This window comes from Oryza glaberrima, chromosome 10, assembly GCF_000147395.1.
Source record: "Oryza glaberrima chromosome 10, OglaRS2, whole genome shotgun sequence".
In the NCBI taxonomy this organism is placed as follows: domain Eukaryota; kingdom Viridiplantae; phylum Streptophyta; class Magnoliopsida; order Poales; family Poaceae; genus Oryza; species Oryza glaberrima.
In genome coordinates this window covers 14,257,659-14,328,963 of record NC_068335.1, presented here as the reverse complement: position 1 = coordinate 14,328,963, position 71,305 = coordinate 14,257,659, and the positions used below count along the sequence as shown (strand labels likewise).

The following is a 71,305-nucleotide window of genomic DNA, read 5'->3' as shown; positions in this document are numbered from 1 at the left end:
GTGGAGGCCGGAGAAGCAATGGCGGAAAGCCACCAACGTCATCAGGGGGTGTCACAGGCTTCTGCGCCTCGGCGTCCTCTCCGCCGCCGCCGGCATCATGCGCCGGAACCCCTCCTATGTCGAGATCAAAGTGCACGACGAAGGCGAGCTGGACGTCTCATCCGGCGGCGACGGCGAGGCACCCGTGGCGTTCACTGTCGCCGCAGATGATGAGTCGTTCAAGGGACTCGTCAAGAACAAGCGGGAGGACTGCTTCCGCCTTCTGGGCGGCGGCGCCGGCGTCGCGGCGGTGCTGGCGTCCGGCGCGGAGCGCGGCATCCGCGGCGACGATGCCGACGTGGCGCGCCGCAAGAAGGCGTTCGGATCGAACACCTACCCGAAGCCCAAGCCCAAGGGGTTCTTCCGCCACGTGTGGGACGCGCTCGCCGACGTCTTCCTCATCGTGCTCCTCGTCTGCGCCGCCGTCTCCCTCGCCTTCGGCATCAAGGAGCACGGCATCAAGGACGGCTGGTACGACGGCGTCAGCATCTTCCTCGCCGTGTTCCTCGTCGCCGCGGTCTCCGCCGTCAGCAACCACAGCCAGGGCAAGCGGTTCGACAAGCTGGCACGGGAGTCCGAGAACATCATGGTCAGCGTCGTCCGCGCCGCGCGGCGCCAGGAGGTGTCCATATTCGACGTCGTCGTCGGCGACGTGGTGGTGCTCAAGATCGGCGACGTCGTCCCCGCCGACGGCGTGTTCCTGGATGGCCACGCGCTGCAGGTCGACGAGTCGAGCATGACCGGCGAGCCGCACCCCGTCGAGGTCGACGCCGTCAAGAGCCCCTTCCTCGCCTCCGGCGTCAAGGTTGTCGACGGCTACGGCAAGATGGTGGTCACCGCCGTCGGGACGGACACGGCGTGGGGCGAGATGATGCGCACCATCACCAGGGAGAACACCGACCCGACGCCGCTCCAGGAGCGCCTCGAGGGGCTCACCTCCAGCATCGGCAAGGTCGGCATCGCCGTCGCGGTGCTCGTCTTCGCCGTGCTCACGGCGAGGCACTTCACCGGCAGCACCAGGGACGAGCAGGGCAACGCGCTGTTCGACAAGAGGAATGTCACCTTCAACGCCGTGTTCAGCGGCCTCGTCAGCATCTTCCAGCAAGCCGTCACCATCATCGTCGTCGCCATCCCCGAGGGCCTCCCGCTCGCCGTGACATTGACGCTGGCCTTCTCCATGAAGAGGATGGTGAGGGAGAACGCGCTGGTGCGGCGGCTGTCGGCGTGCGAGACGATGGGCTCGGTCACCGCCATCTGCACCGACAAGACCGGGACGCTGACGCTGAACCAGATGAAGGTGACGGAGTTCTGGGTCGGCGCCGACCGGCCAAGATCCGCCGCGGCGGTGAACGGCGGCGTCGTGAGGTTGCTCTGCCAGGGCGCCGGGCTGAACACCACGGGCAGCGTGTACAAGCCGGACAACGTGTTGCCGCCGGAGATCACCGGCAGCCCGACGGAGAAGGCGCTGCTGTCGTGGGCGGTGGAGGAGCTCGCCATGGACGCCGACGCGCTCAAGAGGAAATGCAAGGTGGTGCGCGTCGAGGCGTTCAACTCCGACAAGAAGCGCAGCGGCGTGATGCTCCGCGACGCCGCCACCGGCGCGGTGACCGCGCACTGGAAAGGCGCCGCCGAGATGGTGCTCGCGAGGTGCACCGTGTACGTCGGCGCAGACGGCGCCGCGCGCGAGCTCGGCGTGGAGCAGAGGAGGAAGCTCGAGCAGGTGATCAACGACATGGCGGCGGCGAGCCTCCGCTGCATCGCGTTCGCCTACAAGCAAGTCGTCGACGGCGGCGACAGCGACAACGCCAAGATCGACGACGAGGGGCTGACATTGCTGGGCTTCGTCGGACTGAAAGACCCGTGCAGACCAGAGGTAAAATCCGCCATCGAAGCTTGCACCAAAGCAGGCATCGCCGTCAAGATGGTCACCGGCGACAACGTCCTCACGGCTCGCGCCATCGCCAAGGAATGCGGCATCATCTCCGGCAACGACGACGACGCCGCCGGCGTCGTGATCGAGGGGCACGAGTTCCGCGCCATGTCGGAGCAGGAGCAGCTCGCCATCGTCGACAACATCCGCGTCATGGCGCGGTCGCTGCCACTCGACAAGCTGGTGCTCGTCCAGCGCCTGAAGCAGAAGGGCCACGTGGTGGCCGTCACCGGCGACGGCACGAACGACGCGCCGGCGCTGAAAGAAGCCGACGTGGGCCTCTCCATGGGAGTCCAGGGCACCGAGGTCGCCAAGGAGAGCTCCGACATCGTCATCCTCAACGACAACTTCGACACGGTGGTGACGGCGACACGGTGGGGCCGCTGCGTGTACAACAACATCCAGAAGTTCATCCAGTTCCAGCTCACCGTCAACGTCGCGGCGCTCGTCATCAACTTCGTGTCGGCGGTGACCACGGGCAGGATGCCGCTGACCACGGTGCAGCTGCTGTGGGTGAACCTGATCATGGACACCATGGGCGCGCTGGCGCTCGCCACGGACACGCCGACCAAGGGGCTGATGCGCCGCCCGCCCATCGGCCGCACCGCGCCGCTGATCAGCAACGCCATGTGGCGCAACCTGGCGGCGCAGGCGGCGTACCAGGTGGCCGTGCTGCTGGCGCTCCAGTACCGCGGCTTCGGCGGCGCCGGCGCCGGCGAGAGGGCGAACGGGACGATGATCTTCAACGCGTTCGTGCTGTGCCAGGTGTTCAACGAGTTCAACGCGAGGGAGATCGAGAGGAGGAACGTGTTCGCCGGCGTGCACCGGAACAGGATGTTCCTGGGCATCGTCGCCGTCACGGTGGCGCTGCAGGTGGTGATGGTGGAGTTGCTGACCAAGTTCGCCGGAACGGAGAGGCTGGGGTGGGGGCAGTGGGGCGCCTGCGTCGGCATCGCCGCCGTGTCGTGGCCCATCGGGTGGGCCGTCAAGTGCATCCCGGTGCCGGAGCGGCCGTTCCACGAGATCATCACGGCGAGGAGGAGGAGAAGATCGACATAACTATCAACGCTTACCACTGTTCATATTTTCGGATTTTTGTCGGTAGCTTAGGCCATTCTTTTGGAGATATTATACCATCTTGTTATTTGCCATATATAATATGATATATGATTTGTTTGGTTCATCAATATTACTCATATCTTTTCTCTTTTAGGTCTTGTCCGTCTAATCTCTCGCCTAATCCCTTTCTCATAGGAGTTATTAAACGAACAAGGCTTTACGATATGCCATTTGCCATTTTGTCATCAGGCGTGACAACTGACAATACTCAGATTTGTGACACAGAATTTCATAAAGGACAAGGCGCGTGCGTGCGGCTACGTGTATCTCACGATGCATAATGATAATAAGTTGGAATTTGCTCTATCTCTTCCATGATCTGAAAAATGCAGAATTATGTGAATGCAACCCTAACCTCAAAGTGCAGATATGTGCTCTGTCAAATGATTTAGGCCGAGTTTAGTTCCAAACTTTTTATTCAAACTCCCAACTTTTCTATTACATCAAAACTTTCCTACACATACAAACTTTCGATTTTTTCGTCACATTGTTCCAATTTCAATCAAACTTCTAATTTTGGTGTGAACTAAACACACAGGCCGGCCTCTGAATATCTGATTCAGATGGAAACCTGAATTTCAAACAGGCTAGCAGCATGCATCAAGTATGTGTTTTTGGCAGTCGTTGTCAGAACCAAGAAACTTTGGTTGTTGCAAACTCCGAATTCTTGTTGTCACTCATAAATAACGACTCTTCCCAATGTTCGGCAGGAGATGAGGATCGGATAGTTAGGTATCGTAAGTTGTGATGAGTCACAAAAGATAGTTTGCTCCAGATGCTGAGCGCAAGGACCAGGTTATTTTTAGACTTGAACTCAGAAAGAATGTTACAGAATTTCCTGGACGTTTCCTTCAAAGAACTCTCCATTTCTGTCAGAATGGGTTTCGCCTTTTGTTCATATGGAATCAACTTATACCACACTGAAGAAACAATGGCTCGTGAATGTACTTACATTTTGTTCATATGGAATCAACTTTTTTTGAAAATTTTACAGCGTGCTGCTCCGTCTTTGCAAGTTTCAGTGCCACTTCTTTCTATCGCCAGTTGCAACACGTCAACAAAAAAGAGAGTAAATTGCACTTTCGTATATGTTGTAACAGGGTGTAAATGACATCCCCCACGTAATATGATAAGAAACTTTTGTTCCCAAATGCGGTTCTTGCTGTCACTCAGTAACAACGTTTCTACCAAATGTTCGGCAGGAGAATCGGATCGTTAGGTATTGCAAGCTTGTGACTCAAAACATGGTTCATTCGGTCATTACATATGCTGATATGCTCAGCGCTGGGATCAGGTTGTTTTTATAGACCTGTAATACAAGAAAGAAAGTTAAGTGAATTTCCTGTATGTTTCTTCCAGAGAACTATCCTTTTCTGTGAGAATGGGGTTTCGCCTTTGCTTATACCAAACTAAAGAGACATTTGTTTGTGATTTTACTTACATTACTTTTGAAAAATTCTGCAGTGTGGGTGGCAACTGCTCCTAGCTTCTTTGCAAGTTTCCATTGCGAGGTCTCTCTCACTGCACGGTAAAAAAAAAATTGACCTGAATAATTTAGTTTTCACGTCCTTCTCAGATTAACCAGTAATGAGAACTCTCTCCTGACACCGTCAAAAAATTACTTCTAGTTTAGTTTAAACGTCCTTCTTATATTTACCCAGCAGTTTCTTGGGAATGAGAAGTTAAGGGGAAGTAAAGTTCATTCTTTGAGAAGCTTTTGACAGAGTAATGTAGATGAAGTCTAAGTAAATTTACTTAGGATGCATATTTTTTATAGTAGTGCTGAAGACAAGGTTGTGTACTGAGCACAAAAAAAGTCTGAATTTCCTGTCCATGCTGATCTAAAACAATGAACTGGTCTAATCTGATTATCTGAAGAACCATCTAAAAAGATCTTAACTTGGCAACTTTTGTTGAACCAAGCCAATTTCCACCAACCTATAGGATGTAAAATTCCTTGAAAATAAAACAAATCACAACAATACATCACATTCCCAAACGACTGTTGCTGATCTTGCCTGTCACACAGTTGGAAATGCAAGTTCAGAGATTCACAGGTACTGTAACAGATTGGCTATACAACTTACCTGGGATTGACAGGTGCAACAACCATACAGAGAACATCAAACACAAAGTGAAACAAATGAAAAATAAGGCAATAACACATTAGGCTATCAACCTATCACCAGTATGAAAATTGAAGACAGCTGAACATAAATAGGCCCATTTAGAACACAATTCTCCCATTTCCTAGGAGAATTGAGTGTTTCCTACTTCCTCTGTCCCATAACATAAGGGATTTTGGGTGAATGTAATACATCCTAAGACAACGAATCTACGTCACATCCTCCCCAAATCCCTTATATTATGGGATGGAGTATAATATTCTTGTAGATATCCTATAAAATTTCGATGTTCCACACATAGTATAAACAAAAAGGAAATTCCACAACCACCTGTTCTGATGCATCCTGGAGTGCAAGTCCCAGAATCAATCAAATCACTATGACATCTACAAAAGCAAAGGTCAGTAAGTGATCAACAAACTTGACTGGACAGCAGTAGCAAAGCTCTTGAAACCTGATCATAAATGACACTAAACCATACATCCAGTTCTTCTGAATGAGCTTAAACAGATGCAGCCTCAGATAGTCAGATAGCAAACCATCACAACATCACAAGCAAGCACTGTCATCAACAAGTAACAACCAAGCATTAGCTAGTCACCCAACAGAGAGAAAAATATAAGCAGTTTCAGATCACAACTACACCAAGCTGCTGCAAGTCAAGTCTTCAGCCCTACCACCAAATTACCAAAGGTTTAGCCAGCCATTACACAGATTCAGGAACACCTAATTCAGGTAATCACCATAACAACAAGTCCTAAATGATTAAGACTACTAGTGAAAAGATAACTGGGATTTTTTTCTCACTAATCCCCTAGCAGAGAAGTCATAGAAAACTTCCAAGAACACATAGCCGCCGCTGCCTCTCCTACTCCTTGGCGGTCTTGTTGATGAGGGACTTGTGGATGTGCGGGATGACGCCGCCGCCGGCTATGGTGCCCTTGATGAGGGTGTCGAGCTCCTCATCCCCGCGGATGGCGAGCTGCAGGTGGCGCGGGGTGATGCGCTTCACCTTGAGGTCCTTGCTGGCGTTGCCGGCGAGCTCCAGGACCTCCGCCGTCAGGTACTCGAGGATCGCCGCCGTGTACACCGCCGCCGTCGCCCCCACGCGGCCGTTCGCCGACACCCTCCCCTTCAGCTGCCTGTGGATACGCCCCACCGGGAACTGCATCCGCCATTGCCCCCAAGAAAACAAGCATCAGTGAGTACGCAGTTGTGCAAGAACTAGTGAAGCTTTCGGATAAAGAACTGGAACAACACGGGGTGGATTTGCGCGAAAAATTGGGGGGAATTCACGAAGGCGACAAAGATGAACAGTAAATCTGGCAAGAACTAGAGCGTTTTGCTAATGCACTCGTCTGAAATTGAATCTGCTAACGAAGCTAAGAACAGAATCGACGCGGAACCACCAGATCTACCAAAACGCAGCCAAGAAACCGCCTAAAACCATCCAGATTTCCGCAACCGCAGCCGAGAACAACCAAGAAAAAGATGAACCGTCGCGAGAGGCGCGTCGGGGAAGGGAGAGAGAGAACCTGGATCCCGGCGCGGGAGGAGCGGGATACGGGCGCCTTCTTGCGGTCCTTGTCCTTGTCGGCGGCGGCCTTCGCCGCCGTCGTCTTCGCCGCGAGCAGCCCCTTCCCTCCCTTCCCCGCCATTGCTCCTCCTCCTCCTCCTCCTCTCCCTCTCCCTCTCTCGCTCGCGTTGGTGGTTCGGCTGCCTCGCGTCCGCTCTCTCTCCCTCTCTCTCCCCCTTCCTCGCTGTAGAATTTATGTCGGTTTGGGAGGAGCGCGCGGAGGTTTTGGAGGGAAATTTTCGCGGGCGACGCGGGGGTTTTGGGCGAATTTCGAATTCCACCGCGCGGCGAGGAATTAATTTCGAGGATTTTCGGCGGCGGCGGCGTGGGTGGGAGATGAAGGGAGACGTGAAGGGTAGAGAGCGTGGGCCTTGTTAACCCAGTAAAACACGGCCCATTAATTAGACAGTACAAACTGGGCCTTCTGGATGAGCTGGAACTTCGGCCCATTAACTTGTAGGCCCATTTTGTTTGGGCTGCTATTTTTTTCAATTTCCTGGCCCACGTCAGGAAATGAATGGACTATTCAAGGTTGGATGGGCTAGGATGAGTCCCCATCCAACAAAAGGAAACAAAAGCCCTTGAGTGTTGGACTGTTTCAAGGGCTAGCCTTTTCTCTTTTTTTTTTCTTTTGCTATATATTTTTCGACTCTAATTTCTCTTTTCGAATTAACTACAATTTTCAATCGGGGCCTCGGGGGCTATTACGCTCTCTTTTCCAAAATTTAAGTCGTTTTATAGACATATTATAAGAATTAAGAAAACAACTCAAAAGATTTCGGCCACCCTGCATATTGCATTGATAAAGATAAATCATTTGACTGTGAAAAACGAGCATTTAAATTTTCATGGAAAATATGAAATCATAGTTAAAAGTTAAAACAAACGTCTGAGTTCTAAAATGACTTACATTGAGGATACCTTTAAAAAAGATAAAGAATTTACATTTAAAATCAAAGGGGGTTGCTGGGCTACTTGGCTGTCGCAGCAAATACGAATAGTGCTCAAAGCCTGCAAACACCAAGCCAGAAGCACAACTACAATTGCAGCCAGGGTTCACCAAACCGTTTAGGATGGGGTTATCGCCACCCAACAGTATGACAATTATCGTAAGGTATACCGTGGTTTCAAAAACTAAAAAGATTACCGCACGTGATAACCGCGTTGTATTATAAACCTTGATTGCTGCATCCGCCTGCAGAACAGGCCTAGGGTGTAGTAAATAAAAAAAATGGTGTTGCTATGAAACACACACATACATACATACATATATATATATATATATACACCTATCCGTCTCGTAAAAGGCTCAATTCTAGTTATGAATTTAGATATATACGTGCCTAGATTTATAATTAGAATTGTTTTTTCCTGTACAGCTTAGTTAGGTCTTATTGGAAAACGAAACAATAGTACATAGATTCCCTGGATGGTGGTGTACTTCTTTGTGCCGTGGTTGGCCCTTCTTCCTCATCTTTGATGCCTCTATCCATCCATCCACATCCTTTACTGGCTTTGAGCAGCATCATCCTCAGTTCCAACTTTCAGCTACAAGCCACAACTTTCAACAGCATACAGTTCTTCCAGCTTTCAACTCAAGACGAAATCAACTTTTTTTTTTGTTCCAAGGAGCTACAGGCAATTCGAATTTAGTCCTTCTTTAGTTGGAAATTTTTTTTTTGGGTTTAGATGTCGCATTGGATATATGGACACGCATTTAAAGTATTAAACGTAGTCTAATAACAAAACAAATTATAGATTCCGCCAGAAAATTACAAGATAAAATTATTAAGCCTAATTAATATATCATTAGTAAATGTTTACTGTAGCACCATATTGTCAAATCATTGCGCAATTAGGCTTAAAAGACTCGTCTCGCAATTTACACGCAATCTGTGTAATTGCGCAATTAGGCTTAAAAGACTCGTCTCGCAATTTACACGTAATCTATGTAATTGGTTTTTTCTACATTTAATACTTCATGCATATGTCCAAACATTCGAAGGGTTTTTTCACTTTGATGACATTTTCAACCATACTATTTTATTTAAGTTACCAAAAAAATCTATGTTTACTTTGTTGCCAAATTTAGTTAATACATAAGAAATCCTGCTGAAATTTTGGCAATATTGCTATCTTGCCAAAATTTATTGCCAAAATTTTGGCATTGCCAAAACTTGGTCAGGTTTATTTTAGCTATAATCTAAACAGACCTGATGTGACAGCGTGAAAATTTTTATTTTAGGAACTAAACATGACCTTAGGTTACCAGTTCAAAATATTTAAGGACACTTTCATTCATGTCCAGGATAGGAAGTTTCAGTCAGGAATTTCAAGGAAATTGAACTTCCCGATAGGGTTTTCAACCTGGTTTTGAGGGGCCTTTCAAAATAACAATAATAATAATAATAATAATAATAAGGCTCTAGTTAACTTTGGCAGGGTTGTTGCAGTGCCAACTGCCAAGCCTAACACAGCGAGACCAAAGTGCACACTTTTAGCAATCGCCACTGAACTAAGAGCTTGTTTGGATAATTGCCAACATGAACTCTTCCAAATATAGATAGGCTGAAATTTTCAATAAAGCAGGATCATTCCACTGTTGCCAAAGTTTTAGTACTACATTTTTTTTCATAACAACAAGCATGAATGTTTCATTCTGTCGGTATTGCCAATTCTCTTGTATGGTTAGCATTTGTAACAAACCAAACAACCGCACTACACATACGTAAAGGACGCTTCCACCACGACCTACTTCCCGTTGCATCTTGGTTCCTTCAAACACAATGTAAGTAAATATAATACTACTGGTCACTCAAACTACTTTCAAGATACATTCTTATTTTAAAAACAATGGAATAGATAAACATAAGTAGTCACTCAGAACTCCATCAAATACATTTTCCAAGTATCAGAGGACTGTGACCAAGACCAAGAGAGACACCTCCCCAAACTTCAGAAGACCGGTCTATGGCAAAAAACTGATCACGCATACGAGTAGTAATGGGTACAACTTTTGATCTAACAAGATATAAGGGGACTAAGAGCATCCTAGGAGCTCATCCAAATTTCATCCCCTATATTCACATTTAGATTCATCCAAAAAGATTCTCACTCTATATTTTTTCCCACTCCAACAGATCATCCATATATATTTTATTGTATCTTTCAACTATCACATTTATATCATTTACATTTATCTTCCTCTCTTCTATTCTACCCCTCATCATCTCTTCTATTCTACTGATGGGGAGGACGAGGAGGGGCGACGTGCGGTCATCGGGCGGAGGAACGGCGGGGTTGCGGGCGGTCGCCAAGCGGAGGAGGACCGGTGGCGCAGGCGGTAAGGTCGCGGGCAGAGGAGTAGTGCGGCGGTCACCCGGTGGAGTAGCCGCGGTAGAGACGGCGGGGTTGCCGAGCGGCTTCTTCTCCAATAACCTCCCTAGCCCAGATCCGGTTGGTGCCACCTCTCTACCTCTCTTCTTCCTTCGATAGCCAATTTTATCGAAGTTGCGCCTTATCCTCCCGTATCTCCTCCTCCATCCGCTTTGCCTGCCGCTGTTGTGAACTCCGGGTGGGGGCGGGAGCTCAACCCAGAGCGGCGGTTGCGATTTGGCGTGAGGAGAGAGGAACGCCAAAATTGGTATTTCTCTCTCATGTTTTAGCGATCCGCTACTTTTGGCGTTGCCGATGGCGTATCCGCTGGAGGCTAGTTTTTTACTCCCATCCTCTATTTCTTAGAGGATGCTCTAAGAGCCACGTCTATAAGGTAGGGCTGAAATTTAGTTGATTTTTGAATTAAAAATATTTAAGAACTAAAATGAGATGTGAAAGAACTCGTAGCCCCTAACGGCCTGACCCATTACCACCCTAACAGAACAGAAAAAATCCATTCCGTTACAGTGCAGACTCACACATGAACAGTACTCCCCGGGACAATCTGACGATGAAGCCATGATTAGTGAAGACCAAAACTGAAGTGAAAGAAAAAAATAAAATAAAAAAGAGCTCCCTGATTCTCCTCCAACCTCTGAATTTCTGAAACCATCACTGTTACCCTCGGGCCCATACGTCAGAGTTCCGTGGGCCCGAGCCGTGACGCCGACCTGACACCTACCAGTCACGTCCCATCAAGCTTTGGTTTGATCGTCTTCAGGCTTCAGCTTCAGAACACTTCAGAATACTCGCAAATGAGGACGCCACGTCGTGCAGTAATCTGTCTCTGAAAGTGGTGCTTTGTTCTTGGATTAGCCAGAGATGTTGCCATCTGCTCAAAGTCTGGGCTCGTATCATCATCGCTTTACCACGGGCTCAGTTTCGTACTAGTAAAAGAAACTCTGCTACTGAACAGGAAGTATCACTAATTACTGAAAATTAGTAATGCTCAGCTTTAAAATATAACAATTCAATATTTAATTAGATATCATATACGAGTAATATCTAATCAAATATTATATTGGTGTATTTTGAAATGGAGCAAGTAGTAAGGGCCTAAGGGGGTGTTTAGGCTCTGTTTAGATTCTAACTTTTTTTTTTCGAACTTTTAACTTTTCCGTCACATCGAATATTTGAACACATGTACGAATCAAATATGGATGAAAAAAAACCAATTGCACAATCCGACTGTAAATTGCAAGACGAATCTTTTGAGCCTAATTACGCCATGATTTGACAATGTGATGCTAAGTAAATATTTGCTAATAATAGATTAATTAGGCTTAATAAATTCGTCTCGCAGTTTACAGGCGGAATCTGTAATTCATTTTGTTATTAGTCTGTATTTAATACATCAAATGTGTATCCGTATACTTCAAAAAAATTTGGCACACGAACTAAACACAGCCTTAGATCTCACCCTAAAATTTTATACCCTGTCACATTGAACGTTTGAACACCTGCATAAAGTATTAAATATAGACTTAAAAAATAACAATATACACAGATTGCGACTAATTTGCCAGACGAATCTTTAAACCTAATTGCTCCATGATTTGACAATGTGGTGTTATAGTAAACATTTACTAGTGATGAATTAATTAGGCTTAATTAATTAGTCTCGTGGTTTATTGACGAATTCTGTAATTAGTTTTTTTATTAGTGCTGAAACACCCCATAACTTTACACACTTGAATCTAAACACACCTAGATCGTTTTCCTATAAACATTAGTGCATGACTAGGATGGCACTGAAGTTGTACTATATACTGAACAGGTCACTGCTGGTAACTGCACTGTATAAGATAAGATTGATTTAGATGATGTGGCACATATGACCAAACAATTCTAACCGATTAATAAGTACTCTGCCCGTTCAGAATAGGTTTCATTTTAGTTTCTTTCATTTGTTTTAAAATAATTTTATTTTAAGTAATTATTACATCAAAGTTTGTGAAAGTAAAAGATAAATATATTGGGATATATAAGGAAAATAATAATTATATTCCTATTTGATATAGTGATAGTATCTTAGTTTTTGTTTAAGATAACCCATTAGATGTCACTGAGTTTGTTATGAGTCTACGATTTGCCATTACCTTTGTCACGTTCTATAATATGCCATCGACTTTTGCTTAACCTATATGATTTACCATCGTCGTCCGGTTATTCCCCGTTAGTACTGTACACTTTCATCCAAATGACCAAAATACCCTTGAGACAAAAACTTTCAAATTTTGGATAAAAATTCTGAAATGTAAGACTTTAAGTTTTTGGTCAAATTTTGAATGTTTACAATCTTATGTTTATAATATGGTATTTTCGAATTTTTTTCCATATTTTGGAAGTTTTTATCTTAGGGTATTTTGGTCATTTGGATAAAATTGTACAGTACTAACGTAGACTAAGCGGACGGCGATGGTAAATCGTAGAGGTTAAGTAAAGGTCAATGGTATATTATAGAACGCAACAAAGTCAGTGGCAAATTGTAAAGCTGTGACAAACTCAGTGGCATATAATGGATTGTCTCTTTTTGTTTTGTATTGGTGTGTATGGGATGGGTGAAAAATAAACTTATTTTGGCTCTGTTCGGCTGCCCTTATTTTCACTCAGTATATTATTTTTGAGTAAATTGCAACCACAGTATATCAACTTGGCAGGTGGGTACAATTTGGTGCAAGAACTTAAGAAATGAGCGTTCTAGTGCAACAACTTGGCAGATATGTGCAATTTAGTATATAGTTGATTGCATAAATGCAACAACTTATAAGATATGTACGATTTTGATATAATAAGTTCAAAAGCTATGCGACAACTTAATTATTTGGAGCACTTTTTTTATACATATTCAATTTTTAAGTACTTATTTTGACAATATACTAGTGTGGATTTGTATATAAGCATATTTATATTTTTATCATAATAACTAATAACTAAAAGTCAATTAAACTAGATATAAAAATTATTATATTTCAGTTGAGATTTAGGAAGGTGAAAAAAACAAAAATTCTTAAAGGTAATTATATCTAAATTGGATGTGCATGATAATTCTTAAAGATTAAATTTAATATTATAAGGTAATACCGTAGGATTGCTATGTAATGGCATATTGGCATCGTGAGAAAAACTCACCTAGCATATGCTTAGCTAAGTTGATGCACCAAAATACTAAATTGCTAAGTTATTGTACTAGAACGTACACACTTGTTAAGTTGTTGTATTCAAATGTTTAATTCAGTTCTTATATTATATCACATCCACCCGCCAAGTTGTTCTACCGTGGGTATAATTTACTCATTGTTGTGGCAGCTGAACAGGGCCGTTGTAACGGATGGAGTAGTATAATAATAATTCAACTTATTATACAATAAAAGTTGCATATCAGTACATGATCTGTTCCCATTTCTCTAATACTAAACGATAAGGTGGTGATGTCTCTGTCATGCCATATCAGTATTGCCCCTTCACTTCTCTCTTCAACAGCATATCCCTTTTTTCTTCAGCAGCAGGCAGGCAGCATCTCTCCCTATCCTATTCCCCTTTTTAATAAATTGGTTTTGTTTACCAATCACATCACATTTCTGTGACCACTCCCTTCTCTGTCAACACCACAAGAGATAGAGAATATTAGGGGAGAACTTACTCAATAATTTTCTGGTTTATTGGATATGGTTCTATTCTGCTAGGTAGCACTGTACTAGTACAGCTTTGCTGATAGGGGTTAACCTGATCAGGGTATGGCAGAAATGATTGGCTTGGGGAAAGAAGGAGAAAAAAGAAAAGGCAAATGTTAGGTTTGATAGTCACATGAACTATGTTGCCCTGGACCATGGCCATAAAGTTGTTACACAGTGTGCAGCTACTGTTCACAAGTTTTTTGCATTTGACTTTTATGACTCCAAGATCTTTTGACAGGTATTGTTGGAAAGATTAATCACCAGCGCTGACTGTATAAAGCAGAATGGAAAATGGTCTGTCCTCAAAAGGCATTACTATGCACTTACCAGGCACCAGCCAGGATAAATAGCTGGATTATTGTTTTTTAGGTACATAGAAGATATAAGGAAAAAGGTACAAATTATTTATTAAAGACAGTTCGAGTTACCTGAACTACAACATCAAACACTCGACACTCCTCGACATTTTACAATGTACAATAGCCTCCTCAAGCATTTCTCTGGATGGTTTTGGCCTAAGCTAGCACATGTGGCAATCCAACGTGGTAGTGTGTGCCAAATATAGGTTGATTCCGCAATCTTCTGTTCCTCTGTCTCCATCTCAAATCCCTAACCCCAACCCCCTCTCCCAAATCCCTAGCCGATGTCGGACAATAATGCATCGATGGATGGCTGTGATCGCACCAGGCCGTGCTTCCTCCATTACTAGCGCTTCCACCTAGGCATGTGCATAGTTATGAAGGAAAGTGAGGAATAGAGGAGAGGACACTAATGCCAATGATGGAGGGGATGGATTTGACAAGAGATTTGCAGTCATGATAGATCTGGGTCTTCCCTTGTAGAGCGACATAATCGAGGAGATGAGTTCGACAGCAAGGTGACGGCTATGGTAGTGTGATTTGCGAAATATTGTGTAGAAATTGAAGAAGAGGCACACCTCGGTGAGGGAAAAAAGGATAATGGTTGGAGAAGAGCTTGATGATGAGGTCAATCCCAAATGGTGGCAAGTTTGCAATGGTTAGACCTCGTGGCCTAGTGGGCAAGACCGAGACAGTAGCAGAGGCCGAAGTAGAGTCATTGTTAGGTCTAGATCATGGGTAATTTAAATTATCACAATAGTTTATTGGTAAATCTGACTTTTTTTTCAAGATGAAATTGTGCCATTCTAACATACGTATAACAGATGGATGGCACGAACAAAATTTGTGAGATTACAAAATCTATTATATAATAAAAGTCCATTAAACCTCCTACAAACGCTCCTAGGACACCATGTGGCACTTCAATAAATTAGAGTTCTAAGAAAAACAATATATCTAAACCGTTGATTTTCATTTAATCTTGTGGACCATTATTTTTAACTATTAGATATTTGTTAGATTAGAAGGAAAAATATATAACCGCCTCTCAACCCCACGGCCCCACCCCAAACGGACTGTACGTGGATGATGCACGTACGTACACACCACCCCTCATTCTCCTCTTCCTATTCCCTCTTCATGCCATATTAGTTAGGCCTTGTTTGATTCAGCTTAGGATTATTATAATCTGCATTATTATGAGTAAGCTGAAACAAACAAGTAGATTATTATGCTAGATTATTACAATCTATAAGCCAGATTACTATAATCCAATAATCTCATCTAGAGGAGCTTTTTCCAGATTATTGAGTGGCTAAAGACCCACTACCCTTAGATGCCTCTAATAATCTAGAAAAACAAACAACTCGTAGCTTATTTTATGTCAGCTTAGAGTAATCTGATTTAATAATTTAGATTACAATAATCTTAAGCTGAAACAAACAGGGCCTTAGTTAGCAAGCATAACTTTTGATGGAAAAAATTAAATAACTATAACATCTAAGTCATACGCTAATTTATATGTAACCAAATTATTTGTGATTAAATTTACATTTAAATTAAGACCCGTATTCATCATATTTCAACTTTAGAAGAAATATTCATTTTTGGGTTATATTTTTTTACTTTTACATGCAAAAATATAATGATATAGATTTTATCATAGTACAAAACTTCATAATAAGTTGTTATTCTATTTACATTTAATAAACTAATAGTAGCTAAAACACATTCAGTTTGTAAAACAGCACCAAAAAATATAATAGTAATATATTCCTTTAGCAACCTAATATGGTGGACCTATTATTTTTTATAATTAGATCTTAGTAACTCAATCTCATTGGATCTATCTTAAAGGAAACAAAGTCTCCTCATCCCATCCCCTCCTCTATTATATACACATGTTGAAAGGATCTTGATGTCGCCTAGAGGGGGGGTGAATAGGCGGTTTTTAAAAATAAATGCGGAAGCTAAAACAAAATAGGGTCAAATTGTCTAATATCAGGTCGGATAGTTCAATGTGATCGGATAGTCTGAACTGAGATCAGACTATCTGACCTGCACAACAACAATACAAACAAGAGAACAACCTAAGAGCTCTAGATTCAATCCACAAGCAAAGAGGTGAGCTCGACCAACAACAATATTAGCATAGCACAAAGCAATGGAATAAGAAGATAAAGAGAGTGAGGATATCACCGAGGTTTACGTGCCGATGTATTTCCCGGAGTTCAAATCCTTGAGAGGATTCTAGTCTCTGTTGAGGGGCTCGCAAAGAGCCGGATCTTTTTCAACCCTATTCTTGTGAGGTTGCACAAATGCACTCCTCCTTCCACTAAGGGTATCTCTTTCCTTGCGGAGGCGAGATCCGGCCTTCACAAACTTCTCTTGGCCAACCACACGTAGATCGGTGGCCCAAGAACGACACCTAGCCGTCTAGGAGTCCTCAACCTCCAAGAGTAATAAACACCACACAACTCTTGGACAAATCCTAGTGCTCAAGATCAAAAGAAACACACACTAGGCTCCCAAACTCCAAATCCACACACAAAGATCAAAGTCACAAAGAACAAGGGGGATTTGAGATAGAGAGGGAGAGAGCTCAAAAATTCAAAGCACTTAGCACAAAGCTCTACCCAAAGCAAGATTGGAATGAAATCAGTTTGGGCAACCCTAGAAAAGGGTTGGTGGGGGTTTATATAGATCCCCCCAAAATGTGACCGTTGGAGGGGAATCTTTCAGCCCACGTCGGATAGTCCGATACAAGATCGGATAGTCCGATATTTTAAACCTCCAAGGCAACGAGAAACAGAGAACGAAGTTCCATGAAATTTTGGACTTTCCGAGACATCGGACTATCTGATGTTAAATCGGAGTATCTGATATTTTAGAAGCAAAAACTTCATCCTCAAACATCGGATACTCCGACACTTAGAAAAACTCACTCGAAAGGATTGTTCAAACAAAGACAGAGAGTGAAGTTCTGTGAAAATTCGAATAGTCCGATACATCGGATAGTCTGATTTCAAATCGGATAGTCTGATGTTGCTCAAGTAAAAATGCAATAACTTTTTACTCCGAACTCTGATTTTGAAGATCTTGGACTCTATGGAAAGCTAGTTTCGTGGACTATCAAACCCAGCATAAAACATGGTACAAAACCTTCAAGAGAATATGAAAAACTTGCAAAGAAACCCAGTGTAAGTGTTGTGACAAGTGAAACAACTCGGGATTGAAATTTTGGCTTAGGTTTTTCAACTCACACAAAGATGAAGCATTTTGAGCACTAGTATTCAACCAATTATATGCATGTGGTATCCCTCTTAATAGTATAGTATCCTAAACTCAAATTTAAAAGGCAAAGTTATACCAATAGGAGTACCTTCACACCATATTGTTTCTTCACTTGGAGGGTTACCAACGTCAAGGTCATTTGATCATCGGGAAGATCTCATCTTCTTGATCTTTGACATTTCATCTTCCATTTCTCAAATGATTGATGCGTATAATCCATGGCTTCAAATGGCCTCGCACGGTTCATCACGACACAATTTTCACTCGCCCTTCACCACAGGTTTCGATTCATCGGCGCCAAGCCCCTTGCTTTCCCTTCACCACCGCATGGTCCATCGCAGCTGAGCGTCGCTTGCGCTTCACCGTCTTGCCATAGGTAGTCACTTCATACCCGCATTTTCAATATCTTCTCTTTAATTCTCATCCATCTATAAGTCCATTTCCTAGCTTCTTCATTGGACTAATCACTTGCTTATACACTCAATAAGTGCATTAGTCCCTTAATCATTTGTCATCAATAAACCAAAACCCACTAGGAGCATAAACGCTCTTTCACATGTGCCATATCGCCTCTAGCTCACCCCTCCTTTCCTCTCCCATTCAATTCCTTTCTCCCATGTCTTTTAACTAACAAATTAATATAAAAATAATCAATAATTACAAAGCTAAATTATCACAATTCCTAAGTATTAACTTTTTAAGTTTATTTTCAACTATTTTTCCTTATAATTAAATTATCGAATATGCATATTACACATATTATACTGAATAAAAATAAAAACATATTTTAAAACAAAGATAAAAATATTATATCATCCTAGAAATAACAATAATGGAACATTAAGTCATCTTAAATTATTCTACATCATGTATAACACACTTAAGTCACCATGTGTTATGACTTACAAATTAGAAAGACTCCAAGGAAATAAACATGTGATCATCAGTTTTCACTTTCACTTAAATTGGTAGTTAACCGTTACATATATAAGGATATGTATATCTGGCTTTAGTAATAACTCATATATAAGTATGTAACAAACTGCGTCAATGTTGACTAATTAGAAGGTGGACTTGATCGTACAAGTCAAATTCATTTATTAGAAATAATTGTTTTTCAAGATTTGTTAAAAAAAAAAGAGAACCCCTAAACATTTAATTAAAAAAACATCTTACTTTTAATTTGCTACACATGTATGCTAAACAAACTAAGTCTATCTTCTTTCTTTTTAGATAATGAAGAATATTATGGATAATAGCTTACAAAGATAAATTAAATATTATATAGTTTAAAGCTAACAAATAGCTGAAAAAATTAGTTAAGTAATTCCAATGAAGAAAATTTGTGGAGTAATAGTACTTTTCAAGGATGGCTGTTGTAATCCAGTTGATATTCTTCCACTCTTATGACTTTCTCAAATGCATCTTATAATACATGTCCGCATGAATACGCGGGCTACCTTCTTAGTTTGTACTAAAAAAACACTCTTTACACGCGTACAAGTTAGCACACCAAAGATGCTTCTCAGCCGATTATCTTATTTTGTGTGATCAATACATATTTCTCAATCAAATAAACTATAAATAAATTTATACTTAGGATGTTTTAAAAAAGGGCTTGTAACTAGCAACATGCAGAGAGAATTGCCACTTGCAATTGCAATCTTACAAATCAAGCCATATAATGTGGTCCAAGCTAGTACTAGTAAGTTACCAAGGGTTGTGATTAGCTGAGGGTTGTGAAGCATCAAGCAACCCCATCAAACAATTGTTGGACAAGCCAGCAAGATACTGCTAGAAGCAATGCAATGTGCTGCAACATGTTTGATGTCTTTTGGTCAGGATAAGGTGACACAGCAAAGAAGGCACTCACCAGGTGTGCCTTGGCCCAGACTTCTGAGGTGACTTGTAGAAAGAGGGTGTTCAGCTGTGGCCAGCCACACCACTCTCTCTCTGGCCCTGGTCTCACTCTCAAGTCTCAACTGCATGTTTTGTGGCAAGCAATCGCTTGAGTGAAAGCTTTCATCACTGATTGGGCTTGCCTAAGTGGGGTAGTACTTTTATGTGGCTAGTTGGGCATTTCACATTCGTGTGGACTCCGAGAGTAATAAGCTTATTTTTGTAATGCATAATTACAGTCCCTCCATTACTTTCTATATAGTGTAAATATATTATACTACCTCCGTTTTTTAATAGATGACGCCGTTGACTTTTTCTCATATGTTTAACCATTCGTCTTATTTAAAAAATTTACGTAATTATAATTTATTTTCTTATGAGTTGTTTTATCACTCATAGTACTTTAAGTGTGATTTATATATTATACATTTGCATAAAATTTTTTAATAAGACGAATGGTCAAACATGTGAGAAAAACTCAACGGCGTCATCTATTAAAAAACGGAGGAAGTATGTCTTAGGATATCCAAAATTTATCTTCACAATATGTATATAGTAAATTGGAACTCACATTTAGAATAATGGTTAGGTGGAATAGAGAATGAGAGAGAAGAGAGTTTTAATATTTTTAAGTGCTTGTTACCATGTAGTATAACTATTGCTGGATGCCTAGATAGAGATATTTGGCCCCATCGGATGGATTATTTGTGGAATAAGCGAAACGGCATATTTCCAAACAAAAAGTAATTTGTGATTAAAACTTTTATATACGTGTTCTTAGCGATTTACAAGCAAAGGCTGCAAAATAAACTTCGATGAAAAAAACCTCAAAATAAACTTTGATGAAAAAAACCTCAAAATCAGCTTAAGGTTAAAATTTTAAATTTTAACTGATAATCATAAGTATAAGCGAAAGGATGAGGCTGATTACCTCATCCACCACCCACTTTTCATACACATTTTGGTATGTGAAATTACAATGCAAGAGAGATATCGGTAGATGAACACTGTAAAACTATGTCTTTGGATGATACGAAATTCATATATGTTGAGAAAATATAGGGAAGAAAATTATTTATTTACTGAAGTTTGACTGCTTTACCACATTATGAAATTGACTTACATTTTAGAATTTTACACGTTTTTATAATACTCTCTTTGTTCCAGAATATAGCTTACCTTTAACTTAACTATGAAATAAGCTATGAATTTGAACAAGTATAGAAGGTGTTCAGATTTATAGGTAAAAGTAGCTATATATTTGAGACAGAGGGAGTGACACACGCTCACATCACATTTTTTTGGATTTTTTTAAAAGCATATATTTTTACTATAGCCTTTTGGAACAAAGGTGTAGGAATTTTGTACCATCCTATAAGAAAATTTCCTATATGGCCCTTTGGAAGAGAAGACTGTAGCTTGTCAAGTAATGTAAAATTCCAAGTTAGGAATAATACATAGTGTGAGGATTTTGGAAAAAAAATAGTTACCATGAGGTCAATTTCTTGAAAAATATATTTGAAGTCTATTTATTTCATCCAATTTCTTTGTTTTTTTCTATAGCCTATTCAAACGGTTATTCAAATATCCCTTGTTCTTCTATTTGTGTGTTTTGCCATTTTTGTATTTCAAATAGGCCTAAGTGTTATGCACGTTTTCATTGAATTGGTGCTTGTATCCTGCTAGTTTTTTTTTCTTTTTTATTTATTTTAAATCACTTCTAAATTTCAAATTCACATAAGTATATAGAGGCTTTTGGAGCTATTTTGTGCAGAATTAAATTCCACTCTTCAGTTAATATATGAGGCACATTTCAGATTCTTTGAAAAAAAACAGAATTTTAGATGATCTTTCACTGGAAATACACTGTTTGTACAATTTCAATTTTCGAGAGCGATTGAGCACATATACTCCCTCCGTCCCATAGTATAAGGGATTTTAGTGGGATGTGACGCATCCTAATACTATGAACTTGTCTAAATTTATAGTATTAGGATATGTCAAATCCTACTAAACTATATTCAAAAAGATCATCTCAAGATTTATTGTCGATGGGTTTTTCTCGAGTGGAGTAGAAAAACAACTCAGATTTGTTTCACTGACATGTGGTCCCACTTGGTAGTGAGCCCATATATTACTGGCTCATTTTAGAGGGAAGTAGTATACAAATTTACGTTTTAATTGAGACAAGGAAAAAATCGAGAAAATACATAAAACGAGATAAATAATTAAGTATTAATTATTTTTTATTAGAAGACCATTTAACGGTTTAAAAATTATGCGCACCGAAACTAGAGACTTTCTCCTCGTCCCCGAATAGAGATTATACTATGGTTAATTGGCGATGTTTTTGTTGGAGTGGAGGAGTACACCAGCAGTACAAAGTTGATGTCGATTGCCGGTGCGTCAGCTCAGCTCCCTCATAATTTCAGTACCTGCTACACTAATTGCACAAATTTCTCGAAGTCACGTCAAATCTTTTGGGGTACCACAGCGCTGACCATAAATCTTACACCGCACAGCACACGAGACTCACACTGTGATGAATGCATTTGTGTTTGCCAGGGTGGGTTTCAAATTCGGATAAGGCTTTCCGTTCGGTTTACAGAATTGAATTGAACATGATGAATTGCATTGCGGTACAAGGGCTCCTCTGGAACGAACGATTGTTGAAGTAATAACGTTTTGAGGAAGGGTGTGTTTAGTTTACGTTAAAATTAGAAGTTTGGTTGAAATTGGAACGATGTAACAGAAAAGTTGAAAGTTTGTGTGTGTAGGAAAGTTTTGATGTGATGGAAAAGTTAAAAATTTAAAGAAAAAGTTTGGAACTAAACTCGGCCCAAATCCTTTGAATTAAGGCTGTGTTTAGTTCAGCGCAAAGTTTGGATTTTGGTTGAAATTGGAGATGATGTGACTGAAAAGTTGTGTGTGTATGACAGGTTGATGTGATGGAAAAGAAGTGAAGTTTGGATCCAAACTTTGGATCTAAACACAGCCTAAGGGTTAATTCGATCCATACCATTGCAACTTTATCGATTTACAAAAATACCATTACTATTCACGATATCGGCTGAGTGTCACTGAAATTTTGCAAAATTAAAACCACGTCATCACCATCACATTTTCTATTCCCCTTTCATCTTCTTCCTTCTTCCTTCTCTTTGTCTCTTCTCCTCCCCGTGTGCTAGTCGTGCCTGCGGGTCTTCGATGAACCACTGCCACGCCTATTGCTCCTTCCCCCACCTCCCCGGCGTGCTCACCGGCCAGTACCACCAGCATCTTCAACTCCTCCTCGCGCAAGCTCCGACAAGACTGGATCCAAGCGCATGTGCTTCTCGGCCGGTGTCACCGCCATCTTCACTACCTCCTCCTCGCGTGAGCTCTGAGGAGGCTGGATCCAAGCGCCCCCGCCATATTCTCTTCACCTCATCCTCCTCGCATCAGCTCTAGAGAAGCTGGATCTAGGCACGCGTGCTCCCTGGGCGGTGTCACTGCCATCTTCACCACCTCCTCCTCACGCGAGCCCTGGGAGGCCAGATCCAAGCGTTGCATATTCATCACCTCCTCCTCCTCCTCCTCCTCGCACGAGTTCCGAGGAGGCTAGATCTAGGCTCCGCCGCCATCGACCGGATCCTGGCGCCACTGCAATGTTCACCACCTACTCCTCACCGCTAATGGAGAGGTGATGGTGGTCACCACTGGGGTCGCTTGCTACTCCACCTCCATGTTCTTCATGGGCATCGGCTGTTGCCCTCATAGCTTACTGCTCCGCCGTCCCTGACGTTGTCCTCACCGCGTGATCCCTCTCTGCCGTTGACCTCTCCCACTCCCTGGGCTTTGGCAGCGGCAGCCTTGCCCACTTCGCCGGGGCTCGCTGGCCGGCCTCCGACCTCTCTCACTCCCTAGGCTTTGGCGCCGCCAGCCTTGCTCGCTTCACCGGAACTTTCTGGTTGGCCTCCTTGCAGCCGACCCTCGACGGGGAGAAGAAGGAAGAAGACAGAAGGGATGGAAAATGTGACGGCGATGGCATGATTTCAATTTTGCAAAATTTCGATGGCACTCAGCCAATATCGCAAATAGTAATGGTAGTTTTCTAAATCGGTAAAGTTGCAATGCGTCGGAGGGTGAACTCCTCAAGCGGGGGGCAGAGAGGCCCTCCTTGTTAGTTCGACCGGGGGCAGCGGGTGAAAATCGAGAACTTGGTGGAATGTGTGGTGTAGGGCCTAGGGCCCCTCGTGAGCAATGAGACAAAAGTGGTTTATACAGGTTCGGGCCGCTAAGAAGCGTAATACCCTACTCCTATATTTGATTGATCGACCAAGGAATATAGGCGCTTGAATCAATGAGAACCAAGCGTGAGTTAGCCAAAGAAACGATCTCCCCCCCCCCACCAGGCCTGGACCTCCTTTTATATCTCAAGGGGCTGCTACATAGGCCTCGAAACCTGCCTAGGGGAGAGGGAGAATAATTACATTAAATGCACGTCTTGTTGCTTGCCTTAGAAGCCATTCACACGCCGACCATGGCGTGGGGCCCGTCAATTCCATCCGGCTGACACGGGGGACACGCATGTCATTCACTATTTAATGGAGGAAGACTTTTGAGTCCTCACTTGTGCCAAGAAACAGAAACCCTGCTCTGGTTGGGTTAGATGAGTTGACTCCGGCTGTGATGAGAGAGGCTAAACAGCCTCTCATCATCATGACGTGACAAGGGATGCCAGGTGGCACACCGCCTGACATGCAACCAGTGCGCAGGCGCACTACCCTGGTCACATCGGTCATTCGACCAGTCTCAGACCGGTCACAGATTGGTCAGGCACACTACACGCCGCATAAAATGCCTTAAATGCGGTTAGGTCGGCGTTGTGGGCGTCCACCTAACCCCGTACATGCGGCGTCATGCGGAGGGGGTAGGGGCAGCCCAATCCCCTAGCATGGATGGGGTGGCCGCCGCCCTACCTCGGGCCTGACCCCCCTCGGGGGAGCGCCGCGTGGGTACTAGGGACAGTCTCCTCCCTCTGAGCTTGATACCACCGGGCCGTATCACCAACACAATGTCATGGATCAAATTAACTCTTGAATTAAAGGAATAGCCATAAAAGAAATCATATCAAATTTCTTTGGATAGACTCAAAACATTGCAATATTGGAGGAATTTTGATATTAGATCCAACCTCTTGGAAAAAATATTTTGTTTTTATATCTCTTTTCTTATTCGTGCATTTTCCATGTACTCTATCTATACGATCATTCCTACATTTTTTTTCTCAATCGATAAGATTTGGAGTAAAGTTCCAGGATACTCCGATCCTGTATTTTTCATGTTCTTATATTTTGATCATGAGTTCCAAAAGACTAAACTTTCCATCAACGAAAATCCGGTAGAAACGAAAGTGGGTTGCAATTCAATTTCCCTTTTTGGTTCACAAGCAAATTTTCTTCAAATGAAAATTGTTACATATAAGGATGGTTTGGTTTGCTACCATTGTGGCAACATACATTATTGTGGAAGCCAAACATGGTCTAGTTGGCAAATTTGGGTAGTAAACCAAACATGGTCTGTTCAACTTGCCAACATTTTCGCTAATTGTGGAAGCCCTAGTGATGATAACGTACATGAAACAATTAGACAAACTTTGATAGCATAGCTTGAAGATGGAATAGTGCCACAGACACAAGGCAGCTGCGGGCTGCGGCAGCCGTAAGCTGTAGGACTGGCTACCGAACAGGTCCGATGAATTCTAGAATTTGATGTTAGGATTTTAGGGGCTTCGTTGTTAGGCCCTGTTTTGTTAAGTGGTGAAAAGTTGCTGCGTGTAACATTGGATATATGGACACATATTTGAAGTATTAAACGCAGTCTAATAACAAAACAAATTACAAATTCCACATGTAAACTGCGAGACGAATTTATTAAGTCTAATTAATCTGTCATTAGCAAATGTTTACTGTATCACTATATTGTTAAATTATGACGTAATTAGGCTTAAAAGATTGGTGTCGTAATTTACGCGCAATCTCTGTAATTAGTTTTTTTATCTATATTTAATACTCTATACATATGGCCAAACATCCGATATGACAAAGTAAAAACTGAAAAGTTTTTGTTTCGGAACTAAATTGTCTAGTTCTCCTTAGCGACTGTTAAAGAAGATAAAGTAAAAACTTATAGCTAATCTATTGTTAAAACTCAAACTTTAAATTCAAATTCACTTTGAGTGAAATGCCAGCGAAAGTCCATTGGAAAGATCGTGCTTGAATTCATAGGCAGACCTTAGTTGCCCTGGCTTGTTGACCTACCAGTGCTACCACAGTACAAAGTATAACACGTTGAGGCCGAGTTTAGATCTGGAGTTTTTCTTCAAACATCCAACTTTTCCATCACATCAAAATTTTCTTACACACACAAACTTTTAACTTTTCCGTCACATCGGTCCAATTTCAACCAAACTTTCAATTTTAACGTGGACTAAACACACCCTGAATCTGATCGTTTGAGCTTTATTTTTTCAGGGGAATCGAGCTTTGGTTAATAGGCCGTCGAGAAAAGGAATGAAAAAACTAAAGTAATGTATGGTTATATTTGTATTATCAATGGTTTAACATGCAAATCTGCAGAATAAACCACGATGAAGAAAGTACAAATCAATCAATTATAAAGTTTTAAAATTTAATTTTAAATTTTGGCTGAAATGAAGAGAGGCTTTCCTAGCTTCGTCATTAAGCTACTACGTATTTCTTTCCTACTACACGAGTAGTACGAGTATACAGCCAATGCGTAATTAAGGTCAAATTCATCTTAAATACAGAAGTAACTGAAATTACTATTTTCCATACACCATCATCTATTTTTTTTAAACACCACAGAAGGTATTGCAATTTGCACATGCCAAAGTACAGAAAACAAGCTGCTACTGGAGTACCGTATTTTTTTTTCTAAAAAAGCATCAAGTTATATGTAACTAAGGCCTGGTTTAGTCCCCAACTTTTTCTTTAAATTTTTAACTTTTCCATCACATCAAAATTTTCCTACACACAAACTTTTAATTTTTCCATCACATCGTTTTAATTTCAATCAAACTTTCAATTTTAGCGTGAACTAAACACACCCACTCTAAGAGTGAACAAATCACTCTTAAAAACTTATCCTCTCCATCCAAAAACTCCAATCTAATTCAAGATAGAATATATACTACTACCTAATCCTATGAATATGTCCAGATTCATTAGATGGGTAATATCTCATTTCAACTGTAGATTGAGTTTTTTTTTTACGGAGTATATACCCCACCTATCAGATGCCATACCGCCATGTCAGACCGCATGCGGATAAGAACGTCCACGTCGGATGCCACGATGCCATTCCTGCCACGTCAGCGTCCCCCGCTCCTATACTCCTTTAAAACCCGGTCCCTTCTCCTCGTCCTCTTCCCCCAAAATTCCACAACAAAAAAACGCCCCCAAAAAAGATAAAAAAACCCTAACCTCCGACCGAATCATCGCCACCCTCCGCCGCCGCCGCCGTCCGCCGTCTTCGGCCATGTCCCCGTCGATCGCCGCCTCCCAGGATCGCGTCTCCCGGTGATTACTCCCCCCGCGCCCTCGTCTCCATTTTCTTGTGCTGGTATGAGGGCCGCCGCCGCCCCCGATCCGTCCCCGGCGCCGGCGAGGTCGATGCTGAAGCGGCTGTTCGATCGCCAGCTGCTGCGCGTCTCCCCCGCCGAGCGGATTGTGGCGGTGGGCGGGGGGGAGAAGGATGAGGTGGAGCCGAGCTCCGTGTGCCTGGATGGCATGGTGCGCAGCTTCTTGGAGGACGGGAGCGGCGTGGGCGCGGCTGTCGAGCGGGCTGGCGGCCATGGCGCGCGGCGCTGCAACTGCTTCCATGGCGGCGGGAGCTCCGACGACGACGACGACGAGGACGACGCCGCCGCGTCCTCCGACGTCGCCGAGACGATCAAGGTAGGTGGGGTGGGCGAGGAGGAGGAGAACGACTTGTGGTCTTTTGTTTTACTTTTCTCCGGTGGCCGCGCCATGGCGTGCAAGGACACTGACCTCGCCGCGTGTCGTGCAGGGGCTCGTGCACTGCGCCACGCTCCGGGAGCGCAACCTCCTCGCCGACGTCTGCGGCCACGTGGAGCGGCACCGGGCGGGCGGGGCGAGGAGGCGGGAGCTCCTCGGCCTGGTGGCGGCGTCGCTCCGCGCGGCGGGGCACGACGCCGCCGTGTGCGTCTCCCGCTGGGACAAGTCCCCCACCCACCCCGCCGGCGAGCACGCCTACGTCGACGTGCTCCTCCCGCCGGCCTCCGACCGCGGCGCGCGCGAGCGCGTCCTGGTCGACGTCGACTTCCGCTCCGCCTTCGAGGTCGCCCGCCCCACCAAGGCCTACCGCGCGCTGCTGCAGCGCCTCCCCGCGGTGTTCGTCGGCAAGGACGACCGCCTCCGCCTCCTCGTCGCCGCCTCCGCCGACGCCGCGCGCGCCAGCCTCAGGAAGCGCGGCCTCCACCTCCCGCCATGGCGCAAGCCCGAGTACATGCGCGCCAAGTGGCTGTCCCCCTACGACCGCGAGCCAGCGCCGCCCGACGAGGCCTCCGCCTCCGCCGCCGCGGCCGAGGTCGCCGGAGAGGAAGCCCCCGCCGCCGCGTAAACAAGAGGTGCCGCTTGGAATTTTCAACCTTCAGGAGGGCCTAAATGCAAAGTTAAATTTCTTCGATTTTAACACTTTTTTTTTTGGGGAATCTCGAGTATTTTGGGGAGTGAGAAGAGTATGTATTACGCGAAATGGAGACAGCAATATGTAGTGTAGTTTTAGTATTAGGAGAAAACAAGAAGTACAAAAAAAAAAGCAGAAATCTTTTGGTTAGGATCAGATCAGGTTAGCATCCACTTTTGGTCCCAAATTAAGCCTATAATATTTCATAAGTAGTAGTACTAGCTAGAAGCTTGATCATGATAGTATGGTGAGATTATGGCCATTAGGCTCCTGTTTGTTTTCATTTTTGTAAGCAAAATGTTGCCCAGCAGACAAGTTGAGGCGAGAGATGAGTACATCATACACGGAGCTTTTGATTTTGATTTGGATTTTGAGTTTTGATCCCCACAAATTAGAATTGTGCAATATTTTGTAGGATTATATGTTTAATATATACATGTTTTATGAACTGTTTGGAAATGAGCACTTATATTATGGACAAAGATTTGTATATAATGTTTGGAGGAAGACCGAATTGGAGGGTATGCTTCCCATTTAAAACCTCTTGAGTCTGAATCTTTTCAGACAAATTCACGCCTTCGTTAAAAAAAGGCTTGATTTTTTTGTTTGGCTTCCTGGATATAATAATCTACTTAAATTGAAGTGATTCGTGTAAACTTTACTGTAGTATGGCTCGAAGTCAAGCTGGTTTGTGGTCTTTCTCTCAGTTTCTAGAACAGTCTCTAGTCTTGGTTTCTTTTTTTAATTTAAAAAAGAGAACAGTTTTAGATAACGACGAAGAGCAATAGACGCAAGATAAACACATGGATATTATCATATTACTCCTTCCGGAATAATAATACTTGTCGTTTTAGACAAGGGTGAGGTTAAACTTTAGAATCTTTGATTATGAATCATTTTTAAAATATTTGTCTTTCAAATATGGTGACTATATCTATAGATTCGTCTTAAAAAGTACTTTAATAAAATAATATATTTGTTAACACTTTTTACATATTATAATAGAAAATAATGGTCAAAGTTGTTTTTTTGAGACCGTGCCCTTGTCCAAAACGATAAGTATTATCAATCCGGAGGGAGTATTAGTTTTCATTTGGTCAAAATATATTACTAACAAGGGAAGATTTCAAACTGTTGACCATACATATATTTATCATTCAGAAAAGGATGTAATAGAAGTTATAGCCAAAAAGAAAAAAGAAAAAAACTGAATCCTCTCACGATCAATAAATTACTAACGGAGTGTTTCCCCCCACTAATAATTCAAGGTAAGTGGCTGTCTTATCACCTAAAAGGAATATGCTTTATGTGGTGAAAAAAAAAGGAAAAGATATTCTCCATCATCTCTCTTAAAAAGTTAAGAATAGATTTTTAATACTACTAAAATTCAAGGTGGTTGTACAGTGGAAGCAACCAGGTGCCGGTTGTTGCAAGGGAGACAAGGGCAAGTGGCAGATATAGGATTTTTATTTTCTTTAGTTCTTTCTGTTCGTTTTGTGTGCCAAAAACTTAAAACCAAATCTGCATGAAAAGATTATCTGCAGAGGTTGGTTGGGTTGGATTAGAGGATGGACCTGTAGGTTTGATAATTAATTGCCATTTGTTTATCCAGTAGGACAATCTTGTTCTAGAGGATTCTCTGTGGAGTTTGGACTATGCCAATTCTAGGGAGTCAGACAGATGGATAATGCCAAGCTTTTTAAAGAAAAATTACAATTTCTACAACATAAAATTAGTTTTATTAAATCCATCATTAAATATAGTATATCTGCTTTGTGTTTAAAATGTTACATTTCTCTATAAACTTTATTAAGTACAAACTCGAAACGTTTTATAATACGTAATGAAGGGTGAGCTCTTTTTTTTTCCATTGAAGACTGATAGGGGAAAATGATATGAAAAGAAAGATGGAATTATAGACCCTTTTTGCCCAAATCTTATTTTAACATTTTACTCACTTCATCCAAAATAAATTTTACACATGACAACCTACTACTCATCTCGCATAGAGTACAAGAAGATTTTTAGGGTGAACAAACCGTAGTACTCCCTCCGTTTTGAAATAAAACGATCTAGGATGAGATGAGATATATCGTAATATAATGAATCTAGACATTGTCTAGATTCGTTATATTAGGATATATCCTATCCATATTCGTTATACCATGATATATCTCATCTCATCATGAGTTGCTTTATTTTGGATTGAAGTATTAGAAAGGAACTAAAAAATGAGAAAAAATACAGCTAGTATGAGGCGGAGGGGCCCTTTTGATTCACGGAAATAGAAAAACTAATATTTTAATAGAAATGCAAGTGCAAAACAAATGATTGCAAATATAATAAACAAAAATAACCGTTTGATTGGAACACACGAATAATGATAGATAGACTCAAGAGAAAATTTCTAGGAGGTTGAAGTTCTTGCTAAATTTCCTTCAAACTATCTATATGATTGTCCGTTCCATAGGAATTTAAAGAATATGATATGATTCAATTCTTTGTTTCAAAAACCTTCATAGAATATTTTTCTACTATAGAGTTAAAATCCTTCAATTTTTTTATCTTTTCCTCCAAATCAGGCCCCTTTGATTCAAAGGAAATTCATATGAATTTTTGAGGATTTCATTACTATAGTAACTTTTCATATATGTCCTTTTGAATTAAAGAAATGAATACTATAGAATTCTAATATATTACCTCTTCCCATATAAGTTTTAGAAAAAAAATTAACATGAGCTAAAAGCTCCTTAAAAGAATTCTTTGAGTTTTTACCGCTCCTCAAATTCCAGTGTTCTTCATAGGGCATAATCAACATTTCTATGTTTTTCTGTGTTCTACGGTTATCTATTTTACACTTACATTTCTACCAAAATACCATGTTTTTTCTATTTCTCTATTTTACATTCATGTGATTAATTAAAGAGGTCTCAACATCTACTAGTACTACTCTCTTCGTCCTATAAAAAATCAACCAGTACTGAATCTATATATACATCTAACCAGATTTGTCGTTCCTAATTGTGTCTTATTCAGTTCCAAAATTTATTTTTTTATGGAACGAAGAAAGTAGTACGCCCTTCCCGGAATCCCGGGCTGTAAATCGCTGCCGTACAAGTACGGGAGAGGCGATGAGATGATCACGGGCAAGGAGCGAGGAGTACGACGCGTGGGGTACGTGAGCGGCGGGCCCGATGTGTCGCGTCGCCGGTGACCGCTCGCCTCGCACTCGCCTGACCACTGTTTTTACTCCTCACTCCGCCGCTCCATGGCGGGCCAGCAGCAGCAGTGTTTATTACTACTGCGCTGCACCGTGTACTACTACTGCTTCTGCTGCCAAACGCTGTTGCTCCCGTTTTATTGCACGCCAAAATTCACAGCTCCTCCGTTTACTGCAGTCCTAACCAGGGTGTGATGTGTTGTTTCAGTACCTTATCTTCAGATTCGTGTGTACAAAAGTTAGTTTTTTTTTTTGCCGAGTTTAGTTCCAAACTATTTTTTAAAACTTCCAACTTTTCCATTACATCAAAACTTTTCTACACACACTTCCAACTTTTTCGTCACATCGTTCCAATTTCAATTAAACTTTCAATTTTGACGTGAACTAAACACACCCAAATGTTTTAAAGAAGAAGTTAAACAACAATGGTATTGATTTTAACACAGAAAATTATTTATCAATATTTTGTAGAAAAAGTATAATCTTAACTTATACGACCTTTACATATTTATACTAATTTTTTTAATAAGACGAATGTTCAAACGTTATACGAAAAGTTAACGGTGTCGTACAATGAAGTAGTATATAGCAATGCCATGTAATCCTAGTAAAAGAATAAAGTAAAGAAAACGTAGGGCATCAATGAATCAATTGTTTAGAGTTCAGACAAGTACACAATACAAGTTATATGTACAGCGCTGCAGCTACTCGGAGCCGTCGGGCCGCTGTCAATCCTTACATTGGGTCCTTTTCTAAATAGGCATTGATCACTGGATTGATCAAAGATAACACGGCAGCTAGGTTGTGACGTCCGATGATGGATCGATCGGTATGCACGGAGAAACTTTCCTAAGTATACTTGTTTCAAAAATTCAATGGGAATGTACAATTCTCCCATATATGTTGTAAGCTTAAACTGTAGAGGCTAAACATTCTCCCTTCTTTGTTTATTTTTCATCACGAAAAAATTGCACCGCCTGTGGGTTAATTTTCAAAGTGAGCTTTCAAAACAATTGAAAACAGTTTGCGAGCATACCTTAATTGGGTGTGCCAGCAAGAGAGTTCATTCTCACGATCGATGAGACAACTTTTTGCGGACGAATGGTTTCTTTCAAATCCTACATGGAATAGTTGGATTCTATAAATTAAATTAAATCTTTATAACAAAATAAAATGAACCAAGGACACGTTTCTCAAGAGGTGTTGTGTCATAGGAGATCATTAGCTCTAGACTATCTCTATGGGCACACTACCTGTAAGGATATGAGAATGATCAACTATCGCTTGAATGAATGAGGGAAAAGAAACGTTGCAGATAATCCATATATTCCAATAAAGCCCCACTTAATTTAAAGGCTTCGTTTCATATGAAGTTTGCACATTTGAAGGCCAAAGGAGGGGCATTCTGCAGAATTTGTGGCAACCATGAGTAGGATCATAAAAACCATCCAAATTAATTAAAACGAGATGTGGGGCATTCAGAACTGGTGGAGAGAACAGGATAATGACATCCTCTCAGTTGGATCTATCTACCAGTTACATGCACATGGACAGAAAACCAGGGACAGAATTTTTCTAGAGATCACTAAACAAACAAACCTTCCATGATTACAACTAATTAAACAAATATCAAGGATTGGTTAGCTAGCAGCATCAGTTCAGTAAACAACAGTCCACTGGCCTTGTTGTTCAGTTGGTTGAGTCGATGAGCTATCACATGCTTTTGCTGATGAGACTACTAATCTATGGGTTTCGGATACGATTAATCAGCAATTAGGAGTAGCACCCTAGGAGGAATCATGCATAGTTTACTCCTAATTATGTTGCTTTAGTTGAGACCTCCAATCAACCAACTTGCTATCAGTGGCCAAAGGCGTTAGGGGACACACATACACACACAAACAAATATCTTAGGTTATTTCCAAACTAATGATAGTACAGGTATGACAACCCATGGCTAAGAGCACACACATGCACCCACAATCCAATCAATTATTTTTCAAATAAAGGAACTCTTGTGTTGATTTTGTTGAATTTTTATAAGAGATTTGTTGATTTAATCGTACTCACGTTTCCATTGCAATTATATTTTAGGATTATTGGATTTAGAATTAACTTTGTCTTTTCTCCCCCATGAATTCGAAATAATTGTTACCGTGTAAAGCAAACTAGCCATGTGTGCATCTAACAATACTTATCACATCCTTGTCTGTAGGTCGAATTTATATAAGCATATATATTACCTGCTAATAAGTCCAAATGCTCAATCATTTGGCACAAAGAACAAATTAAATTGTAGGGGTTGCAAATTGCAATCAAGGAGAAAGAAGGATAGGTATCCGATTAAGTTCCTCACGATTAGGTAAACTGAAAGTTACACTAGCTTGATAGGAGAGAATCTTAGGGTGGTCCTTCATTTGATGTTGCACTAGCACCAAAAGTTGCCAAAGCTTCTTTCTTTTTCCAACTTTTTTTTTCTTTTGTTGCTGTTCTTCTTTTTTCCTTTTGCCATGCTCAATTTTTGAGACTACCATACATTTTTGGGGTATAGGACTTCAGTGTTGCTGTTGTCGTCTTTTTCGTCTCTTGACGATTTGTCAATTCGATCCGATTCCGACTGAAAATATGGTAGGAAAAGTATACGGAAAAGGATATGTAGAAAAAAAGAACACTTGTCATTCGGAGTTGGAAATCGACAATTCAGTTTCATGGCTCCTTTTGTTCAGTAATCGAAGGATGGATTCTTCACGGATGAAAATTTGGAGGCGGCACACAAGAACAATCGTCCACAAATTATGTGCCTCATAATAATAATGGGTTGTGGAATCTTGCATTAGCACCAGTACTAGTGTCCGCTTTACCCGTTTAATAGGGAATTAAGTAATATCAAATTATAGTTAATTAATTTGGAATGCTGTTCGAAATCCAAATTTGAAAGCGCAAGGCATGAATTCAAAGGCTGTTATTGGCTTATTGCAGCATGAGACTGGCCAATATCCTCTGGGCCCTTTTCCTGAGCTTGCTAGGTTTTGTAAAGTCAAACGATGCTCGGGCCATATCTGATCGTTTTGGAGTGGAGAAAGTCCACTTTACGTCCCTCATATAGGTTGAGTTTCATTTGTGCTCGTGAATAGCAAAACAGAGCGTTCGTCAATCATCAAAACTAATGTAAATCTAGTCCTTAGCAATTTTAAATAGTGGCTTTGTGTTTACATATTTTATGGCCCATCGATTTTTAGGGTATATGTGGTGTGTTGACTTGTTCTTCATCCCATATGACTTCTACACACACTAATATACAACAAGACAAAAAAAATCAATTAAGACCCTGTTTCTTTCAGCTTGGGATTATTATAATCCAGATTATTGGAGTAAGCTGAAAAAAACAGACAGCTTATTGAAGTAGCTTGTTATAATCTGGAGCCCAGCTTATTATAATCTGATAAGCTCATTTAGGTGAGCTTTTTCCAGATTATTGGGTGAAAAATTACCCACCATGCCACCCCACTTCCTCTTTAGACTTGCAAACCCAATAATTTAGGCTCTAATAATCTAGGAAAGAAACAACTAGCCGCTTATTCTACTACAGATTATAACAATCTAGTTTATATAGTAATCTGACTCAATAATCTAGATTATGATAATCCTAAGCTAAAAGAAACAGGGCCTAAGCTCGCATGTCAGTCATAAAAAGAAAATGGTTTACCCACATGTCAGTCGAGCCTCTTTCTCCATGGCCCTGGATAAATGGTGTTGACAGCGATTTTGACCGAAATGGCTTTTTGACCCTGTCTACATTTAACGTGGTGTTTATATTGCTCTCAGGATATACATGAAATATATGGTTTTCGTTCCACTATCACCACCTTCTCCGCCATCGATGGTTGCCTCTGCAACTACAAGCACGGGAGTTAACAGACCGTTTGGTTGGAGGGAGTTTCTAGGAGGGATTAGGAGTTTAGAGGGATGAGGCTATTAATTATTTTGTTTGGCTGGGAGACATGTGAATTTGGGTGGGATGGGATAGAGAATTGAGGAATGAACTCTCTTCTTTTTAATAACTGTGTAGGGGTGGTTACTTTTTAATAACTAGGTAGGGGTGGTAACTGGGACGGACGCTCGACATAGAATTTTGCGGTTGACATCGAGACCTAGAATGGACTTTTTCCTATTGTAGTAGCCCATACCTGGGCCGTTAGATGTGGCCCACAATTTGTTTCTCTTTTCCAGCCCCTTTTTGTTGGGCCCTCGATGGGCAACGTACCGCAGTTCTTCTGCGTCATGGGCCGTACTCACTATGCGTGTGGTTTTGTGTAAAAAAAGAATCTATACATGGGTCATGCGTGTGGTCCTTATTTACATTTAAGAGTTCTTTTAAATATTATTTGTTGATAGGCTTCTGATGATATTTTTCGAAAAAAAATTTACTCTAAATACATAGCCGTGATATAGTATTTCACAGCGTGGTAAGTTAAGTATAGATTTTTTTCGCAGTACAATTTTAGTGGCTCTACGGACCAAGCGTCCTTTTCCTAAATCCTATTCCTACGTGACAGCCTACGCCGCGACAAATCCCATAGTGCTACGAACGTACCGCAGGGCACGCCCTTTAAACCGCAGGATTAGAAAAAAAAAAGGAAGAAATAGGAAAAATATAGGATTGACAGGAATATAAGTGTAAAACATAGCATTGCAAAACACAGAAAAAACACATGAATACTTGTTTAATTGGGCTGCAGGAAAAAACGCAGGAATCGGATAAGAGAGATGGACTCAAAGAAATTTTTCCAAGAGGTTGGACCTCTCGCTAAGTTTCCTTCAAAACCTATATACAATGAATTGTATAGGAATTGGAAAACTCTAATTCTTTGAATCAAAGGACAGATAGGAAAATTTCCTATAGAAATATGAAATTCCTCCATAAATCCTTTGATTCAAAGGGACCCTAACGTCATACATACGTACCATCATTTCTAAGGGTTCTAGTTTAATTCCTATAAAATTTTTGTCGCTCTTAACGTGTTGTCTTTCATTACTAAAAGTAGTATTTTTTCATGCGATCAAAACCTAATTTTACATGTGGTGGTTGAGCCGTCCGTCTACCCGGAGGTGTATGCAAAATCGTTAGTTTTTCATGTGGGTGGCTCATCTGCACGCGGAAATCAAATTTTCGTGGGTGGGTGCTTAATTATGTCGTTTGCCTGTGAAAATAAAAAACAGAAAAAATATCCCAAAAAAAATCGAAACACAAAACCCTAGCTAAGCTTTCATCCGCTGGTGACGTTGTTGCCAGTCTGCCACCGATCGTGGTCACCGTCGCCGAGTCCCCGTAGCTCATCACCACCATCACCCCTCCTTGTGCCTCCATCACTGCCCCTCCGTACCCCGATGACGGTGGCGGCACATATCCACCAGATCTGCCTATCGTAGGGCCGATGGCGGTGGATCCACCCGTCATGGCACCGTAGTCGCTGTCGCCATTGTTGTTGCTGAGCCCGGTAATGCCCAGTCCGTTGCGGCTCCGCTTGAGCCCGTCGTCTGCCGCTCCACACAAGGCCACCTCTAGACATACTCAACCCTGCTCGCGCTCACACAAGGTCCTCGCTACTACCCGCTGGCCGCTCCTCGGGAAAGGAAGTCGAGGGAGAGATAAGAGGTTAGAAATGAGAGGGGTGGGGGATAGGGAGTGAGACATAATATGAGTAGAAGATGTGAGAGAGAGAAGGTGAGGAAGATAAGGATGAACACTTAATTTTTTTTTTTTGAAGATGTTGAGTGGGAGAACAGGAGTGAGGTCAGACTTGTAGGTGGGTATTTAAGAGGTCCGCTTATAAAAATGCATTTTCGTATGGGGCCGCTTAAGAGGCCCATTTAGAAAAATAAGTCTATGTTACACTGAAAATATTTGCCGTATTCATGTAATTACAACCCTATCTATACATATTTTATTGTCGGACCCAAAAAGTTAATATGTATTAATTCACCTTTGAATTTCTCTCATGCTTTGATCACAACCCCACATGTCATGTGCTTTTACAGTGCAGTTCTTATCACTGTAAATATCAACATATATCGAGCCACATTCACCTTGAAATAATACTAACCATTGGATCTTTCTCATGCTCGATCATAATCATTGGTGCCTCGTTCGATGTGGCGTTTTGGAGATAGATTTTTGTTGCACGTAATGAGAAATCTCATTATCATATGATTAATTAAGTATTAACTATTATAAATTTAAAAAATATATTTATTTGGTTTTTTAAACAACTTCTATGTAGAAAATTTTTATCAAAAATGTACCTTTTAACAGTTTGAAAAGCATGCTAACGGAAAACCAGGAAGTTAACGTGTGGAGTTGAAAAAAAGAACTGGGCCTACTGTGTTCTTTTAGAGGGGTTGAAAACCCCTCATCCGCACGTAAAATGGAGCAACGAATTAACACATAATTAATTAAGCATTTACTTAAAAAACACACCGCTTAGTAGTTTGGAAAGTTATGCGCACGGGAAATGAGAAAGTGGAGCCGTGGAGGTTGGGAACATAAGAAACGAACTCATACTAAGGCTGTGTTCTTCCCCCATTTTCCTAACCCATCTATCTCGTTTTTCGTGTGCACGCTTTTCAAACTGCTAAACAGTGTGATTTATAAAAAACTTTCTATATGAAAGTTGTTTTAAAAAAATCATATTAATATATTTTTTAAAAAAATTAGTTAATATTTAATTAATCATGTAATAAACCGAACTTCGTTTTGCGTGCCGGGAGGAGGCTCCTCTGAACACAGCCTAACTCCTATAGACCTTAAAATATTACTCCCTTTGATCATCATATTTTCAAAAAACAAAAATCCATATTTAGCTGTCATATTAGGTGGGGTTGTGACAGAAATGTTTCGTACGCTACATTGCATGCATGCCTTGCAGCTCCATTGGCAGAAATTTGATCAAACATTTAATGCAATCACAACTAAGGCACTGTTCTATTCTTTAACTTCAAACTCCAACTTTCTCGTTTTTTTGTTAGCACACTTTTTAAACTGATAAATGGTGCGTTATTTTAAAAATATTTTTATATACAAGTTGTTTTAAAAAACAAATAAATACATTTTTCAAAGTTATAATATTTAATTAATCAAGTGCTAATGATGTTGCTTGTTTTGTGTGCCATAAAAATTTGTCTTGAGTTGTGGAGATCGAACGGGGCTTAATTGGGCAGTCCATTAGCCATGCAAGGATATGAAATGTTGATAGTGCTAATTAATGTTTATCTTGGTATCGTTGTACAAGCCAAATATGATGATAAAAAATGAACGGATGGGTATTGTTTTAGACATTAGAGTTTATATATTTTTCTTACTTTCTTGTAAGTATTATTAAATTTCTTATGGCAATGCGTGGATATTCAGTATTTTACATTGATATAAGAGGTCATGTTCGTTTCAATGTTTGGGTCATTAAGCTGTTTGCCTACCAGAGAAAACACTAAATATTAAGTGGAGTATTAACTATTAAAAAGCTTGAATTTTCCTTTTAGTTTTTTATAAACTTCTTCATAGACTTTTTTTCAAAAATTATATTAGCGGCTTAAAGATCGTGCCCGTAATGAGTGGGGAAAAGATGGAATTGGTGACAGATGGAGGTGGAAAAGAACACCGCGTGGCAGTTATGGGCCATAACTGTTCTGAGATTGGAGCTAGCCTTTTTATGCAAACTAGGAAGGAAGCTCGCGCAGATGCGCGGGCATCTTATTTATTGTTTATAGAAATAATGCTATTAGAATTAAGTCATATCTCATCAAATAGATTTAAGAAATTATAGATTTTGTCTCATAATAATAAAAATCTATATTGTGAAATAGATCATAAACTTTAATATAAATGATAAGAATGTCTCTTAGATTTAAAAAATCACTTTTATCCGGGTTACATGTAAACTCGCCTATTATCACCATTATTTATTATCATTTTTCTTAAAAGGTATATATCTTTTTAATAAATGGAACTTAATTTGTACCACCAAATAAACTTAATACGCCAGTATGTACATAAGACATTCATTTCCACTACATACCTAAATATTTATCTCAACACTTATTTCTAAACCTATTAATAAATATTCTGAAACTACCGCTTTTATTAACCTATTGGTTAATAGGATAACGTCATTAAGAAATAGGCATGAATGCCCCTCTAATGGGTGGAACCATCAAAGCTTTATTTATCCGCTGCCTTTAAGCATGAGTCGACATAGTCGTGCCTCTCACAGTTAGTGTGGAGCATAATTTTAATTAATCATAGTTAGTTATCGGCACCCTTAAAGAAGATTGCATTGATAAGTAGGAAAGTTGAGCACTCTTATCAATGGTGGCCTCCTCTGGGCTTGCTTTAACTCAACCATATGTATGCCCCCTGCTATACTTGTGGTAGCATAGCAAGTTCTGTTATTCATGCTCGGTGCCCTTCATGGAAACAAAGAGAATATGATGTGATGAAAATAGTTCTTCATTTATTCCCATAAAAAATAGTTTCTTTATGTTTTGCATGAGACACCTTTACTAATTCTAAATGTATTTATTTTCTCAAAATTATTTATAATAATTAATTTGTTGAAGTGCAGTTATAGTTACATCAGTGGGCTGTTTGGCGTACATTTATCAATTATCACTTATGCTGAACATATTATAATATCTCAAGTGTAAGAAAATATATCATGAGTAGTTTTATGGACATGTTATAAGATTGTTCATTTGTTACCAAACCTATTTGGCAGAAAAAATAAATGTAAATGACCATATTTTTTGTGATGGATTAAGGAGTTGTATTGTAGCATGATCATTGCCTGTGCATTCCTATCAAATAATTCTGAAAAATCCAAAAAAAAATTAAGAATCTTAATCTCACAAAAATTAAAATAAAGTCAGATATAATTGACAAAACATAACGTTGTTTCATTTTCATGCATGTAGATTTCAGTTAGTGTTATATAATTATCAAATGATATTTGACCATAAAATATAATGTGATATTATTTCAAACATTATCATAGCATTAACTATTATATGTCACACAAATTGTTTGAAAAGTATTTTGAATTAAATTATTATATGTCGGCTCCATGTGTTATAATGTATTTAGCACTATAATATAACTATGATAAGTCATCAACATTTGAATACACCTTATTATAAGTTGACTATATAATTGAAAATAATTTTTAAAATTGGGTGTTTAAATGCATTTAGTTTGTTTTTATATTAATATAGTTTAACCAGCATATTTATCTTTAGAGTAATAAATTTTATTTTATAGTATAGAAAATCCTATTCTGAAGAACATCTATATTTTTTTTTGAAGGTTGTACCAACTTATATATGTATTTTTTTGGGATTTATAGCTTTATTATCGTATGTACATATGTTTCTTTGTGAATATCCGGTACACAGTTTCTCTCGTATACGCAGGGGATTAAGAGGAAGCGGGCTAATCTAATGATTTAAAATAATGGGTCCATTATTTCAAATGAAAGTTGACAGCAAAATTATAAAGTGCCATGTGGCGGTTTAAGAGTGCTTGTAGAAACACCACATGATCATATTTGTGGAGTAATAAATTTTGTTTTTATAGTATAGAAAATCCTATTTGAAAAAGACCGTCTATTTTTCTTTCTACCGACGTACATATATTTTTTAAGGGTGTTATAGCTTTTCTTTTCACCCCTACATAAGTACGTACCTTTTTTTCAAGTGAACAATATCTAAAGTTTTTTTTTGTTTGATGGTTTTTTTTATCGTACTTACGTACTCTTATATATGTATTTTTTGGGCTTTATAGATTTATTATCGTATGCACGTATATTTCTTTCTTTGTTTTGTTTCAATTGAACATCCGGTAAACAATTTCTCTCGTATACACATGAAACTAAGAGTAAGCGGACTAATCTAATAATCTATAAAATGAGTCCATTTTAAATGAAAATTGACATCTAAATTAAATTATAAAGTGCCATGTGGCGGTAAAAGTACTTGTAGGAACGCCACATGATCATATTTGTGGAATAAATTTTATTTTTATTGTACAGAAAATCATATTTTAAAAAGATCACTGTCTATTTTTTTCTACCTATGTACATAAATATGTGATAATAAATGAAAATATTATTAATAGGAAAACATCAATAAACATATTAAAAAAATATTCAAAGGCTTTTTTCTTTTTTGGGGGTCTATATATATATTTATATATTTTTTGTTATTTTTTCAAGTGAACAGTTTCCTTTTTCTGTTTTATAGTTTTTTTTTATCGTACGTAACTACTAAGTACGTTCGTTTTTTTAAAGGAACAGCACCTAAACGTACCTTTAGTTTTTTTTTTCCAAATACGTACCGACGGTAATTTTTTTTCCCGGTATAAAAGGCATACATCTAAGCAAATAGATCTAATCTAATGGTCTAAAATAATGGGTCCACCAATTTAAATAAAAATCAACGGTGAAATTATAAAATGCTACGTGGCGATCCAGGAGGGTTCATAGGAGCGCCACATGGCGGCCTAGGAGCGTTTATAGGAAGATTAATGGACTTTTAGTATAAGATAGATAGATAGATTGCTCACTTAAATTTGATTGACGGTTGTAAACAGTTACATTACATTGTATATAAACATAATTTTTATTAATATATAATTTTATATGTTTTATTGTAAATGGGTTGTCAACTAAATCGTCCATACAACAATATTTCCTTTTCAATCTGTCTTTTGGGTCAAAGTACCTTCAGATTTTGGTGCAGCCTTTTGCTATAAAGCAGATCTGCAAAGGGAATAACACTTAGCCCTGTTTAGTTTTCAAAAAGTTTTTCTCAAAAACATCACATCGAATCTTTGAACATATGCATGAAGCATTAAATATAGATAAAAACAAAAACTAATTGCACAGTTAGGGGGAAATTGCGAGACGAATCTTTTGAGCATAATTAGTCCATGATTAGCTATAAGTGCTACAGTAACCCACATGTGCTAATGACGGATTAATTAGGTTCAAAAGATTCATCTCGCGGTTTCCAGGCGAGTTATGAAATTAGTTTTTTCATTCGTGTCTGAAAACCCCTTCCGACATCCGGTCAAACGTCCGATATAACACCCAAAAATTTTCATTTCGCGAACTAAATGGGGCCTTAATGCAGTAAACAAAACTGGTGTTCAATCATTACATCTAATTTTATGTTTTTTTACGAAGAAAGTACTATACTACTTTTTTTGATGTAGTACAATCTTTGCTATTGAATTTACACGCCCCCGGTCCTATCCACGTCACCATCGTCCCTACCAATCGTTTTCTCGTTCTCGCAACGCTGTACCCTTTTATGACGTGCAAGTGTGTAAACCCCCCATGCCGTGTATATCCACAACCGGTGGCCGCCGTTCACCGGAGTCCGGCTTGCCGCGCGTGACAAAAAAAAAACGTACAACAGCGACGCGCCATGGCCGGAGCAGCCGCTCGTCTTTCGCTCGGACGAGATCAAGACAACACACCCAAGGAATATCCGGTTCCACCGACGGTTGGGCCCACCCACGAGGTGGTCCCCAGCTGTCAGCGTCTCTCTACAGTCTATGCCACCTACCTAGTGATAATGAAGCACCAGGATACTTATTTTAGGGTGTGTTTAGTTCTTTGGGTGTAAAATTTTTAAAGTATACGGACACACATTTGAAGTATTAAATGCAGACTAATAACAAAATAAATTACAGATTCCGCATGCAAACTGCGAGACGAATTATTAAGCCTAATTAATCTGTCATTAGTAAATGTTTACTGTAGCATAATATTATCAAATTTTTTTCCCACATTTAATATCTCATGTATATGTCCAAATATTTGATGTGACGTTTTGGCTAAAATTTTTTAGGATCTAAACAAGGCCTTACTTCTTATCTTATGATGAGAGGAGAGTAGGAAGAACACATCATCTATTCATAAAGGTAATGCAGAGCATTCCCATTGTTTCATTGTTCATATGACAAAATGTAATCCATACGAAGAATTTCCAACACGACGCGAAAAAAAAAGAGAGGAAGAAATCTCGAGTATAGCTTTTTAAACACAAGAAACCGGTGTACTGCATATGAGTTATAACGACAGGAAGAACGGCTGTTGTTGTTCTGAAAGGTTGCAAGATTTCCAAGAAGAATTCATTTCTGTGAGCTATCTGTAGCGAAGTAAGGTATGGCCACGATCAAGCTGAGAGGAGCTGATTGATCTCCATGGTGTAGCAGCTTTGAAATTACTCCTTGCCATCGGCAGCACGGAGGGAGCCCAGCTGAACCGGGGCCTGGGTGGACACCACCTTGGATGAGCCGTAACCCGCGATGTCGACGCCCTGGGTCTTCTCCTTCTCGATCTGCTCCTTGATCCAGAAGTAGGTGAACCTCAGCCCGTCCTGTTCATCGTCATTTGTCGATATTAGGTATTGTCTATTCTAATCTTGTCATTGATCTGACGGTGAGAATTTTTACAGGCATTGCATGATTGGTGTAGTATGTGAGAAGATTTAGCAGAACAGGGATAGATACCTTGAGCTTCATTGTGGGTGCCCAGCCAAGCTTCTCCTTGATGAGGGTGTTGTCGGAGTTACGGCCACGGACACCCTCGGGTCCAGGGATGTGGTGGATGGGCAGCTCCCTATCCTCGAAGCTGAGAATGATTTCAGCCATCTCGTTCATGCTTACCATTTCATCGCTTCCAATGTTCACTGGCTCACGGAAGTCCGACTTTGTCAACCTAGAAATTGTTTGTATCGTATTACACCAGCTTCTCATCTAATCAGGTGTGGTTTAGTGTTCTATCTAGATAATAATGTGACAAGTAGCTGCATACCTCAGAACACCCTCAACACACTCATCTATGAATGTGAAGGACCGGGTCTGGAGGCCATCACCCCACATCTCAAACCTGTCAGTGGAAGTCTGAGCCTTCCTGCAGAATGCAGCTGGTGCCTTCTCACGGCCACCTATCCATTGACAAATTGAGTTAAGGATGCCCCAGTACAAGTACAGTTCAATAACTTGGAGAATTGGTTAAACTTCTACCTTTCCATGTTCCAAAGGGGCCATATATGTTGTGGAAGCGGCCAACACGGCACTCAATGCCAAAGTCCTTGGTGTAGTGCTTGCAGAGCTCCTCAGTTGCAAGCTTCTCCAAACCATAGGCATCTTGAGGCTGGACAGTAGTTAAAACAGTAGGAAATCAACTTCTGGTTTTACTAAAACATAACACTAAAGCCTAAAATTATTTTGATGGACAAACCTCAGCAGGCCAGGCATCAGATTCCTTCAGGCTAACGTTAGTTTCAAGCTGCTTGAATTCAGGGTAAATGCATGCACTTGAGGCATAGAAGAACCTGTAGGACCATTAGTTGTAACAAATGAATTGATATGGATAAAACAAGCTCAGGCTAAGCTGAGATATAACAGTAAAAATATGTAAAAAAAAAAAAGAGAGAGCCGGACCTCTTCACACCATTGATACGTGCAGCCTCGAGCATGTTGAAACTGATCATGGTGTTGTTGTACATGATCACAGAGTGGTTGGACTGAATGAACCCCATACCACCCATATCAGCGGCAAGGTTGAACACATGGTCGACGCCGTTGGTGACCTTGAGGCAGTTGTCCATGACCCTAAGGTCAACAAGGTGGAACTCATGGCAGAACATGTCCTCAGTCATGTGCTCATTCTTCTTCCAGTCGGAGGCAATGATGTAATGCCCCTCGCTCTTCAGACGGCGAGCAATGTGGGATCCAATGAAACCACCAGCTCCGGTGATCGATATCCTCAGCTTCTCAGACGGCCAGTACTGCTCCCTCTCCAGTTCAGCATAGGTGTACTCGCCGTAAGCAGTTCCGTTCTTCTCCGAGCTCCCCATTCTGTCAAAGAAGGAATCTGAATCAATATGCAAAAGAGGATATATATATGCAAGAAATTTAGTGAGTTGGCCAAAACATTGATAGCTAAGTTTAGCACCAAAATAATTTTTTTTTCATGGACCACATGAGAAAAAAAAGCGTAAAATTCAGACAAGGACACGTCAATCGAAAGATCAGTAGCACCGTTTTTTTTTTGACAGAGAGAATGATAAAGGGAACATGACAAGCCGCCTTATTAATTCTACACGTCCATCCAATTTCTGAAAGAGTGAATCACTGATTCTTTTCTCACATGTCACACATAATTCATGGAAAGAGAACACAAAGGCATAACCAATAGCTACTCGGGGAGAGGAATCTTTGAAACTAATGATGAACAAAAAAAAAAAAATCCAGCACGTCAACGGCCAATAATGGTCACATGCACTCAGTCCCTAATCTTTATAAGTTAAATATTCCTGTAGATCCAGCTCATTCCAACAGTTAGCATATGGAGAAGAACATGAACCCTCACTACCAAAAATAAGACAAGAAGATGTTACTATCTGAAAAGCAATGCTTCCTTCTCTCTCTCGGTGAAAAAAGAAAAATGACAGCACACTCATGGATGAAATTTTTAAGCCCATTTCTATCGTTCCCCACATCATGGTAGCCGTTCCAACCAACCATTTGAGCACTGCCTTTTTGACAAGACAAACTCCCAAAACACAGCAGAAAGATTATACAGGGCAATATCAGCCTGTTCAAGCATGGAGCAACCAATAATCTTCTTGCCACCATGATCTCTGATGGAAATATTACAAGCAGACCATCTCAACTACTCCTAAGAGTAACAAGTAACAGTAGCAGCAAGTGCAGAGCTCATCCGGAAACACCATCTCAACTACTCCTAACAGCGCGGGGCAAGGCAAGCTAGAGACCCCCCGCATATTTCGTATTCAGACAACACAATAGCAGGCAGGCATGCATGCATGTGGGTTTCAGCACTTGAGCTCCAATCCTCTGAACAAAATCTACCGGAAACAAACCTCTAATCGCCCCCCGGAAGGATGGACCCGTCCCGAGGAGAAAAAAACAACAAGAAGAAAAACCCAGGATTTATGGATTGGATTTTCTTCCCCCCTAACAACAAACAGAGGATGAACACCATCACCACCACCACCACCAAGCACGGAGGAGGATCAGGAGAGGGAGATACCTTGGAGGCGGCGCTTGGTCGGTCGGAGAGGGATCGGAAGCGGCCGCCGCGCGGGGTGGAGAGAGAGAGAGAGGGGAGAAGGGGATAGGGAGGAGGAGGATGATGATGATGATGAGAGGGAGAGATCTCCTCCTCCAATGGTGCGTTATTTATACTGGTCTCCGTTGGGACGGAGGAGGAGAGGAGCGGCTTTATTTTCTTTTCTTCTCTTTTGGGAGGACCCACACAAATCTCAAGATTTTGATCTCCCTTTGTTGCTTGAAAAGGCAAAAAGTTAGTACTACTAAATTGTTTATCATTATCATATCCTTGGTTTTTTCTAAAGGGTTTATCATTTCCTTGTTGATAAGAGATTTATTAGCTTCCTTGTTTAGCTATGTTACAGGTGTTTCGGTTTTAGTCTGCATGTGTTGGCTAGTGAATATTTTTAGCGTTAGTTTTATATTTACATTTTATAAAGTGGTCGTGGCTATAAATTTTCGCTCGACCAAATTTTTTGAATGTGATAGTACTGTGTAGTATTACGATTCTGGTTTACCCTATACGATAGTGTAGCTTGGGTTAGCTTCATCGCCAACGCCTTCAGTATGGGGACGTCTATGAATTTAAATTTGTTGACCATGGGGAAGTCGCTCGCGTTTGATGATATTGTTTGCTCCGTATAGTTATGCCATCTATATAATTCTAACGGAAAATTTATAAAGGGTTAGCCTATATTTATATGGTACGTCAATATTCTCTAGAACATATGATTTAATAATAGAAAATCTACGCTAGTATAAGAGAAGTGTAAAACCACATCTTAGCTCTTACATAATGGGTGTGTTCGATGGATATAGCTACGGCTGTACAGCCAAAGCATCTACAACAAATGCAGTAAAATTTGTAAAGATAATATTGTACTGCATCCAGCCACATTCATAACTAGTTGCAATTTAGCTCAAGCCAACAAGCCCAACATCTATCACACGTCCTAGTGATATGTGAAAAAAAAAGGAGACGCTAAAAATTGCGAAAAAAAATCGGATGAGTACCGAAAGTTTTTCTTGAAAAAGAATTATGGTTAAGAGCTTTAATTATTTTCCGAAACGGAAGGAGCCAGCTAGGGCTCCTCCAATCAACCGTGGACATATGTCGTCCGTCCAAATATCATTAATCCCTTTCTCGACCAAAAAAAAAAAAGCATTCGTCACAGTGCCAACACTCCCATCCAGCTGAGTAGAAAAGAAAATAAAACAATTCGTGAATCTCCGGAAAAGAATAAAAGAATTAATTGGCCGGAAAAATGAGAGAGAATTCGTGAGCAACCACCCCTCTGGTTGACTTTGCCTCAGAGCCTCCTCGGGAGACGAGCCAGGCAGGCAGGGTCAGGCAGGCGCGTGCGAGCGAGCGGTGGAGACGGGCCGGGCTGGGCCGGGCCCACGGGGCGGAAGTAACGTGACACGAGGTGGGCCTCACGTCGGCCGGCGGCGGTCAAACGTGAGGAAGCCCGTGCGCGTGCGGCGGCGGTGGGTAGGTGGCGCTGGCTGGTGCCTGGTGCCTGCCTGATGGAGTGGTGGGTGTGGGTCAGCTCACGTACTCATTTTGAGTTGACGCGGGTATTCGGCTTATAGAAAAGTTTAATAGTATAGTCCACTACTAACTTTAAGTCATCTAGACAACGTAATAGCCAATTCATATAATAGATGCTTACTATACTATTAATATCTGGTTTCACTTATCATACTTATATTACGTCTTGTAGTCCATGCTGCAGCTGGCTACAAATCACGTCTTGTAGTCCATGCTGCAGCTGGCTACAAATCTGTAGCCCGCTGCTCTTCTCTCTCTTCTCTCTTCCTTTATATCTTTAAAGTATGCTTATAGCTGGCTTATAGCCTGCTATTGTACCTGCTCTTAACGTATCACGTCGCTGTTAACTTTTCACGTAACATTTAATTATTATATTAGTTAAATATTTAGTGTAAATATTTAAAAGTATAAGTTAAGACTATAGTTTCTTTCATAATAAAAAACCATAACAAATAGATGATATTTATATAATCTTTTTAATAAGACGAATGATCAAAAATCACGTTGTGAAAGGGCATGTAGCCTAGTGGTTACAAGAGGCTCAGTAGTACCTGAGGTCCTAGGTTTGACTTCTTATGGGAGCGAATTTTCCAAGATTTAATGACATTGTGCTTTTAGTGGTAGGTGACATATCCTCAAGGATTTGCCGGCCCGGTCCAAGTCTTCAAAGATGCTTACAGGGGTAGGGTTAAATGGCTTCATTAAAATGAAAAACTAGATTGATAACAACATTAACTCCGAAGGCAATTAGTTATTATCTACAGGAGCGAGCAGAGGTTGACAGAGCTACTCCCTCCATCCCAAAATATAAGGCACAACCACTTTTTTCTGTCTCATAATATAAGGCGTGCGTGCATGCATGCATACATTAATTATCATCTCTTGGTTCTTTAAATTTGGTTTGTTTTAATTCATGTACCATTAATTATTTCAATCACGTTGCTTGAATATATAGATATGATTCAATCAAGGAGGTGATTAAATTCTTTCTTGGTCTTTGTATTAGGAGTAGTTGTGCCTTAGGGCACCCACAATGGTAAAATAAGGTGCTCTCTATAAAATATGTACATCTCAACAATAGACTAGATTAATAGTAAACCACCTCAATAGTATGTCTACATGGGTATCTATAGCTCTCTAATCCATTGCCTCGTTTTTCTTTATAGACTATCTCCAGGTTAGTAGATATCTTTGCTCTCTCTCTTCATTTAATCTCTTCTAAGAAGGAAAATATGCTGACATGGATCTCTTGTAGATAGCCTATAGATAACCATTACGGGTGCCCTTATATTTTAGGATGGAGGGAGTAATACAAACAGGAAGAAAAGACCACCGAAACTGAGGTAGGATGAAGAGCATTGGCATTGGCACCGGTTAGATTATCGTGCTTGGTGGCGAAGAACCTCGTAGAGTCTGCGGTGCAAGGACGCTCTGAGCTCGCATTCATCGTCACGGGCATTGGAGAATTGTTTTCAGGGAATAGGGAAGTGATCATCGCGAAGATTCAACGAAATCAAAATAATGTTAGCCATACTCTAGCTAATAGAGCCCGGTGTGAATCTCTTACTGAGTTCTGGCCGGATGATAAATGTAATTTCATCTCATATTTTGTTTGTGAGGACTTATTTGCTACGTCTAAAGTTTTTTTTTAACTAGTTTTGGGACGTGCTACCTCCATCCCATATGAATTGGGGCCCACCTTGTTGATTCCTAGTAAAGTTTTTGTCAAATATATATACTACAACTTATAAATTGGAGTTATAATACTCCCTCTTTCCCAAACATAATTATTTCTCTATTTTCGTAACTAAAAATTATTATATTTTACGATAGAGATAGTATGTGTTTAATAAAATTAGAGTCAAACACTATTCTTGCTCTCTTTTAAAACATACACACACATGTTATAAATGTGTGGTGACGGTAGCATATGTGCGGGTACGATTGGTCAACGGCCTAGCCGGTCGAGGATCATGACACTTCGTCGATTGGTCAACGGCCTATATCAAGAGAGGAGCTTCCATAATCAATGCTTCGAGGATGTGGGGATGTTGGCTTCAACTAAAACCTCGTTAACAAATATTGCGTCTCAGTATCGTCATGTTTAGTTTTTTTATGATGCTCTTTCACATTTTGATCTCAATGTAGGTTTTTTTTTTAACAATTCAATGCCACAAATGTACACTGTAGGAGAAAAATTTTGAGTGCTAAAACTGCACTTAATATAGGACAGAGATGGTATTTAAGTATATATCACTGGAATATAATGCATTTACTACTTCATGGAGATGAATTACTAACTGTAAGTTCGTGGAAAACTTGTTTTCACAGTTGCTGCCGACTGGGTTAAATTAGCCCATCTGGGGTTTATATTTAGTACTACTACCAGCCCAGAATCTCGCATGCCATAGAGCCACTTGTCATTTTTGTTCATCCTAAGTCTCAACTCTCAACCACGGATACTTTGCGTCTTGTCTTTCAAAAGTGGTACTTAACCGACTTAGTAATTAACTAATTATTAGGGGGTAGGAGTACAGAGGAAACAAAGCCCCTGACCAGATCTACCTTCTTCAAAACGTCAACGTTGAATTTTAATGTATTACGTTGGGCGAAGTTTTTTAATTCAATTTTGCATGGTATCTAAGTAACCCTTTGTCCTAGGATGGTTTTTAGGGAAATTAAGAAAGTACAGTAAAAAATTATGATTGTTTAAGAATGAAATTATGTGAAAAAACTATAAAAGAAAAATAGTGGTAATTGGTTGACACGATGGATAGGTGAAGAAATAGATACTCCCTCTGTTAGGAGAAAAAAACCGTAGTTTTAGCCTAATGTACACTTCTTCCTCGTATTATCTCTCTTATCATTTTTTTTCAATTTTATGATAGACACTATAGTCTTTTAACCTATTGTTTATATTTTTTTAGACGGATGGAGTATTTACTATCTCCATTGGTTTAAGAGTATCATTTTAACCGTCACAATCCACGTAGTAATATCTAATTCTCGATCCAGATCACTGATCGGTGAAGTGACCTGTCAACGTAGCTAGCTTCTCTCCACATGCATTCAGTTTCTACACGAATCATATCAAAACTAACGAACGTGCACACTGCTGAAGTATACCGCCTTGAAAACCTGGTTATTGGTTGAACAAAACGAAACAGGGTGTACATGCGAATCTTGATCGAATTAATTAACAATATATACCGAGAATTATTAGAGTGCAGTGGAAGTGCATGATCCCATGTATCATTATTTGTCTTGGAGTTGGTTGATGCATTGACTGCACATGTATTCAGATTATTTCAGAGCTGCAACACACAGCAACTTTGATTGTAGCAGTGGTAGATTCCAGCTGCAGAGGCAAGCGTTGAATGATTGCAAAGCAGCTTGTTGACATGTACTGTAGAAGCAGTCCCTATCGTAGCATGCACGATCATTGAACAAGCCAAAAGTATAATTAGTATAGCGCAATGCAATTAATTAGTTAATTAATTAATGGCTAGCTCTGTTCCTGTGTTCCATGTGGAAGTTTCTCAAGCAAGTTCTTCGTTCCTGGGTAATTAGTTTGTTAATTAATTTCATGGTGACGAACACCTTTGCCAAGATACGAGGCATGCTTCTTCTGAATGTTTTCTAGAACAAGGGATATATACTTGTTCTCCTCCTGAAAAATAACAATCAATTGGTGTTCGGGAATGATGGATCACTTCCGATAAGAAATCTAGTGATTCTCTTCTAAAGGCATGGTTGGTTCATTGGGGCGATGAGAGCTGTAACGTGTAATGGACTAATGGTCACAAGATGAGGAATTGAGAAATCAGAATGTATTCTTGTGATCCCTTTTCCCTAATCTTGTTGGGCCAGTGACTCGGCTGTTGCATCAACCATAAGAAACTTGGGGAGTAAGTCCACTTCAACTCCTTAAATATATGTTCAATCTGATTCATGTCACTCAATCATATCTTGACTCCCCACCATTAAAATAGGTATAAAACAATCTCCTCAATGATTTTGAGGGTGGTTTTCATTGAAGTGACTGGCTAACTTAGTCTAATCGATTGAGTCATCATATGGGGCCCACATGCCATCCCCCTTTCTCTCCTCCACCCCTCTCTCTCTCTCAATCCCTTGTTTTCTGGCTAGGGGTGGGCGTTCGGTCAGACCAAAAAATTCGGTCTCGGTCTTTCGTTATTCGGTTAGTTCGGTCTTTGGAAACTCAGGACCGAATTTCATCCAAAAAAATCTCAGGACCAATAAATTCGGTCTCGGTCTTGATCTGACCAATTTTTTTCACAGCCGCTGGAGAGTAGAGACGGAGGCGACGCCGAGGCGGAGGCGGAGGCGGCACCGGCGCCGGTGCTGGAGGCGGAGGCGGCGGAGGGCGGAGGCGGGCCAGGCGGCGCACACGGCGGGCCCCGGAGGCGGCGACGACGCACAGGGCAGCTGCGCAGAGGTGACAGACTGCGGGAGCTCCACCGTCGCCGTCGGCGTCACCAGCACGGGGGAGGAGGGGATGGGGATGGGGAGGGCTCGATGGATGGAGGAGGATACTGGTGGTGGTTGGTTGGATAAGGTTGTGGGTGGATAAGGTTGGTTTTGCTGAGGAGGTATTGGGCCTAATGGGCCAATGCTATATTTCGGTTTTTTCGGTCAATTCGGTTAACTGAGCCCTAAAACCGAATTGCTCGAACTAAATTCGGTTAGTAGAAAGTGTTGACCGAATTTTTCGGTCTCGGTCTCAGTCATTTCGGTTCGGTCTTTTTCTGCCCACCCCTACTTCTGGCTTTGGCGGCACCAGTAATGGCCAGCGCGATGCTTGGGTGGAGGGAGGTTGAGGAGAAGGCAACGGCTAACGGGCAGGGAGGGGGATGTAAAAGCAGGCGGTGCTAGAGCCTGTTGTCGTGAGCCTCAGTGAGGAGGAGACCAAGGTCACTGCCGCCTTGTCTCCGCCTCTCCATCTAGGAAGGCTAGTGTCATCCACCTCAAGGCTGGCGGGGACACGTTCACCTTTTCCTCCTTGGTCGCTCCACTTCGAGGCTGCATCCCTGCCGTCCAAGCCGCTAACTGTCGTCCCCGATTCTGCTACACCCTCGGTTAGGGCCGTCCCGTCAAATTTGGGGGCCATGTGCGAAGTCATAAAGAAGAAAGAAGGATAAAAACTTAATTGATGATATAATATGACAATAATTTATACTCCATAATATATTTCATAGCAATGTAAAATGGTCTAAAATAATATACCTGTGCATAATATTCACTTGAAAAGCGACATTCTTTTAGTGTTTCTTGAAATAAAATCTTCAATGATAGCTTCATATTGATTCTCCCCAGCATACCACCCTCAAGTGCTATGATAGCCAAACCATTAAGTCTTTCTTGTGACATTGTAGATCGCAAGTATGACTTCGATAGCTTCAATTTAGAAAAACTCCATTCTGCCGATGCAATAGTCACAGGAATGGTCAATAAAATTCTATATACAATAGTTGCATTGGGAAAACAATCATGCCGCTTCAAAAACTTCAAAATTTCACCAGGGCCCAACTTTTCTTTGGGAATGAAACTTTGGAGAAAAATCAACTCGACATGCAATTCAGTAGCATCAATATCAAATTTTCCATCCTTTTTAAGTGCAGCCTCGAGATGATCACAGGAAGATTTCAAGTCATTGCTATCCTTTGATAGCAATGTGTCAGAAGTAAACAAGAAGCCAAAAATCTTTTGATAACCTTGATATTGTTCAAATCTCTTGGTGAGAGAGGAAATAGCTTGATCAACAACATGAATAAAATAGTTGATTCTAAATGAATCCTCTGCAGTTTGTGAGGCAACACTTTCTTCACCTCGGTTCTCATCAAAATGTCTCTTTCTTTTAATTTCACGCTTTTTATGAAATGTTGTACCAATATTCAAGTGCAATTTCTTTAGACATCTTCAATGCATTTAAGAAGCCAGTTTGTCTATAACCTTTGAAGAAAGAAATTAGCCCCTGCACTTTCTCAACTGCAACATCAATAAGCATATCCTTTCCTTGCAAGCTCTTACTTACTAAATTAACTGCATATAAAACTTCATACCAAATAACTATCGTCACCAAAAATTCATACTCTCCAAGTTCATTATTTGCCAAACCTTTAGCTTCACTACTAGTTAATGGTTCATTATCACTTTCAGACACTTGGAGTAGAGCCTCACATATCTTTGCACATTGAAATCTAATAGCTTTTACACTTTCAACACGACTCTCCCACCGAGTAGTTGACACTGACTTGAGAATCAATCCTGTCATATTATCTTTTAGAATATGCCATTTCTTAGTAGAATTAGCAAAAGTAGTATAGATCCGTTGTATGATTGCAAAAAGGTCTTTAGCCTTACCACGAGTCTTTGACATATCACAGAGTGCCAAGTTGAGGCTATGGCAACAGCAAGAAGAATAGAAAGCTCTAGGATTTATATCCAAAAGATTCTTTTGTACCCCTTGATGTTTTCCTTTCATATTTGACCCATTGTCATAGCCTTGTCCTCTCATATCATCAATATCTAGATCAAGATCCTTTAGTTATTTCTCTAGCACATCAAAAATTCCTTGCCCAGTTGTATCATTTATATTCAAAAAACCTAGGAAGGATTCCTCAATGGAAACATTACCTTAAGATAAATCAACATATCTTATAATTAAAGACATTTGTTCTCGGTGGCTTGCATGTGGAGTACAATCTAGTATGACCGAGAAATATTTTGGCTCTTTATTTTCTTCATAATTTCAACCTTAACATCACAAGCAAGCAAATGTATCAACTCATTTTGAATCCTAGGTCCGAGATAATGAACATGAGTTTCCTCATTTGTAATACGCCGAATATGTTCTTGAATAACCGGGTCAAACTCAGCCAACATTTCTACCATGCCCAAGAAATTTCCATTGCTATCTTCATATAGTTTGCTCTTAGAACCACGGAATGCTAAATTATGCTTAGCTAGGAATTTTACAATTACAAGAATTCTGAACAAAACCTTTCTCCAATGATCCTTTTCTTTCTCAAGTTGTCGTTGTGCAGCTTTATCAATAGTTTGATCCTTCTGCAATCTATTACACAATTCATACCAATTGGTCATATTTGAAACATGATTTGGACTTGTTTCATGTTCTCTAAGTCTAGAACTCAAATGTGACCAGTCATTGAACCCCTCATTTGCTAACTGACCTTTGATAGCGATGCTCTCTTCCTTTTGTAAATAATTTGCAACAGAAACAAAATACTCTATCAAGTTCCTTGGAATAAACAAGCCAATCTCTATCATACTTCTCTCTGTTTGATAGGATTCTGGTGTATAATAATGCAGATCTCCTAAACAATCTATCTTTAGGACCTTTCTGAATTGATAAGTCCCTTTTAGGACCTAATTGAGCAAGAATGTCAAGTTGTTTAGCATCAAGAGAATCCCAATACCTTGGATCAAAAATTTCAGGCTGAAAAGCAGTGTCTGAACTGTCCAAATCGACATGGACACTACTGTCATCAACATTATCACCATCACCATGATTTTCCACTTGTTCATGTGTGCTCTCACTAAGAACATCGTCAGCAGTGGTTTCTATCTCTGTTTCACCATCATTAGGTTCATTGGCAACATCACTATCAAGTGTCTGATCACCGGATGGACCTTGTGATTCTTTTGTAATATACCTAAACATAGCCCCTCTCTGAGATTGAGTTAGATCTTCTATTCTTTTTTTTTTCTTATTACGCTTTTCATAGTCGGAGTCATATTTCCTATTCCGATTTGTTCAAGACATGTCTTCAAAATTAAAATACAGGATGTAACTATGTAAAGACAAAAATTGATTTAATGTATACAGTAGATGAACCTAAAAGCATAATAATCTATACATGATACACTAAAATTAGAGAATAGGGATTAGAGGATTACATTACCAGATTGCTGATTAGAGTAGGCGACCAGCCAGTAGCCGACTAGGCATAGGGGACAGGGGCGTCGGCACTCAGGCCGTCAGGCGCTGCAGCCGGCAAGGACTTACTCCCTCCGTCCCAAAAAAAAGGCAAACCCTAGGTTTCGTGCCAACGTTTGACTGTCCGTCTTATATGAAATTTTTTTATAATTAGTATTTTCATTGTTGTTAGATGACAAAACATGATTAATACTTTATGCGTGACTTATCTTTTTAATTTTTTTATAATTTTTTCAAATAAGACGGACGGTCAAACGTTGGACACGGAAACCTGGGTTTGTTTTTTTTTGGGACGGAGGGAGTAGGCAGGCAGAGGCAGGTAGGCCCACCGATGATGGGTCACAGGCGACAGGCGTCAGTTTCTCAGTTCTATCCTCCAGGCGGCGACGACGACATGGCGTTAGGACTTAGCGATGACACCGCGGTAGTGTGCCAAATGCGAACAGAGAGAGAGAGAGGCGAGGCGTCATTTCGTTTTCTGTGCGATGCCGCGATCGAAGGCGGAACAACGTAAACAAAAGAAGAAACAAATAACAGATTTTCATGGTTAATTGGGCTACCAAATTACTTATTGGGCTACATCTATATACATATATAGTGTTGGAGTTTTGGGCCAAGGAGGCCCTGAAAATTGGGGGTCCTATGCAGGCGTGCTGGCCGCAAAGCCCCAGGGACATGCCTGCCCTGGGTTGGGAGAGAGATAGAGAGAGCGGGGGAGGGGGAGTGCTCGTCACGAGCCGCCGCTACCCCCTCGCCCCTCGTGACTTGCCAGTCGCCACCACCACCACCAGTGTGGAGAAGAGAAACATGATGAGCCGAGCAGGGAGGAAGGCCCGAATTGGAAAGAGAAAGGGGAGAGAGAGAGATAAGGGGGAGAAAGAGAGGAGGAAGAAGGGAAGGAGAGAGAGAGGATGACATTTGGGTCCCACATGCTGACTTAGCCGGTTGGACTAGGTCAACAAGCCACATCAGTGAAAACCACCGAGAAAGTTATTTTACACCAGTTTTAATATTTGGGGATCGAGAAATATGAATCAGATCGGACCTATATTTGAAGGGAGTTAGAGGGCCTATTTGGGAGAGCTTCTAGCAGCTGCAACTTTCCGCAGAATCTTCAAGTCCCCCAAACAGTTCAAGACTACGTTTGTTGGAATTCCTAACAGCTGCAGTTTCTTACATAATCTCTAGCTCCCCCAAAGAGTCCAGGTTGTCATCCAGATTTTGAATTATGAGAGTATGTAGTTATAGAATCTAGAATATAAACTAAAAGCCAGAAGTTAGAAATCAATGTTTTTTTAGATTCTCAGAAGCTAACTATCAACCAACATATTTTGTTTGTCAGAGCTCCAAGTCCTAAATTGAACTCCAGGAGTTGGGTCTGGAGTGGAGTTCTGAAGCAGCCTAACCACAATTTCACATCTCTAGTTTATTTTGTGAGAACGTTTCACCCAGCTCTACTCCCATTCTAGGTAAAGCTAAAACTCTTTGGCTTACTTGAGTTATAGGAGAGGTGGAGGTGGAGGTGGAGCTGTGCTAAACAGACCCTTGTAATCTTAAACTTTTCAATCAGGGCCAAAATTGGTACTCCGAAACTTGAAGGCTCAACTGTTCTCGTGCCAAACACGACGGCCTGCACTGTGGGCCGAAAGCCCATCACTTGGACCAGCTCATCAAATCCCATCGAGTTCTCTCCGGGCGCGGGCGCGGTCCATCCCATTGCATTCCCAACTGCCTACCTGAAACGATCATCGGTGATTCGAGAGGCCACAAACCTAGACGGAATCTTGCTAATTAATCCTGCCGGCCATGAGAACCTTGAATAGTACAATAGTAAATCCTTAACTTGCCGAGATATCATCAGCGAGAAAGATTTTCTACTACAAAACTAGTTGTACTGATCGACCGTTCCCAGAGTTTGGAATTTCGTTTCGAAATTTCCGAAATTTCGGTTATTTCGCCCCCCACCGGCAAGTTTATATCTCGCCCGAAATTTTTGCTTTTTTTTGCAATTTTTTATGAATTTGGTCAAATTTTATTCAAATTCATTTCAAATTTCAAATAATTACGGCCAAAAAAATTCAAAATTTCCGAAATTTCAAAGCCTCCGACAGAAATAGTAATTTCGAATTTTAAAACCCTGATCGTTCCCCACTTTGAGAACGTTACGTACATGGGCGCCTACTCCTCATCCGCTAGACCGAACGCCACGGCGTGGTCGTGATTGTCGCCGTCGTCGTCATCGTCCGCCACCACCAGTCGCTACGCCGGTGAGGGCTCCGGCTCCGGCTCGGCAGCCGTCGCTGTAAGGTCGAGCGGGCACCACGTGTTCGAGATACGCGACTACTCCATCCTCAAGGCGATCACCCCCCAACACCAAGTGCGTCAAGTCCGGCTTGTCAACGCCGAGGAGCGTGTCCGGCCGCTCCCGTCGCTAGCCGTTGGGGTGAGAGAGGTGTTGGGGGAGAGGGGAGGTGAAAATGCGGACGAGAGGTGGTGGGGGAGAGGAGATGGTGAGAGATGAGTGAGGAAGTGAAGAGAGGGAGATGAGTAGAGGACTTGACGTTGGGAGGGAGGAGACAAAAGGAGAGGGATATGACGTCTCCTTATCTTGTGCAGGCCAAAATCTACCGCCGGCAAAAATCCCTTCTTCGCATGTAGATTTCTTATGAATTTTCACAAACGATCTTTACTACTCCCTCCGTTTTAGGTTATAAGACGTTTTGACTTTGGACAAAGTCAAACTATTCTAAGTTTGACTAATTTTATAGAAAAAATAGTAATATTTTTAACCAAAGACAATATATTATGAAAATTTATTCAATTATACATTTAATGAAACTTATACTGGTGTTGTAAATATTACTACTTTTTTCTACAGAGTTAGGCAAACTTAGAGTAGTTTAACTTTAACCAAAGTCAAAACGTCTTATAACCTAAAACGGAGAGAATAGACATTATCTAAATCTTTTTACATACAATATTTTTTTTAACCCAACTAGTCTAGGAAAAACAAAAGGGGAAATGTTCGCAAAAATTGTTTTTTAAGTAATGCCACACATACCATGTACACCAAGTCAATCAATGATACGTAGTGCATTTCATCTTTAACACGCCCACAGCTAAAGAGTGTGGGTGGCCGGACGCAAAGACTAATTGAACCGAAACAACTGAACAGGAAATCTGGATATAGGACGGCCTTTGGTCATTGATTCATTGCTGCAAAACTGATGCGATGAAGAGACGGGGTGAAAACGGTATGAAAATTTCCCGACTGTACCGATACCGTTTCCGCAAAACTAATATAATAATAATATTTTTACCGATGTTACCGTTTTGAAAATTTAGTTTTTTTTAATTTCTGTCAGCGTAGCATTGAAGTTGACACTAAATAGATGAATTTATAAATATGGAAATTTCCCGACCGTTTCCGTTCGTTTTCGAAAAAATAATAAAATAATGTACCGTTTCCGACCATTTCCGACCGTTTTCATCCCTAGATGAAGTCACGTTGTGAAATCATGTGTGATGAATAATTAGTAAAAGTAATTATTGTTTGGTTCAAGTTGGGAGAAATCATTACTAATGTTAAATTTAGGGCCTTCTTGATCACTTCCATTACCCAGAGCTCGATCTTTTCTCATAACAGCTTAGAGAACAAGTAAATATCTATCTATTATATACTAAAAGTCCATTAAACTTCTTACAAACGCTCCTAATTCACCACGTGTCATCCTATAAACGTTCCTAAGTCGCTACGTGGCACTATAATAAATTAGAGAAATTTCTAAAAATTCCCTAGCAATTGATTTTCATTAAATTAGGTGTACCCATTATTTACCACCATTAGATTTATCAAAAGAAAAATTGCCTAACCCCAGACCAGGTCCACCTTGGGCATGTACTTATATTACTACTAGCAAAAGTACCCGTGCGTTGCACCGGGTGATTACGGAGTGTGTATATTGACCAAAAGTGTTGTTTAGTTTAGCAAAAGTGTCCGTCCGTTGCACCGAGAAACGTACAGATCAGAAAAATATGCAATTAATTAAAATACAGATTCGCTGAAATATTTGGTATTTTTAAGTAGGTATGTGTATAATTAAATAAATTTACAAGTAAATCAAGTGTGAGAAATAAAATGATATGGTTAAATTTAATTTTATTAAATTCTCCATGATTAGTTGCGCTCTTTGAAATTTTATTGGAATTTTCAGAGCTAAATTGCTAATTTTAATAATGCAAACATCATTTAACAATTATTTAATTAGAAAAAGAAAGAAAAATACTTCCTTTTAGGTTTGCTTCAAAATAAACACATAATAACTATATTTGTAATGCTTCTGAAAAAAAATAAATTACTAAAAATGAACTTCTTCTCTTTTTCTTCGGCCCGAGGGACCTAAAATAGACTTATTTCCGTCCGTTGCCAGTCGGCCCACGACCTTATGAAAACCCTAACCGTAACCCTAACTCTCCCCCTCCCCCCCAAGCCGAGTCGGCCGCCTCCCCCACTCCCGACGCCGCCTCTCGCCCTCCCCCTCTCCCCACCGGCGCCGCTTCCCCTCCCCTCCCCTCCGGCGGCGCTGCTACCTCTCCCCATCTCCCGCCTCTCCCTCTCCCCCCAGCCGACCGCCTCTCCCACCACCGGCGCTCTTCCCCCACGCTAGCTGTCGTGGCGGCGGCGGCGCCCTTTCCCCATACTAGCGGCCGCGGCTTCTCCCACGGCGAGCGGCGGCGGCGCCCTTCACCACGCTAGCGGCAGTGGCGGCGGTGGCTCTCCTTCCCATCTCGCCGACACGGCGCAGCGACGGCGGGGTGCGGCGAAGACGGCGGCGACGGCCGTCCCTCTCCCTCTCCCCGTCAGCGTCGACAGCGGCATCGGCTTCGTCCGAGGGTGGATCCATTAACGGTGGCGGCCACCGCGGGCGGATCCAACAGCGGCGCTCCCTCCGGAGGCGGTGGTGGCGTCGACGGCCGCCGTTTTTTTTTTTGCAATTTTTTTTCCATGGCTATTGCTAACCGAATCGAATTGAGCACGTGGACGAACGGGACGAAAATAGATGTGACGAAAGGAAAAATATGAATATTTATATTAGTTATAGATTATAGAAAAAATACCAGTGCGTTGCAACGAGTAAACTAAAATTATATTAAATATAAAAATATTAGATGATTAGGATTTAGTTTTACATGATATGAGCTCTTTAAGAAAATCTATTCCTAATGAAATAAAAAAAGTTCAATTTAAGGGACCTCAAGTGAACTTATTCCGTGCGGAGTAGAACAAATTCGGGACAACTTTAGGGACATTAAGTAAACTTATTCTGTGACAAGCGGCCCAATAGTGTGGGCGGCCTGGGAAGGCCCGACGAGGGAGAAGCTGAGCGGTTCGATCTGATGGATGGTACTGATTGATCGCGCCCTATATATAAAAGTTGAAAGATCAAACCCTAACCCTAAAAACATTCCCCACCCCCTCCCTCTCTCTCAGTGGCGCCGCCTCTCTCCCTCCGCCGCTCCTCTACCCCCCCGGCGGCACCGCTCCTCCTCCCCCTCTCCCTCCACAGCGGCGCCTCTCCCCTCCCCCTCCAAAGCGGGGCCGCTCCCCCTCCCCCTCGCCCTCCACAGCGGCGCCTCAACCCCCTCTTTCTCGCCTCCCTCGTGCGACGGATCCGGCGTCGGCGGCGACCGTGGGTGGATCCGGCCGTGGTGGTGGCGGCCGAGGACGGATCCGGCGGCGGCGGCTCCCTTCAACCCCTCTCGCCTCCCTCCCGCGGTGGATCTGACGGCGGTGGTGGCGTCGACGCCGACCGCATGTGGGCTCGGCGGCTGCTGCTCCCCCTCCCCGGTGTGGCGACGTGGCTGGGAGCGGCGGTGGGCTCGAGAGCCGGTCGCGGCGGAAGGCGGCGATATCGACGACGACGACGGACGACAGCGACAATGGCGGCGACGACGGCGACCACGAGGAGGGCGGCTCCGGTAGGCAGCTAGGGTTAGGGTTTGGATTTTATTTTTGATTTGGGATGTTGATTTTGTCGAGATTGATGGTTTTGATTTGGGATTGTAATTGAGTGATTTTGTGATTCATATAGTTTGAGAATTGGGGGCAAAAAGTTTGGGAACAATCGGGAATTTTTTTTTATCCGACTGGGATTTTTTGGGGGTGGGGGAGGGACGAAAAATCCCCTGGCGGACGATGTGATGACCGGAAAAATACGAATATTTATATTAGTTATAGATATGTATGTAAGAACCTTTTTTTTTTCCACCTTAAGCCGGCCTGTACGTATTATGTATGCACGTTTGTTTTAAGGATAATACGTACGTACGTTACTTTCACCTCTTCTTCTCTCAATTTCTTCATATTTTTACACATATTTCTTCTCCTATTATCATACTTTATTAGTTAGAAAATATTTTTTTCTGTTAAACAATTCAGCAGCTATAACATCTAAATTATGGGTATGTTTAGATCCCAAAAATTTTTAGCCAAAAATGTTACATCAAATATTTGGACACATGTATAGAGCATTAAATATGGATGAAAAAACTAATTGTACAGTTTGCATGTAAATTGCGAGACGAATCTTTCGAGCCTGGTTTGAGAATGTGATGGTTTGAGAATGTGATGCTACAGTAAACATTTGCTAATGGCAGATTAATTACGCTTAATAAATTCGTCCCGCAGTTTACATGCGGAATCTATAATTTGTTTTTTATTAGTCTACGTTTAATACTTCAAATGTGTGCCCGTATACTTCAAAAAAGTTTTGGCCAAAGAACTAAACACGGCCTATACCACTAATTTTTAATCCGCTCATATCTTTCAATTTATTTATGACTAAATTTATAGCTAACTATAACATGTAAATAAACACTATAAAATGTATAAAACATAATTATATGTGTGCGTACTTTCTCTTCTTCTTTTCTCTCGCTCAACTCTTCCGTCTTATAATTTTTAACTAATTAACAACATAATACAAAAATAATCAATAATTACAAAAGCTAAATAATTATGATTCTTACGTCATATATGATTTTTAAAAGTTTATTTGAATTGTTAATGTATTCATAATTAAATAAATAATTTAAGATCTATATTACTCATATTTCACTGTATAAAAATAAACACCACCTGAGCTTGCAGACCTATCCTTTATGCATCATAACCAAATAGAAGAAACAAAGCATTATGAAAAATTAAATAAGTAATATATCACCTCAAATCATTGTATATCCTTTGTAGCGCACTTAAGACGTACATCACATGTACATCATAATTAAAAACAAAACCTTAGAAACTGTAAGAAAAGATATCTACTCATAAGTTTCATTTAATAGGTGGATCCATTATTTTTAACCAATAGATATAATTTTAGAATCTTAAGCCATCATGTGTTGCATCTTAAAATTTAGAAAAATCGGAAATCAGAAATTTTGATAAAATAAGGACCAACATGCATATTTTTTAAGTTGCACATATAATTTCTAATCTAACTATTGCTCTATTCATAACTAAACCAATAATTTAAAGATCCATAACCCCTATATTTTGAGCTGGTATAAAATAAAACTAAAAAAATAACATATCAATAGGCACTAAATTGAACTATTTGGAGAAAAATAAAATAAGTTTGTACTTTGCACTAAAATTGGACCAACCATTACATGTTTCATTTTTATAATAATTTTTAAATGCTTACATATTAATGGCCTTGCATCTATCCTATGCATATTAATGCTTACATATTTGCTACTATTAAATTTAATTTTTTGGACCCATATTGACTATATTTTCTTATAGATATAGATCATAAATATTACAAGGAAGCGAGGATCTATGATATATGATATGTGTTTGTTAATTTATATGTAAGTATGTAACAACTTGCGTGAATTTGAACCAACTAAAAACAGTAAAAACAGAACTAACTTGATGGTACAAATAGTTTTATTTACTAACAACAATAGTTCTTTAGGATTTGTTGAAAAATACCACTAAACATTTAATTAAACAAGACAAAACATTGTACTTTTAATTTACGTTTAATTTGTAGATTGTTTTCTAAACAAATTAAATAGATACTTTTGAAACATGGCAGGTTTTTATATGGACCATAGATAATTGTTTATACGAATGAATTAAATATTATATGTTTTAAAAGGTAACAAAAAGTTTGAATAAATTATCTAAGAAATGCCGATGAGAAAAATTATGGAGAAATAGTACTTCTAAAACATGGTAGTTTTATCCGGTTGATATTTCGTTTATATAAGTTTTTCAAACGCAGTATAAAATACATGCCCGCGCAATGCGCGGGCTACCTTTCTAGTTCATTCTAAAGACAATTTCGAATTTGCTGGTATGAAACAGTAGTTATATACATAAAAATCGGAGAAGCATCTCAGCCCATGTTTCATTCATTGATTTCAGCTATCAAATCTCAAAAATGAATAAAAGAATGGAGTGTACATATATACACTTCACAGAATCAAATTCAATCCCCTCTGTGTCAAAATTGTTCCCGGACAAAATCAAATCCTCTCCGAGCAGAAGCTACTATACATACGATCGATCGAAACTCCTCCTCACACGGCGGCGACGTCGTCGTAGACGACGACGGCCTGCGCGGTGTCAAACTCGAAGTCGAACCCCGACGGCGCGGTGGCGCGGAAGCCGCGGTCCCCCCATGCCGCCGCCGCCGCCATGGCGCCGGCGGACGACGACGACACCGCCTCGAACCTGAAGCCGGCCGCCACCACCTGCTTGCCTGCTGCAGCGCCGCCGTGATCCGCCGTGGTCTGCGGCGGCTTGTAGTACATGCGCGCCGTGTGCGGGCAGTGGGAGTGGAACCTCGCCGCGACGCGCACCCCCATGTCCAGCATCTCCACGTACCGCGACGACATCTCCTGATCGATCGATATGATTTCCTTCCAAAGCAAGCAAGCAAACGCGGCTCTGTTCAGCTCGCTCTTGATCTAAGCAATTCCGTTCTTTTTTTTGCTCCGAGCGCTGGGATCGATCGAGGAAGCGGGCGGCGGCTGGGTTATATATATGGTTGGAAGATCGATCGATCGGAGAGCTTGAGTTGGCGGAGGCGGTGGGGTGTGTTCGTCGTGGGTTTTGTGCATGGTGTGGTTCCTGGCTTTTCTTGGCGTGGGTGTGGGAGAAGAAGAAGAAGAAGAAGAAGAAGAGACTCAGTTTAAACGCGCCCCTTTGTGTTGCGCCTCGGCCAGAACTCAGAACGAGGCTATGGAGGCGGTTGGGTAGCGGTGGTTGCGCTTGCGCATGCGCGGAACGAGCGTTTGTGTTGTGTTGGAATGAATTATTGTAGATACAAAGCTTTCACTAATAGAGTTTTGAATGGACATGCAGGTGCAGTAATAGTACTATTGGTTAAGGGCTCATTCGGTTCACAGGATTTTCAAAACGTAGAAATAGGAAAAACGTAGGAATACTATAGGAATACATGTGCAAACCTATGGATTGAGAAACACAGGAATTTTTTCTATGTTGTTGAGCAAGCCAACCAAAGAAATGCAAACATTAGGTTGGAGTGGATTATTTTTTCCTATGCTTTTCCTTTAAAAATGGAGGAATGGAAAACTTTCCTATAGTTTTTCTATGGTGCATTCCTATGAAACGAATGGTAGTTTAAAACCTATTCCTATTCCTATGCTTTTCCTTTGCAATTCCTTTGAAACGAATAAGCCCTTATTATTTTCAATTTTTCTATATATTTATCGACAGATGTAATTACAGTACAATCGTTGTGTAATTACACTGTAACTTGCATGTTATTACACTGTAAGTATAATGTAACTTTCAAAAATCTCTCCGTAACATGTTGTTCCAGTAAAATGGAGATCGTGGGAACAAATCCTTTCACATATATGTGTGCTGTGATTTTTTTTTTCTTCCTCACCAGAACAAATCTTGTAATAGATCTAACGATTCAAAATTATGTGAAACTTACATACAAGTTACACTATAGTTACATGCAAATTACAGTGTAATTACATATAAGTTACAGTGTAATTACATTACGATTGCACTATAATTACATCTGTCAAATTTTTAGGAGAAAATTTATCAACAAATGTATAGGTGGTCCCATTTGTTTCCTTGGATTTTCCTCTTTTTTGGTTTAACTGACTGCAATTCTAAGCTCAACGCTTTTAATAATGGTGTCTGATCGTGAATTAATCAAGAAATTCCATGGAGTATTGTTTTTGTTATAAAATACTCCCTCCGTTTCGAAATGTTTGACGCCGTTGACTTTTTAGCATATGTTTGACCGTTCGTCTTATTCAAAAAATTTAAGTAATTATTAATTCTTTTCCTATCATTTGATTCATTGTTAAATATATTTTTATGTCAGCATATAATTTTACATATTTCACAAAAGTTTTTGAAACATGTGCTGTCTGCGGTGGAGGAGGAGCTGAGGGAGAGGACGTTGAGAGGTTGCCGATAGTGGAGGTGGAGCTGAGGGAGAGGAAGTTACAGGATGCCGATGGTGGAGGAGGAGGAGCCGACAGAGGCTCCCCAATATCTGGCCGTCGCGAGGCTACTATCTCAGTTGTTGCGAAGCTACTGGCAGTGGAGGAGGTGGAGCTGAGGGAGATCACGTCGCGAGGATGCTAGCAATGAAGGAGGAGGAGCCTATGGAGCCTTTACCAGATCCGATCATCGCAAGGCCACCGGCTGGTAGACAAGGAGCTGAGGCGCACGTCGGCCGCTCTCGTCGCTAGCCGCTGGGTGAGAGAGGTGATGGGGGAGAGAAGAAGGGTGAAAATACGGAGGAGAGGTGGTAGGGGAGAGGAAATGTGTGACAGAGGAATGATGAATTGAAGTTAGGAGAGGGAGAGGAGTAAAGGACTTAACGCTGGGGACGGAGCAGAGAAAAGGAGAGGGAGATGACGTATCCTTGTCATGTAAGGGCTAAAATCGATCGTCTGCAAAAATCCTATTTTTCATTCTAACCTCCTATGAGTTTTTTAGCCGGGTATTTAGTGAACACCATCCAAATTTTTTTATATACAGATTTTAGAGCTATGCGCATAATCGGAGCTAGTGCGTTACCCTGAAAAGTACTATCTCTGTCCCAAAAAGCCAGTCATTCTGCTGTTGAAGAAATGTCCCGTAAAATTTGTCGCTCTAGCATCTGCCCACTTAACTTAGCATCTAGTCTATTCCATCGAATCATTCTAACCCTCCTGATTCTACCTAGTAATAATTACTCTTTCCTTGTGCAACAGTGCCACTACTAGTACCATGCATGTACCATGCAATAGATAGCAGTACAAGTACTAGGGACAAGGATTTTCTACACCTAGGTGCCATAGCACCTATCATTTGCATGCGACTCAAATAAAATCAGACAGTGAATAGTACCCGTACAGTGCAGATAAAATTTGTTATTTTTTTTCTTCATATATCGATCGAATTTAGACTTGCATGTTTGCATACTGTCCTATATTATCATGGACTATCTTATCAAATTTTATGAATTTTTTATACAACTGTTTAAATTATATGCATACACCTAGGTGCCATGGCACTTAGGTGTAGAAAATATTTCTGTATTTTTTCTTACAATATGAAGTGACAAATGCAACCACTAAATAGGGACAATATGGTAAATTTTACTTTCGGTTAATTTATCCGGCCAACCTTTTTTTTCTTACAATATGAAGTGACAAATGTAACCACTAAATAGGAGCAATATGGTAAATTTTACTTCCGGTTAATTTATTCGGCCAACCTTAAAACGACTGGCTTTCTCCTGAACAGAGGGAGTATCTTCATATAAGATTATTTTTTGAGATTTATCAAAATCCACGTCATTTCTATACAATCGTACTGGATTTTTCACATTTTGGTCCTTTTGAAAAACTTATTTCGCAAATAGACCCCTGAAAAAACTTATCCCAGAAATGGTCCTTTTTGGGGCGCTAGAGTGGCTGGCGCCGTCATCCAACAGGACGGCGCCAGCCTCTCTGGCTCCGTCCTTCTGCCACCGTGGCGCACGCGAACCGACGTGGCAGGAGGAGGGCGCCAGCGTGGCTGGCGCCGCCGCCTCCATTCCTGTTTCTCTGTATAGAGTTGCAACGGTGTCATTTTTATTTTATTTTTTCAGATGTTTTTTCACACTCAGGATCACAATACAACCAACCACAAAAAAAAATTTAAACTCGAACTACCACTTAGCTAAGTCTGAAAATATCTAGCACCTTCACTAAAATTAGACCATAACTCCTTTAGTAAAACTCTTTGATCAGCATGTTAAACATAATGCACTCTACCACTATATGAAATTACTTAATCTAATTCAAAATATAACCACATGAAATGACATATATAAGTTAAACAGTACATAGAGATGTAATTTTTTTATTTTTATTTCATTTTTTTGATATTTTTTTCACACTTAGGAGAACATAGGAACCAACCGTATAAAAAATAAACTCAAACGGACAAAATATGTGACATGTAGAATTTTTCAAAACTCTACCGAAACGGACAAAATATGTCATCTATTAAAATAGGCGTAACTTTCTCATACGGACTCGGAATCAGGCAAATAATATATGCACGGACATCTACAGAAAAAGCTACATTCAATTCTCCCCAGCTTTGCCGGGTTCGGCGATATTAAAACCTCCAAATTCCGCTTGCAAGATTGTGTTTTCGAGGAGAGAAGTTTTTCGGTGGAGCTTTGGAAAATTCCACATGCCACATGTTTCGTCCGTTTGAGTTTATTTTTTACATGGTTGGTTCCTATGAGTTCCTAAGTGTGAAAAAAATATCAAAAAAATAAAATAAAAATAAAAAAGTTGCACATCTCTCTCCTCTGCACTAGTTCAGAGAGAGAGGAGAGGAGAGGAAAAATTCTACATGTCACATATTACGTCCATTTGAGTTTAATTTTTCTATGGTTGGTTCTTGTGTATCCCTAAGCGTGAAAAAAATATCAAACAAATAAAACAAAAATAAAAAATTTCGGGGGGGGAGGGGGGCGCCAGCCACTCTGGCGCACTCCCCCTAGCCACCTCAGCATCGCCCCGCCACGTCGGCAGGGGAACGGCGCCAAAGAGGCTGGCGTCGTCCTGTTGAACGACGGCGCCAGCCACTCTGGTGCCCCAAAAAGGACCATTTTTGGGATAAGTTTTTCTAGGGGTCTATTTGCAAAATAAGTTTTTCAAAAGGACCAAAATGTGAAAAATCCAGTACAATCGTAGATGCCAACGCAAATATGCTGGTAAGTATGAGACAGTAGTTGTATACGTCAAAATCGGAGAAGCATCAACCAATGTTTCTTCCATTAATTTCAGCTATCAAATCTCAAAAATAACAATAAAACAGAGTGTACATAGGTACATTACATTTACATAATCAAATTCAATCCCTTTGTGTCAAAATTGTTTCCGGGAGAAAATCAAATCCTCTCCGGCCAAAGCTACTATATATACGATCGATCGAAACTCCTCCTCACACGACGGCGACGTGGTCGTAGACGACGACGGCCTGCGCGGTGTCAAACTCGAAGTCGAACCCCGACGGCGCGGTGGCGCGGAAGCCGCGGTCCTCCCATGCCGCCGCCGCCGCCACCGCCATGGCGCCGGCGGACGACGACGTCACCGCCTCGAACCTGAAGCCGGCCGCCACCTGCTTGCCTGCTGCAGCGCCGCCGTCCCCGCGGCCGCTGTGATCCGCCGTGGTCTGCGGCGGCTTGTAGTACATGCGCGCCGTGTGCGGGCAGTGGGACTGGAACCTCGCCGCGACGCGCACCCCCATGTCCAGCATCTCCACGTACCGCGACATCTCCTGATACGATTTCCGGCTCACTCTGATCTTGAATTGATTTTCTTCTTCTCCGAGCAGCTGCGAGGAGGCAAGGCCGCAGGGGCGGCGGGGAAAGATGGATTTCGAAGGGGAATCGGGCGATGGCTGGGTTATATATGGTTGGAAGATCGTTCGGAGAGCTTGACATGGCGGAGGTGGTGGTGTACGTGTTTGGCGTGTGCTTCGTGCATGGTGTGGTTGACTGGTTGCTGGCTTTTCTTGGCGTTGGTGGGGGAAGAAGAAGAAGAAGAAGGCGAGACTCAGTTTAAACGTGCACCTTGTGTCTCTCTCGGTCAGCGCGACTATGGAGGCGGTTGCCGGTTGGGTAGTGGTGGTTACGCTTGAGATTGAACGAGCTCAGGGTGTGGGTGGGATTTGTTGGAGGCCAACACATATATTAGCGGATTATCGAATCCGTTCCTTTCAAAAAAACAGTAGAGGTGCGAGAAGATGTTTGTAGTTTCGAGTCGACAGTAATAGAGATATAAGAACTTGTAAAACACCCGTGCACTTTCCTTTACCCTCGACAATATCACACAAGCAAAAATAGATAGAGATAAAGGGTGTAACTCTCTCTCTATTAGATCTATTGTCGTTCATTGAGTATAAGCAACCTCAAACCCTACCCCAATATAAATATAGGAGATAAATCTTATTTCTTGCCTGATTCGGATTGACCAACAAGAAATTTATCTTTTTTAAAAAAACTTTTCTCCAAGAGATTTGTTTTATAATAGGATTAACTCAACAAAGTCTTAAAACGACACCCACATATTCAACAATAGCCTAAGTGCAAATAGCCTCTAAAAATTCAACAATATCGGCCTATTTGTTTACTTAATGTCAGTTTCAAAATTTTTACTAAAATTGCTACAAATAAAATTTCTGGAGTGGCTCAGAAGGTTTTTTTAGTCCCACACAGATAGCTTTTATACCTAGGAGAAATGTTATGGAGGGGGTTATTATTTTTCATGAAACGTACATGAGTTGCGCCGGAAAAAAGAGTGGTGTACGTTTTAAGGTTGATTTTGAAAAAGCTTATGATAAAGTAAAATGTTCTTTTGTTCAACAAACGTTGAGAATTAAGGGTTTCTCGCAAAAAAAAGGTGTGATTGGATTTCTTCTTTTATCCAAAGTGGACTTGTTCACATTAAAGTGAATGATCATGTGGGATCAAATTTTCAAACATATACGGGTTTAAGGCAAGGGGACCCATTATCTTCAATTCTTTTTAATATAGTTGCTGATATGTTAGCTATATTAATAAAGAGAGCAAAAGGTAATGGTCAAATTTCTGGAGTGGTCCCTCATCTGGTTGATGATGGTTCATCTATCTTACAATATGCTGATGATACTATCATTTTTAAGCATGATTTGCAGAAAGCTAAAAATATG

At 41.0% G+C, this 71,305-nt stretch overlaps 7 protein-coding genes across 7 annotated transcripts in view; 2 read left to right on the top strand and 5 right to left on the bottom strand.

Annotated features, from left to right (window-relative positions):
• Positions 1-3,165, top strand: part of LOC127752741 (calcium-transporting ATPase 7, plasma membrane-type) — a 3,415-nt gene extending 250 nt beyond the window's left edge. Inside the window, exon 1 of the mRNA XM_052278144.1 lies at positions 1-3,165. This exon is cut by the window's left edge and continues 250 nt beyond it. Coding sequence (XP_052134104.1) covers positions 1-3,028 — 3,028 coding nt within the window. The 3' untranslated portion in view covers positions 3,029-3,165.
• Positions 3,166-5,803: 2,638 nt separating this feature from the next.
• On the bottom strand, positions 5,804-7,049 carry LOC127752742 (probable histone H2A variant 2). Its single transcript, XM_052278145.1, has 2 exons — positions 6,750-7,049; positions 5,804-6,379 (listed from the first exon to the last, which is right to left on the bottom strand). Exons 1-2 carry the CDS (start codon positions 6,870-6,872, stop codon positions 6,083-6,085), a joined length of 420 nt encoding a protein of 139 aa, XP_052134105.1. The 5' UTR covers positions 6,873-7,049; the 3' UTR covers positions 5,804-6,082.
• Positions 7,050-26,869: 19,820 nt separating this feature from the next.
• On the top strand, positions 26,870-28,530 carry LOC127785610 (uncharacterized). The gene is made up of 2 exons (XM_052313005.1): positions 26,870-27,415; positions 27,528-28,530. Exons 1-2 carry the CDS (start codon positions 27,083-27,085, stop codon positions 28,098-28,100), a joined length of 906 nt encoding a protein of 301 aa, XP_052168965.1. The 5' UTR covers positions 26,870-27,082; the 3' UTR covers positions 28,101-28,530.
• Positions 28,531-43,334: 14,804 nt separating this feature from the next.
• Positions 43,335-46,647, bottom strand: LOC127753356 (GDP-mannose 3,5-epimerase 1). The gene is made up of 7 exons (XM_052278833.1): positions 46,506-46,647; positions 44,891-45,307; positions 44,688-44,781; positions 44,471-44,600; positions 44,259-44,391; positions 43,955-44,162; positions 43,335-43,821 (listed from the first exon to the last, which is right to left on the bottom strand). Exons 2-7 carry the CDS (start codon positions 45,304-45,306, stop codon positions 43,666-43,668), a joined length of 1,137 nt encoding a protein of 378 aa, XP_052134793.1. The 5' UTR covers position 45,307; positions 46,506-46,647; the 3' UTR covers positions 43,335-43,665.
• An 8,156-nt stretch (positions 46,648-54,803) lies between these two features.
• On the bottom strand, positions 54,804-55,782 carry LOC127785862 (uncharacterized). Its single transcript, XM_052313224.1, has 2 exons — positions 55,292-55,782; positions 54,804-55,173 (listed from the first exon to the last, which is right to left on the bottom strand). Exons 1-2 carry the CDS (start codon positions 55,780-55,782, stop codon positions 54,804-54,806), a joined length of 861 nt encoding a protein of 286 aa, XP_052169184.1.
• Positions 55,783-64,650: 8,868 nt separating this feature from the next.
• LOC127785668 (uncharacterized) lies at positions 64,651-65,083 on the bottom strand. The gene has a single exon (XM_052313062.1). It carries the CDS (start codon positions 64,966-64,968, stop codon positions 64,651-64,653), a length of 318 nt encoding a protein of 105 aa, XP_052169022.1. The 5' UTR covers positions 64,969-65,083.
• Positions 65,084-69,479: 4,396 nt separating this feature from the next.
• On the bottom strand, positions 69,480-69,959 carry LOC127785636 (uncharacterized). Its single transcript, XM_052313037.1, has one exon. It carries the CDS (start codon positions 69,887-69,889, stop codon positions 69,557-69,559), a length of 333 nt encoding a protein of 110 aa, XP_052168997.1. The 5' UTR covers positions 69,890-69,959; the 3' UTR covers positions 69,480-69,556.
• Positions 69,960-71,305: the final 1,346 nt, after the last annotated feature.

Excerpts from the sequence above, each read along its gene's own strand:
- LOC127752742 (XM_052278145.1), bottom strand. The coding sequence starts at position 6,872 with ATGGCGGGGAAGGGAGGGAAGGGGCTGCTCGCGGCGAAGACGACGGCG. Across the intron at positions 6,380-6,749 it reads CCTCCCGCGCCGGGATCCAG|TTCCCGGTGGGGCGTATCCA; the intron begins GTTCTCTCTCTC and ends TGGCGGATGCAG.
- LOC127785610 (XM_052313005.1), top strand. The coding sequence starts at position 27,083 with ATGAGGGCCGCCGCCGCCCCCGATCCGTCCCCGGCGCCGGCGAGGTCG. Across the intron at positions 27,416-27,527 it reads ACGTCGCCGAGACGATCAAG|GGGCTCGTGCACTGCGCCAC; the intron begins GTAGGTGGGGTG and ends CGTGTCGTGCAG.
- LOC127753356 (XM_052278833.1), bottom strand. The coding sequence starts at position 45,306 with ATGGGGAGCTCGGAGAAGAACGGAACTGCTTACGGCGAGTACACCTAT. Across the intron at positions 44,163-44,258 it reads TGTGTTGAGGGTGTTCTGAG|GTTGACAAAGTCGGACTTCC; the intron begins GTATGCAGCTAC and ends AACAATTTCTAG. Across the intron at positions 43,822-43,954 it reads CACCCACAATGAAGCTCAAG|GACGGGCTGAGGTTCACCTA; the intron begins GTATCTATCCCT and ends GACGATGAACAG.
- LOC127785862 (XM_052313224.1), bottom strand. The coding sequence starts at position 55,782 with ATGTTTAGGTATATTACAAAAGAATCACAAGGTCCATCCGGTGATCAG. Across the intron at positions 55,174-55,291 it reads AGAGAGCATCGCTATCAAAG|ATTGCAGAAGGATCAAACTA; the intron begins GTCAGTTAGCAA and ends ATTGTGTAATAG.
- LOC127785668 (XM_052313062.1), bottom strand. The coding sequence starts at position 64,968 with ATGTCGTCGCGGTACGTGGAGATGCTGGACATGGGGGTGCGCGTCGCG.
- LOC127785636 (XM_052313037.1), bottom strand. The coding sequence starts at position 69,889 with ATGTCGCGGTACGTGGAGATGCTGGACATGGGGGTGCGCGTCGCGGCG.